A 72089-nucleotide genomic window follows, 5' to 3' on the forward strand; every position below is an offset into this window, starting at 1 on the left:
TTATTTTGCTGATTTCCGATATTAAATGTGAAATATCACAATGAATTTTAAAATAAATAATAATTAATACACAAATCAAAAAAATTAAAAACAAAATTGTTTAAAAATAAAGTTGCCAAATGGGAAAAAAATAATGTATTGTATATTCAAATCATTTTTTCGAGGGAAACTAATCTGTTATAATACAGACTATTATATTTTTTTAATTTATTTATTTAGTTATTATTTTATTACATAAATTACATGTCATATGTCAATTTCATTCCAATCCATCCAATAGTAAAGTGCTGTGGTATTTGCATAGAAAACGAGGCATTCATAGAAAACGAGATAGAAAATGGGAACTCAGACTCAAGTTACAAACCCCGAGGTCGTGACATTCCAGTCCTTCTCTAAAGGAGTCTATGGTAAGACCTGTAGTAGGAGAGGAAACCCAGGACCTTCCTCAGCTCCCCAACCGTGGCTGGCTTTCGGTTTTTCAATGCCTGAACTGGTGCAGTTTCTGCCGGGTCCATGGTGTAGCCCTCCTCTGACACCATCTTCCCCAGGAATCTCACTCTCCGCCTGAACATATCACATTTTTGGGGGGAGAGCTTCACCCCATGCTGTTGGTATCGCTGGAGTACCGTTCGAATGTGATGGACATGGTCCTCAAAGGTTTTACTGTGGACTAAATTATCATCTAAGTATGGTAGGCAGATGTCGTCCCGAAGACGTTTTAGACACTCCTCCATGTTACGCTGGAACTCAGCCGGAGCAGAACTCAGGCCGAAAGGAATGCGAACCCACTCATATAGGCCCCAGGGGGTGATGAAGGCAGTGAGAGGCCTACTTTCTTCATCCACACTCCCCTGGTGGTATGCCTTCCCCTGGTCCAGTACAGAGAACCATGAACTTCTGCTCAGACAGTCTAACATATCTTGAATCCACGGAATTGGATGGCGATCTGGAATGGACTTACGATTGAGTTCCCTATAATCACAGCAGAGACACAGGGTCCCATCCTTCTTCCGTACACAAACAATGGGCGAGGAGTAGTGAGACCTTGATGGTTTTATCCACCTGCAATTCAACATATCCTGCAGGTACTCCTTCACTTCCTTGTGCAGTGGTTTTGGGACTGAGAGGTATGTCCGCTGGAATGGTGTTGCATCTTTAAGGGTGATGTGCATTTTCAGTGATGGAATGAAACCAACATCTTCCTTATTTCTGGAAAAAGCACAGCACTCCTCTCGCAGCATCTTCTTCACCGTCATCTCTTGCTCAGTGGTTAGACCATCAAGGCTGACTGGTGGATCCCATGCCACTTCCCCACTGAACTGTTGGCCATTTGGTGCATTTGGTAGCACACCGGACATGTCCTCACCATTTATATGAGGTGTCATGGCTGGTGTCGGCGAGCTTGCCGTCATTTCAACTGGCCGCAAAGCTGCTGGGTAGATGGTTTTCACTGGTTGCAGGTGTCCTAACATGGAGCATTTGACCACTGTGATGCTGTGTTTTGTAGTGTTCACAACAGGGATGGCTGTCTTTGGACTGTTGCCTGGGTGAACCGTCACCAGTACTTCTCCAACTTCTAGCCCTTCCATCTCTTGCAACCCTTCAGCTGGGGCAAATAGCATTGTTCGTTTTTCTTCCAGCTTCCCAGAATGTGCACGACATTGAATGGCGAACATCTGACCTGGTGGGATGCTGATCGGTAATCGACCTGTCCGCACTTGCCCCCCATCGCCCTCGGAGGGCCTCACCTGTATGAGCTGGATGAACGTTTCTGCTGTTCTGGCATCCAAGGAGAAGGCATGTCTCACTGTTTCTACTGCTATCCGCCTTGGTGGTGCCCCATCTGATCCCATGAGCAGTTCTTCAATCACATTGTATCCAATTATGGGTTATTGTGCTACATTCAGATCACTTTTGGGAACACCAGCATTGGGATCCGCAGCTTTTTTTTAGACTTCCTGTGCTGTGGAGCTGGAAGTCCACTTCAACTCACCCCAGAAAGGGGATTTCTGACCTATTAGCAGCAACACCCACAACAGTGCCAGGTCCTAGCAATTCCTCCACTGGTCTCACCGGTATCTGTGATAGGAATGTTCTCCTCCAGTCTTCATTCAACAAGCTGACTTGGGCACCTGTGTCCCAAAGAGCTGTGGTGTTCACATTATCCAGAGTGCAGCGAACAAGGCATCACTTTCCGATGAGGCTCATTAACTTGGCATTTGGCTTGGCGTTGAGACCCGCAGCTCCTCGTTCTCCTGTATCTTTCAGCCGGGCTGTTTTTTCAAATGATGCATCCAGTCCTATCTGATTTATCGGCACAGGTTGTCTTACTCTGTCTCTTTGGCCACCATTGACTTCTCCCCTTGTACTACCAAGCTTTCCACTCTTCTTCTGTGGTGGGGGCCTTGCCTCTTGGGTCACTGTTCGCCCCTTTACAGTGGCCCCTGCCCATTTCCCGGGATCTGGCGGGGAGCCCGACACCCCCGGGACATATGCCCGCCTTGACCACACCTGAAACAGTGGTCACAGATCTCTCCCCTTCCTGCTTCCCGACAGACTTGGCACCCTCGCTCAGAAGGCCATCGTCTTCCCGGCTGGCTGTTCATTCCCATTGAGGCTATCAGCATCTCCCTGATCTCCTTCATTTCCACTTTAAACTCCTGTACTATTGCCTGCATTTTTTCTGGTCCGAATTCTGTTTCCCTCTTCTCAGATTTTTCCTTGTTGTGTGTTGCACCTTGAGGCTTTTCCATCTGATGTGCTGTCTTGGGGATAGTCTTTGCACCGTGGAGGTCTTCATCTGTCTTGTCATCCACCTCGGTCTGGATTTCTGTCAGCTTCACTGCTTTGAGGTTGGTGTGATTTCTCAGTTTCTGTTGTCTCTCCTGTTCCCAGTTAGCTGCTTCACCCATCTTTTCAATTAGTAGTTCATCTGTCGAGTTCAGATCGTCTAGGTATGGCTTTATCTGGAATTTCAAATTGTCGTTCAGTATAGCCCTGTGCTTAGGGATCTATGAAATTTCTTTTGAATCAATTCAGGCTTAAAATATTCTTCAGCTTCATTCTCTTTCGATGCCAGCAACAACTTCTCCTTGAGCTCAATGGCCCGAAACAAGAAATTATGTGCAGACTCTCTGGGCCCCTGTGATATGTTCACCATCCGCTGATAAAGATCAGTTGTGCTTTCCTCTTTGAAGTACCCCTTCAGAATGATCTTCAGTTTCCCGAGTGTCAAGTCATTCTTGATCTCCAACATATTTCGCAAACTCAGTCCTGGGATGACTGCTTTTATTACTGCATCAACAATCTCTGATTCCCCATGTCTCTTGCAGAGGCCTGCCTCAATCTGGTGCATGAGGTTTGTGTAAGAGAGCCTATCCTTTTGACCCCCTTCCCCAATTTGTCCCTGAATTTTGAATTCTCGGCGAATTGCCACTTCTGGGAGTTTACCTTGTGTCGGTGTGAGGACTTCTGTTGGGTAACTGCCCCGTCTTTCCAGTTTTAGGCTGAGGGATCTAAGACCTTCCTCCAATGCCTCTCTGGATTCTTCTTGGGACTTCTGCAACCCGTAACATTGTGCTTTCAGGAGCTCAAACTGATGGCGTGCTGACACTGCGGCTCCAGGATCCTGGTGTGTTTCTCCGAGTGTCTCCACAAAGGCCAGGAAGTTTTGCACAAACTGTTGTGCCTCAACCCATTCCTGTTGTTCTTCAACAACGTCTAACTCACGCTCTGCTGCTCTAATCAAAGTGCGCCTGTTCTTTTGTCTCCAAGCCTCATCTTCGCCTGAAACATATTTCAAATAACTACAGGCTTCAATAAGCCAGTCCTGGTCTAACTCATTTGACACAGTGCTGGCACTCTCCTGCAGCTGTTCGAGATTCATGTTGGACAACAGCTTTTGCTCTGTAGCCATTTTTTTTTTTTAAGGTTCGATTCATGAGAGGAGTTGGTTCAGGCTCTTGTGCTTGATGAAAAACTCCTCCTGACTGGCTCGCCAAAATGTTGCACTATAACAGTATTCCGGTGTGATGGTGCAGGGTGATGAGGTAGATGGATCAGAGCAGAGTCGCCATTCCAATTCCAAATTCTTTTACTGGAATAATAATCAAAGATGCACAACATGAGATGCCGGCCTGGCGCGTTCAAACACAATATTCGCGGCAACCGGATGTGCTGTATGAACAGTCGTGTTGTTCACCGTTCAATTAATCATGCACAGAATGCTTGCCTTAATCCTAATATCCCAACAATAACATCGCTAACCAAACAACGTAATCAATCACGGTATCACTGTACCATCATTGTCCCCAGAACACATTTGGTATGATGGATTGACAGAGATGGTTTGACTAAATGCTTCCATTGTTCCCCGAGTTTGTAGGCGTTAACTAATAACAACCCAATAATGCACTATGCGAATTTACTTGCAACATTGATAATAAACTCAACAACATCGTGCCTCAATATTCACTATTTTGAGAGAAATCGATCCATACCTGGAATAATAATTATCAAAGATGCACAACATGAGATGCCGGCCTGGCGCATTCAAACACAATATTCGTGGCAACGGGCAACCGGATGTGCTGTAAGAACAGTGATGTTGTTCACAGCAGATGGTCCGAGGCTGCATCTCCACTCATTATTATTATTCGGACAGGTTTCTGAGTTTTAATATTAATCTCGTCATTATTCTGAATTGTATAATAATCGCAGATATAAAACAGGAGATGCAGGCTTGGTGCCTTCCGATACGCCGTTCGCGGCAACTGAGGTGCTGTAAGAGCAACTGTGTTGTTACACCCGGTGGTCAGCGGTTGCATCTCCACTCTTTGTTATCATTCAGGCTGCCTTCTGCGTTTTAATATTAATCTCATCATTATTTTGAGGTTTTTTATGGGGTGGTAGTAATGAAAATGGGGGTAGTAGTTTTTCTCGTAACACCTACAAAAAAATTTCTGCTGCATTGAAGGTTCCCAAGAGCACAGTGGCCTCCATAATTTTTAAATGGAAGAAGTTTGGAACAACCAAGACTCTTCTTAGAGCTGGCCACCCGGCCAAACTGAGCAATAGGGGGAGGAGGGCATTGGTAATAGAGGTGGCCAAGAACCCGATGGTCACTCTGGCTGAGCTCCAGAGATCCTGTGTGGAGATGGGAGAAACTTCCAGAAGGACAACCATCAATGCAACACTTCACCGATCTGGGATTTTTCCCGCTTGGAGTTTGCAAAAAAGCATCGAAAGGACTCTCAGACTGTGAGAAACAAGATTCTGTGGGCTTTCATGTGTCTTTCACTGAGGAAAGGCTTCCGTCTGGCCACTCTGCCATAAAGCCCAGATTGGTGGAGTGTTGCAGTGATGGTTGTCCTTCTGGAAGTTTCTCCCATCTCCACACAGGATCTCTGGAGCTCAGCCAGAGTGACCATCGGGTTCTTGGTCACCTCTATTACCAAGGCCCTTCTCCCCCTATTGCTCAGTTTGGCCGGGCGGCCAGCTCTAGGAAGAGTCCTGGTTGTTCCAAACTTCTTCCATTTAAGAATTATGGAGGCCACTGTGCTCTTGGGAACCTTCAGAGCAGCAGAAATTTTTATGTAGGCTTCCCCAAATCTGTGCCTCGACACAATCCTGTCTCTGAGCTTTGCAGGCAGTTCCTTCGACCTCATGGCTTGGTTTTTGCTCTGATATGCATTTGTCAGCTGTGAGATCTTATATAGACAGGTGTGTACCTTTCCAAATCACGTCCAATCAATTGAATTTACCACAGGTGGCCTCCAATCAAGGTGTAGAAACATCTCAAAGATGATCAAGAGAAATGGGAGGCACCTGAGCTAAATTTCAAGTGTCATAGCAAAGGGTATGAATACGTCTGTAAATGTGATATTTCCGTTTTTCCATTTTAATAAATTTGCAAAACTTTCTAAAATCCTGTTTTCTCTTTGTCATTATGGGGTATTGAGTGTAGATTGATGAGGGGAAAAATGAATTTAAACTATTTCAGCATGAGGCTGCAACATAACAAAATGTGAAAAAGTGAAAGGGTCAGAATACTTTCTGAATGCACTGTATAGTTATATAGTCTTCTTGAAAAACACAAACAATACTTTTTTCAGCAAGCAATGCGCAAACTTGTCCCATCCAGGGGGTGGGTACTCTGCCAGTACGTATATATTGTTACATCCACGGGTTTTTGGATGTACTATGAGGGAGAGTGCCTCAGTTCCTCCTGGTCTACCAGAACTGAGGCCACCGGATACGGATAACTTCATGCTTCGGGGAGTTGCTAACCAACCGCAAACACCAAATATTTGATCATGTGGCCCAGGGTCCTCCGTCAAATTACCATTTACCTGGGGGTCCCATGGTTTTCTAGCCGGGAAAAGCACCTTCGTGATGCACTAATCTTATATCATCTTCAGATCATAATGGGATGCAGCAGAGTGAAACTGCCAGTGCACACCGGATAAGCAGATTGGAGCCAATTAGTTGGGGAATTAAAATCTCAGACAGGCCAACACTAGGTGCGGACATTGCCAGACCAATGAAGAAAAATACACATGAAGCAGAATGGAAAGCATAATTCAATAAGCGGTGGTTTATTTACAATGTGGGGCAGAGGGGGAGCATATGGTGCAGGTCAAAAAAAAAAAAATCAATATATGAGCAATCAATGGTACGAGAGATCAAAAATGTACAAAGCACAAGGATACATGGCAGAGTTGTCTCAATCTGTTCAGCTTATACATCTTACTTATTCAAACACATTACAACGGCGCCCATTTAGAATAATCCAAGGAAGGGTAGGTAGAAAAGAAAGAAAAACAGTGCGAGGCTGTTGTGACCTCTTGCCTTACCGAATGGGGACTGATGAACCCATGCTTCCCATTCACTGAGGTGAGGGATAAAGAGGAGAAATTACTTTAGTTAGGGTGTGTGCTGTGGAGGGGTGGGTGTGGTCCAGTATGAGGTGATAAATGGGCCTGACCCTTGGTCTCCGGCATGCGTTCCGCACGGCACTGGGATCAATCACTCGCCAGGGCTCCGCTTCACCAGCTCCATCTCACAGCTTTGCTCCCCTCGCTCCAGCTCCTTCTGTCTTTCATGGCACACCACCTGACCAAGCTAAAATCAACCCCCAAGCCAGAAATCACCTATCCTAAAATCTTAAACGTGGCGCTCATATAGCCGCTTGGCAGGGGCGGAGCTTTGGCAAGGACCAAGAAAGCCTCAAGGTGTGGTTTACCAGAATTGTATCAGGTGTTCAACTCATACTTGTTGTTTACGGGAAAGGCTTAGCTGCCGTTTATAGGAAACGGGCACAGGTGGTAAGGCGCGTACTTGTGATTTGACTTTATTGCTGTTTAAGGAAAAGGTGTTGCTGCCAATTACAGGAAATGGTGCTCTGGTGGCGCAGTTGCTTTGAGGTTGTACTTGTAGACGATTTGCTTAAAAGGAAATGGGAAGAAAAGGGGGAAAAACCTAACTAATTCCACACAATGCATATTGACTTGTAAAACACACTACACTGCAGAGAGGAACTACCTGAACGATTACAAATGAAACTAGAACGCCACTCAGTAGAGCGCATACTCTCGCCGTGGGTGGCCGCTGCTGAGCCTTATCTTCCAATGGTAAAAAATCCTTCAAAATATTCCTGGATCCGAAATAATATCCTGAGCTTCACCAAAAACTACGGAATTCTTCCTTATCCCAAGGGCAATCATCCCACCAACTTTCATCCAAATCCGTTCAGAACTTTTCCAGATATCTTGTTAACAAACACACAAACACACGAACACACACACATACACACACACACACACACACACACACACACACACACACGGACACGATCGAATGCATTACTCCCTGGCGGGAGTAATAACTAACTCGGGACCTTATGTTGGTTGCCGTTACTTATTGGGTGTGCTGGTTCAGCAGAACCGTAACAATATTTTGCCTCATGTTACCAATAAAGTCTATTCTAGTCTTATTCTATTCTGAACAAATGAGGAATATTTATTTAGAAACATATATTTTGAGTATGCTTAGATTTTCCAAGTCATATAAAATATCTGATTGGTCTACATAAAAAAAATTGAGGCCTACCAAAATTTTGCTTTCAGTTGAGGCCCTGCCGACCAGCCCATGAAATGAAATTGAACAAAATCAACAAGCTATTTGTTGTGAACTTAGGAAGAGATACTAGAGATCAAATCACAAATCTGAGGTGCACCATGTAAAAATAGGGGCAATACCCCTGGGCACTCACCTGGAAGAATAAAGCAGTATACTACACCGAATCAAGGTATTTTAAACAGCATCACGGTATTTTAAACCCAATTTCAAAGGATTCAAAGGATGCGTATACTCACATGTAAAATCATACTAACGTAATTTTAAGACTTTAAACAAAAACAAAAAAATACCTATTTTGGGGGGGCAACCACCCCGCCCCCTCCCCCTAGACACCATCAGACCCCGATTTTTCTAATGCCGTGAACAAACCTTGGTACATCACAGGTGATGAAGGTTGTGATCGAGTTTCATCAAAATTGTGTGTGTAGTTTCGGAGAAGAGAGCAAAAAAAGGAGAGAAGAGATCAACAAACATCCTCTTTTCTCTCGCATCTGGAACAAACACCCTCACTCTCTTCAATCCCACTCCTCCCTCCGGGTCTTTAAAACAGCTGTTCACCACCATATCTTATCCAAAACCTTGATCTTTTCTACCCCCGTTAATTTCACCCCCAGATCCACTTTTTTTAAATACCGACCTTTTTCCTGGATGTCCTAGCAGTGTACATGTATTTTATACCTCTCCCATCCCCCCCTCCCCATTTCCATGCCTCCTCCCCCCAAGCCCTTTCCCTCCCACAGATCTCCCGATGTCCCTGTTCTCTACTGTTGTACTTGTGTGCTTCCCTCTCTCTCTTTCCATCTTGTCTCCCGCTCCCTTGTTTACATGTTTTTTTATGTGTCCGTTTGTTACTTCCGCCAGGGAGTAATGCATTCGATCGTGTCCATCTGTGTGTGTGTGTGTGTGTGTGTGTGTGTGTGTGTGTGTGTGTGTGTGTGTGTGTGTGTGTGTGTGCGCGCGCGCGTATGTGTGTTCGTATGTTCGTTTGTTCGTGTGTTTGTGAACAAGATATCTGGAAAAGTTCTGAACGGATTTGGATGAAAGTTGGTGGGATGATTGCCCTTGGGATAAGGAAGAATTGATTAGTTTTTGGTGAATCTCAGGATATTATTCCGGATCCAGAATTTTTTTGGGGGAATTTTTTTGGGATTTTTTTTTCTATTTTACTGCATTAAAGCTTTTATTCTTATTCTTAAATGATGTTTTTCTCCTCTAATTCCGAGATATATCAAAATAAATTATCTACTGTTAGGGCCTACTTTCTTTTTCATTTATTGTTTTGGGGAGAGGGGATATTAAACAAAACGTATTATTCCAACTTGACCCACGGCGGGAGTATGCGCTCTACTGAGTGGCGTTCTAGTTTTTTTTTTGTGATCAATGTTAGCTCTTACACAAGCCTCGATCTTGTATCCAAAAAAAACCAACCTATTTTAGGGGTCAACACCCCCCCCCCCCCTCCCCACACGCCCTCTTAAATGCCGATTTTTTTTGAAATGCCATGAACAAACGTTTATGCATCGCGTGTGATGAAGGTTGTGGTCAAGCTTCATCAAAATATAGTTTGTGTAGTTTCAGAGAAAAGTGCAAATACCTATTTTTGGGGGTGTGCAAATACCTATCCTTCAGTCAACAAGAAAGATAGCCAGTTAACATTTCATACCGCGGACCATGATGCAAACTCACATGATAAACTAGAACAATGCGACTGTGTCGCCAATATGCCTCCGCATAGTCCCACAACGGGTAGGGAATGCCATCACTCTGCATATGTATGGGTAGGAGATCATGTTTGTGAAGTTTCGTGTTGATCGGATAAGGTTCTTTTTTCTATCCAAGATGACTACCAAACCACGTGACCTATGACATAATCATTTTCAAACTATATGGAACAGTGCTGTTAGATGATATTTGTAAAATTTCGCATCAATATGGTGAGCGGTTTCAGAGATATAATTATTTAATATTTTCCTTCAATCCAATATGGCTGCCAAACCATGTGACCTATGATGTCATAAATTTAATATTTCAATACAAATGCGTCATAGATCATGTGCATGCAATTTCAGATTTTTAGGATAAGGAATTAGATGAAAACATTTTTGGCTGGTATACCACTTCACCTATGATGTCATCATTATCATGCTTTTGTTCCCCATTGGGAGTACTTGACAAAGTACCAAGTTTCAAATTTTCCATTCAGCGGTTTCCGATAAATATTTTAAAAATTATTTGCGTTTAATCCAAGATGGCCACAATACCACGTGACTTATGATGTCACAATTATCAGAAAAACATTCTGCATGGGTGTCACTCCTACCCTGAAAGTTTCGTCTCAATCAGACATATGGTTGCTGAGAAAAACGAGGTTTAGCCCGTACGTACGGAAGTACGGACAACACGAAAACATAATGCCTCCGGCGACTTTGTCGGCGGAGGAATAAAAAGATCTTCAGTTGAAACTGTGGCGTCGATCATTTGTGAATGAACTGAGTGATGCCGACATGGATTGGTGCTGTGCATCTTGCTTGACGCCTTCCCCCTGGCCTGTCTCGAGAAAAAGTGTTGTTTTCGGATGAATGTGTCATCTATTGAAGCTCACTGGCATAAAATGTGGTGTTCTGATCAACGGAAAATCCACATTTCAAATTGGAATTGGAGCATCATCCTCCACACATGATGATATGGGCAAGAATGACCTAAAGCCATTTTTTGGTCCCATTTTTAAAAAGATCAGTATACAGCATAGCTTACAAGCATATTGTCATGACCGTACCGGCGGATAACTCCAAAACACCCGGTGTATCTATGAAAAGACCACAGATGCAGTTGACAACACTCAACTCTGGCTGGATCTTCATGCCCAGGGTCGGTGTACCAATGTACCATACCTGCGAGATGAATGAAGCAGATTGGGAACCCTGTCGGCGACTACGTAGCGGCTCCTAATTGACTGAGTGAATCAACGCCAACATCGCCATGTGTCATATATCGGCTTCTAGGGGAAAAACACAGATCCTCACATAAAAGTAAGCCTAATTATTTCATAGTATATTGTTTAGTTCAGGTCTGATGTCTATGGGAGCAGATATGTGTTGCGAGTGTATAGATGGATATCTGATAAATATTATTTTCATCCTCTACACACTAATCTGCAACCATTTGCTACAAATACAGCGAATACAATACACCCCACAATTGCTTGCTTCCTGCCCTCTGTGCAATTTCTACCCTCCCCCGAAACCACCTCAAACTGGCACTGGGCACTGTATAGAGGACTGCACAACATGTGGCTAATGACCGTTGAGATGACAGGATGCCCACCAGTAACCCTGGCACCACACCACTTCCAACCCCTGGGGAAGCAATTCCAGGTTGTTGGTGGGCAGAAGAATGGCATGGATGCCAATCACAGATGGAGAAGAGGTGCAGCATGGGCCAGCAAGCCGTCAATAACCGAATTGGGGGTGGGGGGGGGGGGGGGGGGGAGGGGTTACAAAAGGGGGAAGGGTGGTAAGTCGGACATAAAAGTAGAGCAAACGGGCACACAAGTAGCTTCTTCGATCAGCATCTAAGGGGAGTCTATTGGGTCATCTGTCACTGAGCCTTGGTTTTTGCCCTTGGTTGTCTCTTGGACATTCATACTTCTCTTTCTCACGCAGAGACTGTCTTATCGGGTCGTCTTCTTTGTGCGCAGAGTCTGTCTGAAAGCCAAGCAGCCACACTATCGTCCATGTGGTTTCCTCTTTATGGATTCTTCCATAATCCATGTGGTTCTTTATGGATCTTTATGGATCAATGTGGTTCTTCCTCCATGTGGTTTCTTCTCCTTCACATTTCTTTCAGGTCTCACTTCAGATTTCTTTCATTTTCCTCTCGTTCTTATGCCTCTTTCTCGTTCACGTCCTCACCTGTCACCCTTGTAGTCCTTTGCCTTGAGTATTGATTGCTACATTCCTGACATCTGGCTGCATCCTCCCCCCCCCCCCCCTACCCTCACACACTTCAAACATTTTCCCACCAATAACCTGCATTGAGTTCACATCTCGGATGTTTCATTGTTGGGTGTACAGCCGAAGGACCGAGAGTGGAGCGCAAGGGGGTCCGGGCCGAAGGACCATCCAGTCAGAACATACGAGTTGAGTTACCTCAACCGGGCAAGCCCAAGTTATGCAGGTGCTCGACATGTCGCCATTTTCCTATTTCCTTATCGCTCACCTCCATCTTGCCCCTCACCCATCTTTTCACATCTGATGCATGATTGGAGCCAATGATAATGTAAAGTTGCTAAGTGATTGAATGTAGGATCCAATGGATGGAATATAGGAATGTGGGCATCGATTAGGTGATAAGAGGAAAGAATATGTGGCTGTAAATACTTGCCTGTGAATTTGCTTATAAATACATGCCTGTTCAGGAAACACCCTGTTTATAAAGAAATCAGGTCTTGATTTAGCCTGTCCATTTTGATGGTGATGTAAGGCAGCTGTCGGTGATTGGCCAGATTTTAATGGGTATAAAGATTGCAGTAAACAATTACGCAACAATTGGTTTCGCACGGCCACCTAATTAAGATATGTTGCGTGACTTTCGGCACAATACTCACTCGAACGTGGGCTTCTTTGTAGGGTAACACGACTCTGGGCGTGGTGTCCCATGAAACGTTCTGGGCCAACAAAATATAGGTATTGTAGTGGTTACCTTATTCACATGTCACGGTTACCTTATTCACATGTCGCAGTTAACTTATCCGCATGTGACGGTTACCAATACGATGGGTTTGGTCTAACCCACGCACACGGGCTTTTGGTTGTGTGGTCGTGACGCACGCGCGGCTGTTGGAGCCACGCCCTCCGAAGAGGGTTCTTGGTTTTATATAAGCCGTTACGACTTCCGTTCGCCAGCAGTTGCTGGAGATTTCTGTACAATAAACAACCTTTGTACCCAATGAAATGGCCTCTTCTTGTCGTCTTCGGCAACTACTAAACTGGTGACCTCGGTGCCCCCGAACGTATTCTGGGGCCAAATGAACACGGCAGAGTTGCGACCGCAATTTCGTCCACAAGACCTAAACTCGAACTGCCGGAGTTTTGGCAACGACGAGCGGCCATGTGGTTCGCGCATCGCGCTCGGTTCCTCCTCTATGACTGGAGGGGCGAACCAGCTCCGGGACCCTCCGAAGGAACGCCGTTACGGGGCGTTGGCGGCATGGCTACTTCGTCGCCTTCGCGCACACAGGCCGAGCACTGCTGCACTTCGCCTCCGCGCACACAGGCCGGGTACTGCTACTTCGTCGCCTTCGCGCACACAGGCCGAGTACTCCTGCTCGCTGCCTCCGCGCACACAGGCCGAGTACTGCTGCTCGTCGCCTCCGCGCACACAGGCCGAGTACTGCTGCTCATCGCCTCCGCGCACACAGGCCGAGTACTGCTGCTCGCCACTCCTACTACTGCTCCTACGGCGGATCCCGAGGCTGATGCTGCTGCAACTACAACTACTACTGCTGCTCATCTAAGTTTAGTAGTTGCTGAAGACGACAAGAAGAGGCCATTTCGTTGGGTACAAAGCTTGTTTATTGTACAGAAATCTCCAGCAACTGCTAGCGAACGGAAGTCGTAACGGCTTATATAAAACCAAGAACCCTCTTCGAAGGGCGTGGCTCCAACAGCCGCGCGTGCGTCACGACACAACCAAAAGCCCATGTGCGTGGGTTAGACCAAACCCATCGTATTGGTAACTATCACATGTGGATAAGTTAACCGCGACAAGTGAATAAGGTAACCGTGACATGTGAATAAGGTAACCACTACATGCGCCCCCCCAGAAGGCACGCCACGGGTGTGTACGTAGTTCGCGGGTGGAACAGAGCCGGGCCGCGGGTGGAACAGAGCCGGGCCGCGGGTGGAACAGAGCCGGGCCGCGGGTGCTGAGCAGTGGTAGCCGTTGTAGTTGCAGCAGTAGGAATTGCGGGAGTGGCGAGCAGCAGTGCGTGCGAAGGTAACGAAGCAGCCGTGCGTGCGCAAGAGATGAGAAGCGGTAGTAGTTGTAGTTGCAGCAGTAGGAATTGTGGGAGTGGCGAGCAGCAGTGCACGCGAAGACAACGAGGCTCCAGTGCGCGCGAAGGTAACGAAGCAGCCATGCATGCGCAAGAGATGAGCAGCGGTAGTAGTTGTAGTTGCAGCAGCATCAGTTTCGGGATCCGCCGTAGGAGCAGTAGTAGGAGCGGCGAGCAGCAGTACTCGGCCTGTGTGCGCGGAGGCGACGAGCAGCAGTACTCGGCCTGTGTGCGCGGAGGCGACGAGCAGCAGTACTCGGCCTGTGTGCGTGGAGGCGGCGAGCAGGAGTACTCGGCCTGTGTGCGTGGAGGCGGCGAGCAGCAGTACTCGGCCTGTGTGCGCGAAGGCGATGAGCAGCAGTACTCGGCCTGTGTGCGCGGAGGCTACGAAGTAGCCGTGCCGCCAACGCCCCGTAACGGCGTTCCTTCGGAGGGTCCCAGAGCTGGTTCGCCCCTCCAGTCATAGAGGAGGAACCGAGCGCGATGCGCGAACCACATGGCCGCTCGTCGTTGCTAAAACTCCGGCAGGTCGAGTTTAGGTCTTGTGGAAGAAATTGCGGTCGCAATACTGCCGTGTTCATTTGGCCCCCGAATACGTTCGGGGGCACCGAGGTCACCAGTTTAGTAGTTGCCGAAGACGACAAGAAGAGGCCATTTCGTTGGGTACAAAGGTTGTTTATTGTACAGAAATCTCCAGCAACTGCTGGCGAACGGAAGTCGTAACGGCTTATATAAAACCAAGAACCCTCTTCGGAGGGCGTGGCTCCAACAGCCGCGCGTGCGTCACGACGACACAACCAAACGCCCGTGTGCGTGTGTTAGACCAAACCCATCGTATTGGTAACCGTCACATGCAGATAAGTTAACCGCGACAAGTGAATAAGGTAACCGCGACATGTGAATAAGGTAACCACTACAGTATAACATATCTATCGGACACGGTGGTGTAATGGTTAGACTCTTAGAGCGTCCGCCTTGGGTCTGGGAGATCGGTGGTTAAAACTTGTCAGCGAAGTGTAGACTTTAAGCTATTCAAAGAGGCTGGAAGCCTTGAACATTGCATCCCCAACTTACAGGAGCAAATGCAAACCCCGGGAAGAGCACAAACACAAAATGACTACAAGCAGATACAGTCGGTTTCCAGAGGAGATGTATATTGAACCGTGCATTGGAAGAGGAAGTACCAGTACCATAAAATCATGAGTACAGAGTACCGGTACAATAAATGGAACAAAAGCACAGAACTATATGAGTGAATCATATGAGTTATTGTTGCACAGAATTATTGGTAATAACAAAGAGCCATTAATAATTCAGTGGTTAACAAAGAGTAATTCCAGAAAATATTTAAGGATTTTTTTTTCTTCCTAATTCAAATAATATTCACACTTTGTGGAATAGTCTCTCAACAGTGCAGCTGTAACCGAGAATACCACAATAAACAGTTTAAATACAACCTGGAAAAGTGCTGGTAGAATGACCTTCTGAAGTATGACCCAACACCCAACTACGACTAAAGTAGGTAAAGGAAAGGTACAACAGTCTGAATACCGATAATCCTGGATCAATTTCAACTTAAACGCTCCATATTGGCCATGGCGATGTAGTTAGTGACTGTGCTCAGTTAATGTGAGGCTTTTTATGTCGTTTCCGCAAACTTATTTCCCCTACCCAGTACCCACTCTTCTTCCGTTGCCCCTTGCAGATTTAACTTAGTTTTGTTACCTTTGCTAGTACAGTCTTTCGAATTTAAATGTTTTTACAACCGAAAAAGGGAAAGGTGAAGTAAAAAACGGCGGGGATTTTAAGTGTTCAGCACAGACACAGTGAACCCGATGTTCTCCACCGCGCTCAGTGTCCTTTCGACCGGGCCAGTCCTGAAGGAACCGCTTCTCGAGGAGGGAGGAAGTTCGTGGCGGGTTGTGGGCCCGTTGGGTCGCGGCGCCTCCGCTACAGTGTTCCGTGTGGGCCGTGGGACGGCGCGGGCAGCCCTGAAGCGAGTCTCCTGCGGGGACGGAGATCAGGGGCGTGCGCTGTACGGGTTTGTAAGGGAACGGAATGTGCTGGAGAACGTGCGGGGTCACGCAAACATCGGTAGGGATTCGCGGTCATATAACTTTTCCTCAATGTCATGGTCCAACTGTTTCATTATCATTTTGCCTCATTATTATTGGGACATTATTGTCTCCAATTACTATACTATGTTGTCAAAGTTTGAGTTTTGCTTTCGTTCGGAATCGTATTCACTGTGTGAAACTTCTTGTTTGTGCTGTGTATGTCGACCAATGGGGTGTCGGGTTGTTGATCACGTGAACACGCTCCCCCGTCCCCCCGCCCCCCGTCCCCCCGCCCCCCGCTCCCCGTCCCCCCGCTCCCCCGTCCCCCCGCTCCCCGTCCCCCCGCTCCCCCGTCCCCCCGCTCCCCCGTCCCCCCGCTCCCCCGTCCCCCCGTCCCCCCGCTCCCCGTCCCCCCGCTCCCCGTCCCCCCGCTCCCCGTCGCCCCGCTCCCCGTCGCCCCGCTCCCCGTCCCCCCGCTCCCCTGTCCCCCCTCTCCCCCGCCCCCCGCTCCCCCGCCCCCGCTCCCCCGTCCCCCCGTCCCCCCGCTCCCCGTCCCCCCGCTCCCCTGTCCCCCCTCTCCCCCGCCCCCGTCCCCCCGCTCCCCCGTCCCCATCCCCCCGTCCCCCCGCTCCCCGTCCCCCCGCTCCCCGTCCCCCCGCTCCCCGCCCCCCGCTCCCCGCCCCCCGCTCCCCCGTCCCCCCGCTCCCCCGTCCCCCCGCTCCCCCGTCCCCCCGTCCCCCCGCTCCCGTCGCCCCGCTCCCCGTCGCCCCGCTCCCCGTCCCCCCGCTCCCCCGCCCCCCTCTCCCCCGCCCCCCTCTCCCCCGCCCCCCTCTCCCCCGCCCCCGCCCCCCGCCCCCCCGCTCCCCCGTCCCCCCGCTCCCCCGTCCCCCCGCTCCCCGTCCCCCCGCTCCCCGCTCCCCTGTCCCCCCCGCTCCCCCGTCCCCCCGCTCCCCCGTCCCCCCGCTCCCCCGCCCCCGTCCCCCCGCTCCCCCGTCCCCATCCCCCCGTCCCCCCGCTCCCCGTCCCCCCGCTCCCCCGTCCCCATCCCCCCGCCCCCGCTCCCCCGTCCCCCCGCCCCCCGCTCCACTGCCCCCCGACCCCCCGCTCCCCTGTCCCCCCCGCTCCCCCGTCCCCCCGCTCCCCCGTCCCCCCGCTCCCCCGTCCGCCCGTCTCCCCCGTCCCCCCGTCCCCCCGCTCCCCCGCTCCCCCGTCGCCTCGCTCCCCCGTCGCCTCGCTCCCCCCGTCGCCTCGCTCCCCCCGTCGCCTCGCTCCCCCGTCGCCTCGCTCCCCCGTCGCCTCGCTCCCCCTTCTCCTCGCTCCCCCGTCTCCTCGCTCCCCCGTCGCCTCGCTCCCCCTTCTCCTCGCTCCCCCGTCTCCTCGCCACCCCATCGCCTTCAGTCGCCTCACCCTCCAGTCGCCTCACCCTCCAGGCTCTTCCACTCCAGTCTCTTCCACTCCAGTCTCTTCCACTCCAGTCTCTTCCACTCCAGTCTCTTCCACTCCAGTCTCTTCCACTCCAGTCGCCTCGCTCTCCCGTCGCCTCGCTCTCCCTCCTGTCACCTCGCCCTCCCTCCCGTCCCCTCGCCCTCCCTCCCGTCCCCTCGCCCTCCCTCCCGTCCCCTCGCCCTCCCTCCCGTCGCCTCGCCCTCCCTCCCGTCGCCTCGCCCTCCCTCCCGTCGCCTCGCCCTCCTCCCCGTCGCCTCGCCCTCCCTCCTGTCGCCTCATCCTCCCTCCCTTCGCCTCACCCTCCCTTCCTCCCGTCACCTCGCCCTCCCTCCCGTCACCTCTCCCTCCCTCCCGTCACCTCGCCCTCCCTCCAGTCTCCTTGCTCTCCCTTTGCCTTCATATTAACCATCTCCTTGCTCTTCCATGATCCTCGACTTTGTAATCGAAGACAATGCAATTCACTTGTCTGTTTTTTGTGATTCCGCCGTTCCCATTTTGTGTGCACAATGCTTCTTGAAAGCAAATATGAAATGAGTGTAAAATATGTAAATTTAACCAAATTGTGATCAATGCTTTATTTGCACAAGTCAAATAGGTTCACCATTGATGATCAAGAGAGGATGGATGGAAGCCTTTGTTTTCGTTCTATCCCCCTCTTTTGTGCAGTTCAGTTGTACGGGGTGTTTATGAACCCGGGACCACTGTCTGGCCTACCAGGACCCACGTCGCAGCCATGCCTGCTGTTAGAACGCCATGCCTGCTGTTAGAACTACTTGACATCAGTGTGTCAGAGTTGCTACTTCGCTGGGAGCATTTGGCACATGGACATGAAGCAACTGGTAATCGGCCTGTCCTCCCATCTGTTTCTCTTTCCATTAATTGGTCCATCCCATCTGACATTCACTGTGGCATGTCGGTCACTGCAAATCGAGCATTTCTTTTAACTACCCCGTGTGCAAAATGGAACTGAACTGCCCCAGGTTCATGCCCCACGAGGTGGGAACAGAGGTCACACCAATATATTTTTAACTCAAAATTTGATATCGAGTCATTCCTGATGGAACTTTTGTCATCTCTCAACTTTGCTTTCATTGGGAAGCGTGGGGATTTGCGATGACTCGCCATCAACATCGCTCTCGTTTTATTTACTGTTGGTCATTTTGTTGCTATACCTGTTTTACATGGTGTTACACTTTTTGTTTGGTATCTGTTAAACTCAAGTATCCTTTTTATTACCTCTGCCACCAAAGGTGGATGGAGGTTATTTTTTCACCCCTGTCTGTCCATTTGTTAATTTGTTTGTGAACAAAATATCTCAAAAAGTTGTGGACAGATTCGGACGAAATTTGGCAGAGATGTAGCGTATGTGACGAGGACGAAATGATTAGATTTTGGTGAAGATCCGGATTCGGATCCGGCTACTAGAATTTTATAAAGTGATTCTTCACCATTGGGAGATAGGGCCAAAAACGATACAGAGCAGGATATCTCAAAACGTTATGGATGGGTGTGGACGAAACTTGGTATTCATGTTTGGTAATGCAGCTGTAATCTCGACAACCTCGTTCCATTCTATCAGCTAAGATTTACAATCCATGCTTGTTGTACCTCCGAAGTACTGCTCAGGAGTGAGGGTAATATTATGATGGCTCAGCTGGGAAACGGGTTTAGGCATGTTTTTGGCCTAGGGCCTGATGGAAGATCACCAAATTTCTTTCCATACCAACCGACCACCTCCAGGCACCTATCCCTCTCCACATTATTTCTTCAGCTCCCGACCTTCCCCTCTCTCTACATAGTGTGTTCAAAAAGTATCCGACCTTTATTTTTCGTGCGTAAAAAAAAAGAAGCTAGGGAGGCGTTGATTGGTGCACGTATGTAGGCGATCCTAATGCGCACGCGTGAATTTTTTCCCACCTGCAGAAGCTGTCATTCGACGGCAGACCGCCGATGAGTGAGGACATGTAAGTGAGCGCCGTCGGATTTTCGTTTTTGACAAAATGATGGAAAAACTTGAACAACGCTACTGCATCAACTTTTGTGTTTCATCAAACTTGCTTCAAAACTGCAACTTGGTTTCTGGGTCGTACCCATAAACCCAGGACTCATCGCCAGTGATCACTGTGTTGAGGAAGCTGGGATCGCTGTTCACAGTCTCCAGCATGTCCTGTGCGATCTCCAAACGGAGTTGCTTCTGCTCAATCGTTAGCAGCTTTGGTACGAACTTCGCTGAGATTCTCCTGAAGCCCAAATCCTCCTTCATAATGGAATGAACGGTGTTGAATCTTGCGGATTGTTTCCACTTGGAATCGCCAAGCTTTACACAAAATTTGATGCAGTAGCGTTGTTCAAGTTTTTCCGTCATTTTGTCGAAAAACGAAAATCCGACGGCGCTCACTTACATGTCCTCACTCATCGGCGGTCTGCCGTCGAATGACAGCTTCTGCAGGTGGGAAAAAATTCACGCGTGCGCATTAGGATCGCCTACATACGTGCACCAATCAACGCCTCCCTAGCTTCTTTTTTTTTACCCACGAAAAATAAAGGTCGGATACTTTTTGAACACAGTAGTATACTCACTATATCTTTGCTTTCAGCAATTTCCCACAGCATTTCATTCTGGTTTCCCATTCGATGATCCACATATCAGTCGTTTCAGTTTCACTTTTCAACATCAGTTTCAATTTGAAATATCAGTTTGGATTCGTCATTGCAACTTGTGGTGTGACGCAAATTGTGTATGGAAAAGTTTGTCAAAAACGATTTTGGGAAGAATTATTTTTGAATTTTCTAAGGGGTCTTAAGTGCTTTTAGGGTCATAAAGGGGACTAAAGTGTTTGAAGAATCAAGGCTCTTAAAAGGGCCAAATGGGGTCTAAAGGTGTCCAAGGACGAAAGAGCAAAAGCGGTCAAAAGTGTCCAAATAGTCTTAAGTTGTCCAGAGGGTCTTACAATGTTCAAAGGGTCTTAAAAAGTCAATAGGTCTGAAAAATGTCTCAAAAGGGTTGAAATGGGTATGAAAGGGTCTAAAGGGTGTAAAGGTCAACAACAACAACAACAACAACAACATGCATTTTAAAGGCCATTTTCCCTGCTAGAGCGGGGGTTAGCCTTGCGGTCCCCATGACTATCTTCTCCATTTTGCCCTATTTTCTGCATCTCTCCTTGTTAACCCCCTTGCCCGCATTTCTTCTTCCACCATCTTTAGCCAAGTCTTTCTCGGTCTTCCCCGTCTTCTACTTCCTTCTACATTCATTTCCATCACTCTTCTCAACCAGTCACTTTCATCCTTCCTCAACACATGACCAAACCATCTCAACCTGTTCCTCTTCACAGCATCAATCACAGGCTCTATTCCCATCATCTTTCGCAATTCATCATTTGTCTTCCTCTCTCTCAACGATACTCCGCACATCCGTCGAACCATTCGCATTTCCACCCTTTCCAACCTTCGTTGCTGCTCTACGTTCATTACCCATGTCTCGCTCCCATAAATCATAACACTTCTCACACATGCGGCATACACCTTTCCCTTCAGCTTCAACGACACTCCCCTCATCATCAGCACGCCACTCAATTCCCGAAACTTCTTCCATGCACATCTCACTCGAGCAACCGTTGCCGAGTCTGATCCACCGTCAAAACCATCCATACTCCTTCCCACATGTCCATTTAGGTCTCCTCCTACCACAACAACTTCCTCATCTTTCACGTTTTCCATCAGCTTCTCTATCGCACACCAGAACTTGTCCTTCTCTTCATCGCTTCGACCAACCTGCGGAGCATATCCCGAGATGATGTTCACCAAGAGCTTTCCAATCATCATTTTCACCATCATCAACCTATCACTCACTCTAGTCACACTCACCACACTGTCTACAAACTCCTCAGAAAACAGGACACCAACACCATTCACGCCCTCAGGGCAAAAGGGTGGAAAGGTCGAAGGGGTATAAAGAGGTCGAAGGAGTGTACAGGGTTAAAAGGGGTCAAAAGGTGTTCTGAGGAGTGTAAAGGGTTGAATGGGTCTAAGGAGTCGAAAGGGATCTAAGGGGATGTAAAGGGTCTAAGGGGTGGAAAGGGTCGAAAGGGAGTGAAACTGTAGTAAAGAAAATACCTTGGGTTTGTAAATATATTAACTGGAGTGCAACACGACAATAACGGGCCAAATGACCTCCTCATCACGGTATAAAACCCCTATTCAGGTATATCGTGGTAAAAAATCAGATGGTAGAAAGTTTCGTTGTGATTAACCTTGGGAGCTCAAAGCAGTATGATCCCAAGCATAGAGCAAAACAACTCCCCTTGATGTGAGGATGAGAAATGAGGTAATTGTTGGAGGTTCACCCGTTAAGTGGCGGTTTGGTGTCACGTGTGTCCTTTTTCTACAAACTATTTTTCACACTTGAGAGTGATGTTAGATGAGCAGTAAAATTACCTTTAAAACGATGTGTAGGTTGTGTTTGTACTATTTTCGGTTTTTGAATAATTAGCGCATTTGAGAGGTGACTTGACATAAGTTCTTTGCCTGACTTATCGATCATGGTAACGTCTTAATTAAGAGTTGTTTCTCACATATGATAACGTATTTGATGATCTGAGCTCACCATCAAACTAATTATATTAATATCCGTGTTTAACCCTTTGAGTACGGGATTTTTTTTTGATAAAAATACCCCTGGTACGGGATTAATGGAATGCAACCACGTACTGACGATCCATTTATAGGTATAATCGATGACGTGTAGTAACGTCATCTGTACACAAAACTTTTTCGCCGGTTGCGGCACTGGACGTCATCCGTACTCAAAGGGTTAAATCTGATAAAAATTGGGCGCTTAAAAAAGATTTGTATATGTGGATCAACCCTCGGAGATCATGGCGACAGGTGGCGGCTTGGATGGTATTAAGTTATGAATTGTGAGAAAATAACTTTTAAAACCCCTATTTAGGTGCTCAAAATGTAGAAAAATGTTATCCTATAAAGTTTTGTGCCGATTAACCTTGGGAGCTCAGAAGAGTAGGTTCACAAACAAACAGACATTTCTTATATATTGTTGTGGTTTTTAGAACCCTCCACTTTGTAAATAATAATCCCTTATAAATAATCCCCTGTAAATATCCCCTCTTCTAATGTTAAAAGAGAGCACCATAGATAGGCCACGAGCAACACGTAGGACACCATAGGACTTCTTTAGTTATTTCATTAGTATGTGTTTCAGGTAAGGCTCTGTTCCCAATAGTTTGAATCTACGTTGCATTAATGAAATAAGAATAGGCCCTACAGCTCCCTCAACATCAGTGCGATTGGTTTCTAACCCGTGCGACGCCATTACGCACGTGGTCGTCTTGGAGAAGAAGGGGGAGGAGTCAGCCAAGCGCCAGGAACAAGGTGTGGCTCTGTCAACGCCTCATCAAGGGGCGGGACCGGTGAGCCCTCGCGACCAACCAAGGCCGAGGCGAGCTCACCGGTGGGCGTTTCCAAAAGGCAGGCGGCTTGATACGCGGGCGGCCAATATAAGCGCCGCCGCAGACTACTTACGGAGTCGAGCTAAAAATGGGAGAGAAGGCGTGCACAAGAGTCGAGCTAAAAATGGGAGAGAAGGCGTGCACAAGAGTCAGGCTAAAAAGGGGAGAGAAGGCATGCACAAGAGGGTCGAGCTAAAAAGGGGAGAGAAGGCGTGCACAAGAGAGTTGTGGAGAAGGCCTTGGTTGTGTTCATGAACTTGTTGGAGGCGCGCACTGTGAAAGAAGTGTTGGAGAGGGTTCGCTAGCACGACCATCCAGCTATTACATACGCGAAGATCCCAGTTTTCCTCCGCTGTATATAATTGTCCGGTCGCGTTCAACGACACGCGGAGCTGGCTGCCGGGTTTCGCCTCAAACCGGGAGCGGAGCGCGAGGTTGGAGCCGGACCTCGACGCCTACCATATGCCCTGGACCCTTCTCTTCCTTCCCACCATCCCTGCCATTCCATCCTTTCGTGTAAGTGTGTTTGTTCTGTCCTGGGCGTGTTAATTAAGACTATGTAGTTTAAGATTTCCCTGTGTCCTTTTATTTCCTCTCTTGTATATTCTTGCCCTTTCGTTTCCTCTTTAATCATTACTGTATAAATAAACCATATTTGTTCTTTCTTTACCCCTTGGTTTCTTCTCATCCGATCGCTTTCGTCCTGTCCCCAATTGATATACATGGCACGATTTGGCCAACAGCTTAATCGGGTTTAGTCTTATTGCTAACGGCCCGAGTCGCGGCTCGCTTCACTCGGCGTATCCATTAACGCTGCGGCTCGGGCGGAAGTTATCTCCCTGTTTTGCGGAGATTGGCAAAGGTATTTGGGAGCCCATCTTGACCAATCACCCTGGCCAATCTCAACCCCGCAAAGGAGCGTTATAATTTCCAGAGCTGGGGGATCGGCCAGTGTAAAAGACAAGGGGATTAACCCCCCTCTTGGTTAGGGGAGCGCCGACCCCCGGATCCGCAACAATATATTGTTGCTGTTTTCCGAAGCCCGTTCCCTTACAAAGGGGAGGTTGAGCCCCTTTTTCTCCTTGGGTCTTCGAACCGCGAGGCTGAGTCGCCACTTCCGGGCAGATGTGGAAAAGGGTCTCGGGACAAGTTCGCACGTACCTTGAGTACCCACGCCGCAGCGGAAGCGGGGATCGAGTCTCGCACGAGCCACGCGTAATTGAGTACACCCGAGTGGATGGTGTACCACGTGACCCGTGCTGTTACCTTTCTTATGAAGCCCGATCAGAGCGATCTAATTCGTACCATGCTAAGTCAATGATTGAAGGGACGAAACGGTCGAATCAAAGGAATAACACGATTTAAGGACACTATTTACAATGATTCGGTAGAAGAAGAGACACAGGGCAGTCTTGAGCAGTCTTAACTTATTACCCAGACAATGGGCCCACTTACACACACAGGGAGATGAAGGAAGAATGTTCACGCGCCTGCTTTGGCCGCTCCAGGAACAGCTCACCCAGCGTGGCCCTCTGGCGGTCACAGCACGTATCCCGGCGAAGGCAGGCAGGTGGGAAAATCCTCGCGGCACGTATATTGGCAAAGGCAGGCAGGCAGGCAGGGAAATATGCGCGTCTGTGGCCCGGCACGTCTGTCTTTTACAGCGCGATTAATACAACTGCCGTCAAACTGAGCGCTCCGAACTCATAACTCGTAACTCAGCGCTTTCACTCTCGTAACTCAACGGAGGACTGAACACAGCGCATCCCTTCTCATAACTCAACTGAGGACCCCGACTCATAACTTGTCTGCCTCATAACTGAACTCAGCGCGTCTCCTCTCGTCTCATAACTGAGCTCCCGACTTGCCAACTCGTCTGCCTCATAACTCACCAACTCAGGTGGGGGCTCTGGGCACAGGGTTATACCGTCCCGCCCTGGCCCGACTCGAATGTTCCAAACCCCGCCTTTTGCCGCAGTGGTAAGTCGCTCCCCTCGAGCCCTGATTAGCGGCTCGCGCTTACCGTCGGCTCCTCCTCCGCCTTTCTTTGGCCTTGATCGACTTGTTCAGGCCGGCCTCTTGGTATTTCGCGCCAAAACCAAAAGCATCGAGGCATCATAAGCATCGTAAGGGGACCCTATTCTCATTATCCTACTCAACGCAAAACTAAACACAGGAAAGGTCTACGCTTAAATTTACGAAGAAATAACTGAGCTTAAACGAGGCTACATGTTGTAGTGTAACTAAACTAGGATGGGAAATTAACCTTTATTATAAAAACACCAAACCGCAACAATATATATATATATATTGTTGCGGATCTCAACGTCGGCCTTCCCCTTACCAAGGGGGGATTAATCCCCTTGTCTTTTACTAGCCGACGTGATCCGAAGCTATTACGTTCCTTCCGGTCAGCGCTGAATAGGGTGGTTGGCCGAATTATTCCTATTACCTAATTACCAGCGCCTCCCAGGAAGCAAGGAAATAACCCCGCCCGAACCACGGTTTTAGGTGGAAACGCCGAGCGATAGCGAGCCGTGATCCGAGCTGTTAACAGGAACTAACCCGATTTGAGCGGTGCCGAATCGTGCCACGCTTACCCAATGGAAGAAATCACTAATACGGTCGGGTTAAGCAGAAAGGAAGAACAGATTGGTTTATTAACACTTTGTACAATGATGCGAAGAAGAAGAAACACAGTGCAGCCTTAAGAACAGTCTTAACTTATCCCCTGGACAAACGGGCCCGCACACACAGACACACACTCACGGGGATATAGATGGTCAGGGTTGATGGTCCAGGGATGATGTCCACAGCTCGTTCTCCGGGTCCCCGACTCGCTGTGAAGAAGATGGAAGGACGGCAGAAAGCTCCCCGCGTGTCGTTGGCACGGATCGGACAATTATCGTCGAAGGGTAAGCTAGGCTGGGCAGTTACTTCGCGGCTTAGCCACGTACGTAATAAACGAACCGGCTTGGCGGTTATACTCGCGGTCTCGGCCACATACGTAATAGCAGAACCAGCGCTGTATGCACTCTCGATCCAGTTCAATCCAAAGCGCCTTTCCCGCCGAAGTCCTCTCCAATGCGCCACTGATGCGAGTCCTTAATGCGCTTTCCCAGCAAGTCCTTGCTTATACCACAAACACCTTGCTTATACAGCTTATACCACCACAAAAAAGGTGCAAAAACAGATCCCAGCAACTACAGACCAATCAGCCTTCTCCCAATTATCAGCAAAGTCATGGAATCCATCATTGCTTCAGATATGAAATCTTTCCTCTTCTCCAATGGCTTGATCTCTGATCATCAATTTGGTTTCAGACCTGGTCACTCTACTCTGGACATGCTGCTTCTGCTTTCTCAACAATGGATGGAGGTCCTCAACGCCAAACAGGAAATTAGAGCTGTCTCCCTTGACATTTCACGTGCCTTCGATACGGTCTGGCACCCTGCTCTGCTCACCAAACTCTCCTCCTTTGGTATCCATGGAAATCTCCACATATGGCTGGCGGACTTCCTCTCTGGTCATAGTCAACGTGTGGCCCTGAATGGGTTTCTCTCATCTCCTCTTCCTGTTCAGGCTGGAGTTCCCCAAGGTAGTGTTCTGGGCCCTGTGCTTTTTCTGGTCTTCATCAATGATCTCTCTGACTCTCTTGAAAATCCTCTCTATCTCTTTGCTGATGACTCTACTCTCTGTCGCTCCATTCCTCATCCCTCAGATCGGCAGTCTGCAGCCTCCTCACTCTCTGCAGACCTGGACAAAATCACAGACTGGGCAAACAAATGGAACATGTCTTTCAATCCTGATAAATCTCACACTCTTACGATGTCTCTCCGAAAAGACCGACTGGAAAACCCTCCCATCCACTTTCTGAATAATCCTCTCCAAGAAGTTCTGTCACTCAAGCTTTTGGGTCTCACTATTTGCCATGATCTTTCCTGGGAAAACCACATTTCAAATCTGGCCTCCAAAGCCAGTCGCCGACTGGGCATCCTCCGTCGTGCGAAGTCCTTCCTTGGCACACCTGAGCTCCTCACCACATACAAGGCTTTCATCCGCAGCTCTATGGAATACTGCTCTCCCCTCTCGTCTGGTGCTCCTGCCTCACACCTAGCCCGTCTTCACGCTGTTGAAACCAAAGCGTTCAGAATCATTGGAATCTCCCGCGATGAAGCTAACTCCAAGGGCCTTTCACTCACTCACCGCAGGCAGGTTGGTGGTCTTTCTGTCTTCTACCGACTCCTCTCTGGCCTTGCCCCCCCAGCCCTCTCTGGACTATGTCCCCCAAATATTCCTACAAGTCACACAAGATCTGCCTGCAACCCTCTTATGGTTAAACTGCCAAAATCAAGACTTTCTGCTCACCTTCACTCCTTCATTCCTCTTTTCTCCCGCCTCTGGAACAAACTCCCTCACTCTCTTCAATCCCACTGCACCCTCCAGGTCTTTAAAACAGCTGTTCACCACCATCTCTTATCCTCCCCCATCCAAAACCTTGATCTTTTCTACCCCCGCTAATTTCGGTCCCCTTGTGTTTTATACCTCTCCCCCCCCCCCCCCCCGCCATCCCCCTCCCACGCCTCCTGCCCCCAAGCCCTAACCCTCCCACACTTCTCCCTGCTCTCAAATGTTGTGGTTGTGTGCTTCCCCTTCTCTCCCCATCTTGTCTCCCCATCTTGTCTTCCGCTCCCTCTTTTTGTGTGTTTTGTTTGTCTGGTTGATTTGTTTGTGAAATAAATGTTAGCTCTTTCACGAGCCTCGATTCAGTATACAAAAAAAAACAAAAAAAAAAAACAACACCAGCCAGTCCTTCGTTCAAGTCCTTCCAACAAAGCACCTCTCCCAATAGTCCTTATCAATTCTTCTGCACGAGAGTCCTCGCAATACCAATGCTTGGCTTCAGTCCTCAAGTCCTCTGTAATGCGCGAATCGTGCCAGTCCTTCGTTCAAGTCCTTCCAACAAAGCGCCTCTCCCAATAGTCCTTATCAATTCTTCCGCACGAGAGTCCTCTTTACCTCTTGATACCAGCGCTTTTGCGTAAGTCCTTGCTTATAACTCTTAACGCCAGCCAGTCCTTCGTTCAAGTCCTTCCAACAAAGCACCTCTCCCAATAGTCCTTCAATAAAGCGCATAAGTCCTTCTGGCCAGTCCAATTAGCACAGTCACGTCGCATAAGTCCTCTCGAAGGGCTTTGCGTGCGCGATTATATCGCGCCGCCCAGCGAACCCTCTCAAATTTGCCAGCCGCGCACTACCACGTCCCTCACGCCATTTCACCCGAGCCCTGGTTGGTTGTTGGCTCTTACCGGCTCCGCCCTTGACGTCTGCTTGACGTGGCCACACCCCGACCTCGCGCTCCTCCCCCTTTTCCAGGCTTACCTCGTGACATTTGGCTGGTTTGAGCATCCTAATGCAAGGGGCAATAGCAAAAATGGGGCGCAGACTGGATGCTGCCCAACGAGGTAGATTGGAGGGTGGGCCGCAAAATGAATGGGACCTACTCTTATTTATTTTACACAACGCAGGTATCACTATTGGAAATGGCCTTATTCTCACATATACTATGACATAACTAAAGTTCTAAGGTGGCCTACATGTTGCATGTGGACTAACTATGGGGGCAAAACCTTTAACCTTTATTAATCAATATGTACATTCTCAGAACCGCAACAATATATATATATAGTTTTGTATGTAGAGGGTGGGACCGACATTTTATTTTCTGCTCCATCCCTGCATAATAGAGTGCTAGCGCACTTTTCAATAATAACAGGAATCATAGCATTGGAAAAATTGGGAGTCCCAATTACTGTGTAAGTGCCTTGCATTGTAGGCCTAACACCTCCGGCTGTCCGCAGCAATTCTATATTTTCCCAGCAATCAAATTTAAACATGCCTTTTCGTGATAATGCAGCACTTGGCCCATCAATACAGGTCGCTCAGTCCAGCTGTGAACCCCAAGGTCGACGCCATTCCACCAACTTATTATAATAACGGGGTCGCTTATTAATGCATTATTTTTGCGGAATGTGTGTTGCAGAGCGTGGCTCTTCATTATGGATGTTGCAGCATTGCACACGAGATGTTTTGCATGCCCTTGCCTTCCTGCATGCGCGTGGCTATGTACATGCCGACCTCAAGCCACAAAACATTCTTTGGAGTGCAAAAGACGAGTGCTTTAAACTCATCGACTTTGGGCTGAGCTTCAAGCATGGCGAGCAAGTAAGATGGCTGACTTGGTTGAATACAAAAAAACACTTGATTGTGCTGTCACATAGAATGATTAATTTGAGAAGTGAGTTTCAGAGTTTTGATAGAGAATAACGAAGGGGAAACGAGCAAGCAGTCACGTGCAATAGATATGGGTGGTCGGTGGCGTAAGTAAAGTGCTTGACAACAAATGAATGGAAAATTTCAATGCAACAAAGTGCTAACTCAGAGTAGGAATGGAGGTCGTTTAATCCCAGTTAATAATCACGACTAAGTTGTATTATAATCGTTTGAAGTGTCTTACATGAATGACTACATCATATTTTGATCTCCATTTCGAAAGCGGTGTTGGATTTACTTCCTGTGTAGCATCAAGGGGGGAGGGGAGTGGGAGAGATGGGGCAGAAGGGGCAGAAGGGGCAGAAGTGGGACGGTGGTTGTGGGAGGGAAGTCGTGAATGACAGAGTTTGGTGATTAATTTCTGAAGCAGCTTGATGAGAGACAATTTAACTGGTCTGGGAATAGATGAAAGGGAGACACAGACGCATGTAAACGTTGATGTGTTTTAACATAGATTTGTTTGGTGTCTGCCTCACCACCATATTTTATGGTGTGTGCTTGTATTGGTTTCAGGATGTGAAATACATTCAGACGGAAGGCTACCGTGCACCCGAGGCGGAGATCCAAAACCAGGCAGCTTCACGTAAATGGCTAATTTGTGCTTCGCAGCTGCAATTCCCCTTTTCCTATGAAATGGTTTATCTGTGTCAATAACGTGTTATTTGTTGTTCAAATAACGTTTGAGTCATAGTTGTCATGCATGGAGTAAACATTTACATCTTATTGATAATATTTTCTTGCTGTAGTGATGGGGGATGTCTTTAGCTCTGGCTCAAAGTGCGGCTGCCCAGTGGATTTGTGGAGCCTTGGAATCATCCTGCTTGAGATGTACTGGGCGATACGTCTGAAGGACTTGGGACCTTCGCCGGAATGGGCGGTAAGATGCGCTTCACCGGGAGGGGCATTTTGGAGGGGCAATCTTTTTTTCTTTTTTTTTCCCATCAGTATCTCAGGCTTGTAGTGCACCTGCCACACACACATCTCACACACCTGGACATGGATAAATTAACGAGACAACACAGGACTGTTAGACGAGACAAACCCAGCCACTGAGCTTGGGAGAAATGCCATCACCTCCCAGGGCACTCTGGATAACAGCTGCCACACCAATGGCACTGCCTTTCTCACCACACACAGTGGAGCATTTCTTGAGTAATTTGCTCCACCCAATTGATGCCTACCTAATGGGATTGTCCTCACTCTTAACATTTTAAATGCTGAATGTCAAGCAAGTAAGCAGCACGTACTTTGGTATGACTCGCCCGGGATTTGAACCGCTGACCTCCCAGACTCAGAGCGGATGCTCTAACCATTACAGCATAGTGTCTGGTAATATTATTAGTCCCCTACCTGGTAGTTGACTATAGGTTTGCTCTCAGTCTGTCCGTCCATCTGTCCATCCCACCTGTCGTTTTCTGCACTTTTTTTTCCATACCCTTCAACATATTCAACTGAAACTTGGTACATGGCTTTATTATGATAAGTTACAGAAGAAGTTTGGTTTTGGGGCATTTGGTTTCAGGGAGTTATGCCCTTTTTGAACTTAGAAAATATCACATATTATATATGGGCCGGTTTTCGGCTGCCCTGACTCCACCCCACTGCTTTACTCCCATTGGCTGGACAGCTGGCCTGACCACCCCAAATGAAGAACCCTAGATTGGCAGGCCTCAGACCTTAGGCCTGGGTGTTCGTCCATGGCCCAGTCCAATTGGAATTATCCCAGGTATATAACCACAATGTATTCCATATACACATAAGCCGTACACATGTTTTTGCTTCATGTATGTACATCGGGTTATTTTTATTCTTTTCGGCACCTAATGTGGTATTATATGAATGAATGAATATGAAGGATCGGTTTAAGGCCATTTTCCCCGCTAGAGCGGGGGTTAGCCTTGCGGGCCCCATGACAATCATGGTTCCCTGTTTGAGGCAATGTTTTTATGGCCGGATGCCCTTCCTGACGCCAACCCTTGGTCGCTTCTTACGATGCGCAGGGATACGGTGTACCTATTCGAAACCGGGGTACACACCGGGATCATTCATCCCAGCAAGCTGGTACTCAATTTGCCGACCTCGGAAGGATGACAGGCTGAGTCAACCCCCTTGGTGTTAATTCAGCGATCGACCGGGATTCGAACCCAGGATCCTAGGATCCCAAGCCTGCACCCTAACCGCTAAGCCAACACCAGGCCCATGTATATAGCACCCAAATATAAAGGGATGTGTTTACTGGTGCAAAATTTTCCAGACTTTTTCCCCTTACACTTAAACATATTGAACTGAAACTTGGTAGGGGACATGCATTGCAAAGCAATTCACCCTCTTGTTATATTCTGTCATTCCTTCTTTTTGTACTAAGATTTGTCAATGTTCTATGGTATGCAAGCATCCGTTTGAGCCTTCCTTACAATTTCTTTAAATTGGTCTCTCGGATGGGTATACCCGAGTTTGTGTGAGAAAAAGTGTCCAACATTCCAAATGTACTGCTTTGTCATGGGGCACTCCAAATGTCCTGCAATAAAGCTAAGTTTATGGGCTTATCACTTTCCCATCGCAGATAGGTCGGTGATCTCTCGACCTTCTACTACCTCCTTTTTGGTCTTGCACTCTCTGCTCTTTCTGTGTTTTCTCCTCCCCTCCCAGGTTTCTGCAGGGTGCACGCGGTCTACCATCAACCCTCTTCTGGTGACACTCCCAAAATCCAGAATCACTGCTCACTTCCATTCATTTGTTATCCCCATGCTTTAAAAAAAAAAATCGGGGGAATATTTTAATTGGCTCCATCTGTCTGTCTGTCCGTCCGTCACTCTATCTCCTCCTAAACGGTTGGGCAGAAATTCACCAAAATTGGTAGTTATGGTCACCACATGCAAGAGCAGTATCATTTTGGCCCTGACCCCTTGAGTGGGGTCAAAAGTTCAAATGCCAGAAAATGCAATTATGTGCACATTTAAAAACATTTTTCATGAAACTTTGTATATGCATTCTACATTGGGGGACACATATATGTAACGATTTTTTGGGGATTTTACACTCTGTTCATGCCCAATGGGGTGGGGACTTAGGGTCAGGTCACAAGAGTCAAAACAGGAGAAACAATTAACTGAAAATTTGATATTGGGTCATTCCTGGCAGAGCGGTTTTTGCCATCTTTCAACTTTGTTTTAGGTGTGAAGCGTGTGGATTTGCGATGGTGCATCATCAACTTCACTCTAGTTCCTCTTTTTCACACCTGTGGAACAAACTTCCACATTCTCTTCAATCTCATTCTTCCGTCTAAGTTTTCAAGACAGCTGTTCACCACCATCTCAGATAACCCCCCATCCAAAATCATGATCTCTTCTACCCCCATTAACCTAGCCCCGCCCACCCACCCACCCCTAGCCCCACCTCCTTCAAAATTTCCAGTTTTTCCTTCATGAGAGTTTGCTTCCTTACCCATCTTGTCCACCCCTATGCCTCCTCCTTGTATTTTGTCCTTCAACCCCACTGTTGATATTTCCTTCCTCTCTCTACGTATATGCTTTTGTTCTGTTGTGTCCTGATCCGTTCAGTGTACTAGCTCTTCCACGAGCCTTGCCCTTGTAAACAAAAAAAACCGTTCTTTCTTGTCATCTGGAGCAAAGTTTGACAGTGTGACCCAACTCCCAACCCACATGCTGTGTACCACATGTTGTGTGCCATGTAAAAATCATGTGTTGTACTTCGCCATGACATGTCTGTCCTTTGACCAATAGTTAAATTCCATTGGCCAATGGTTAGAGCTCAGAAGCCTGTTCAGGAAGTGAAGTCTTTGTAAAGTTTGTTGATTTATGCATGCTGTGTTGTGTAAATATAAATTGTGCACAAACCCACTAAACACTAAACAGGCTATGCACGACACATTGATTGGCCATTGCATGCTTACCAATAGTTTGCAGCACGAGCATGTTTCTACTTTGACAATTAATGGGAAGCCAGCCTAATCTGCTGGGACTTTCAAAACACAATTTGGTTTGCTGCTGATACTGACGCTTGCATCAGTGCTGAGGAAATGATACAGATAAACATAGGAAAGCTAAATATTTATTTAATTTGCTTTTTCCCCTTCTCACCCACCTCCCAAATTGTGTGATCCCATCCATTTTGGTTATTGATGGAACCTGCTCAGCCACACAGTTTGATGGTGGTGGATAGAATCTTGTCCTTCAGGGAAGATCTTTTCTCTACAATCCTTGTTTGCCACCTACGAGACCTTATAAAAGGGTAAGCTGACCGTGGGTAGATGCCTGAAGCAAGTTTTGCAGCAGATTTTTAATTTCCCAACCTTGTTGTTGTTTGAAGCAAGTTTTGCAGATGCTGAAAATGCACATTGAGCCTGGGGAATGAGGTTGGAAATGTAAATGAAGGTGCTTCAGAGACTGATCCTGGGTCACAATTGTGAAACAATACTAATTAATTATCTTGAAGGCTAACCCTTATGCTTAAGCTAACAAAATACCATATTTGAGCTCTGGTATAGAGCGATGATCTTGGAAGAGGAAGCATGATGCCCTTTCTGATTGAATTGAAGTTGAGTGGATGGTTTGGCTTTGACTATAATTTACAATGATGAAACGTCAATAAATTGTTTGTGACATATTGAATGGTCACCTTGTTGTTTGACAGCATGCTTGTGTTTGATCGATGCCAACGCAGCACTGCAATGGCTGCTCTTCAGAACCCATTTTTCAACATTCCTTTTGGTAAGCCTGGAGTTTTAAGAAGACTGGTGTTTTACTGACACTGGAAAATTAAATTAGGTTAACAGGGCAGCAGGGGGAGTGGGAGGGGCATTAAATGAAGCTTGCAATTCATCAGATGTGTGGATTTAAGGGATTATAATAAGTAGAAGAATATATTTATCTCTACATAAAAAATTATCTGCATAATTTAAGGGATTATAATTATCTCTCTACATAAATATTGCCTGTGATTGATGCTGTGAAGAGGAACAGGTTGAGATGGTTTGGTCATGTGTTGAGGAAGGATGAAAGTGACTGGTTGAGAAGAGTTATGGAAATTGATGTAGAAGGAAGTAGAAGACGGGGAAGACCGAGAAAGACTTGGCTAAAGATGGTGGAAGAAGAAATGCGGGCAAGGGGGTTAACAAGGAGAGATGCAGAAAATAGGGCAAAATGGAGAAGATTGTCATGGGGACCGCAAGGATAATCCCCGCTCTAGCAGGGAAAATGGCCTTAAAATGCATGTTGTTGTTGTTGTACATAAAAAAACTGGGGGATATTGTAATCGGCTCCACAACTGTCTATCTGTCCGTCACGCAATCTCCTCAAAAACGATTATGCAGAAATTCACCAATCTTGGTAGTTATGATCCCCACATGGCAAGGCAAGAAGGGGCAAGAGCAGTGGCGTTGTTAAGGTTTGTGGTGCCCGGGGCCAAAAGTCAGTACAAGCGCCCCACAGGCACTGGTATAGTCAGGAATTTATTTTAGAGGGGGCGAAGGGAGTCATGAAAAAGCTCCAAGCTCCCCCAGCAAGCTCAGCAGCAGAGCAAAGCGATCCTGCTCTTTCCGGAGAACTTTGCGGCATCTTTAACATCCACCAACTAATGCCGGCAGACGGGAGACCCAGTTCATAGTCCATCCGAAGGACGACACGCATTGATGAATCAACCAGACTGTGACACAGCGGGTTGACAGTTTGGATATAGCTGGGTGGGGATTCAAACCCAGGCTTGACAGCTTAGAAGTGAGTGTGTGTAACTCGAGGCTGTCCTGCCAGCCCATCACACTCGCTGAGGCCTGTCACCACATTTACCATTCTGTCCAGAGTCACGACCTCTCAAGTACCAGTGACTTCTTTGCTTTTTTTTATTTTTAAGGTAGCTGGCTTGAGGTCTTTGGGTCTTGAGTTCAAGCTCCTATTATGCCATTGAAATAACACCTGGTGGGTTGACTCAGACTGTCATCCTTCCAAAGTTGGCAAAATGAGTATCAGCTGACGGTAACAGGGGCACTGCATCAGTGGCACAGCCGCACTTCCAGAAATAATGCAACCAGCAGCCACAGGCTGTATAAAAAACAACAACAACAACAACGCGTGTGTGCAGTACCATGGACTGTTCCTCTGATTTGCTGACAGTCTAAGAATCAACACCGATAAAATTGTCTGCACCACAATCTTGAAATACAGTGAAGTTACCAAATTGAGGCAGTTACGTCAGGAAGAGCTAAGGTTTGTTTTCCTTTGAGACAGTGTCGTCTCTCTTCATCGAAGTGTGTCACAATTTTAAGCTGAGCCCCAGTATCTCAAGTTGCCATCTTTTGGATGGGTTATTGTTACCTCATTGAATTGTTATTTCTGTCTCTCAGTAGTGGAAGGGAGATTTCATGTCGTTATAATGAGATTAGTTAATTGCATGGTGGGAATAATACAAGGTTTGCTTACAATAGGAGTGTACAAAGGAGTGGGGGAGATAATGTAAATCACAAATATTTTATGCTGAGGAAGGTAAATTGAGAAAAATAAAGGAATGAAAGGGAAGAAATGGAGGAGATAAGTGGGAGAGAGAGGGTTGTGTTGTAGCAGGCATGAGGGTCGAGGTAATAGAATAAAATACTATGCTACCACTATCCTGATCTCACCTGGACCTCGGCGATGTCATGCTTCATGAGACGCATTGTTGCTTGATGAACAGATCGATGATTTGTAATTTGGCTGATATAAAAAAGTTTTCGTTTGCTCGTGCAGCACCAAATGTGGAAGACTTGCTTTTCCTTCCGACACGAGTGCTGCGTCTGCTGAACCTCGTCGTCGATGCTCACATGTTGCCTGATGATGAGTATCAAGGTTGTGCGTGTGTGTGTGCGCACAAAATATATGCAATATGTCACGCACAAGACACATGCACACGACATGTCACGCATAACGTGTGTATACAATACAACATGTCCACAATATGGATATAATGTGTAAAAAACATCGGGGAAATACCCCTGGCACTCACCTGGTAGAATAAACAGTATATTGCACTGATTAAAGGTATTTTAAACCAATTTCAATGGTTGCTCGAAGACAGGGCAGCATGTAGAATTATACTAACTGTTACGTGTTACCTCCCCAAACCCTCGTAGCAAACAGAAATAAGGGTATTCCCTCGTCCCAATCCTTGTTACATTCAAAGCAGTAATTTCTGATTATATTCTTTAATGTCTGGTGGAACCTATCCAAGGCCCCTTGGCTCTCGGGATGGTAAGTACTTGACCTCACTTGCTTCACTCCCAACAGGCGTACAACTTGCTGAAAAAGCTTTGACATGAAGTTGGAACTCTGATCAGACTGGATGACCTGAAGTAGGCCAACCAGGGTGAAAAATTTCATCAAGGCCTTCGCAATAACTGTCGCAGTAATTTTCCTAAGAGACAACGCTTCTGGGAACCAAGTGGAAGAGCACATTATGGTCAGCATATACTGATGTCTAGCCTTAGTTTTAGGTAAAGGAGCTACACAGTCAATAATGACCCGGCTGAATGGTTCCTCAAAAGCTGGAATCGGTTTTAAAGGTGCTGAAGGGGTTTTCTGATGAGGTTTGCCCACCACCTGACAATAATGACAAGATTTACAGAATTCCGCCACATCACGTCGCAATCCTGGCCAGAAAAAATGTGCCAGAATTCTTTCACACGTCTTATTCACTCCAAGATGCCTGGCCAAAGGTGTCTCATGTGCCAAACTCAATATTTCCTTCCGGTACAGTTGTGGCACCACAATTTGGTAATGGACTTTCCACTCGTCATTCGCTGGTACCTCTGGTGGTCCATTTTCTCATAAGTATTTTTGCTTTCATGAAGTAACCAACAGGTACCTTCATAGCCTCTTCCTCTGTAATGGCTTTACCAATCAGACTCTGGAGTTCAGAATCTCTGTGTTGCTCTTCAACAAGTCTTTCGGACAAGGACCATTTGTTCAGCCTTTCCTTTCCAGATGCCTGCGACGCACACTCCATTTTATCCCTTGGTCCAGATGAAACCTTATCGTTGGATTCCTTGGTGTCGCTCCCTTTCCTACCGTGTCTCCCTGACCTTTCCTCCAATATCTCTATGGAATCCAAATCCACATCACCTTCCTTCTCATTCTCTTCAGAGTGCTTCCGATCCATAGCACGAGTCACTGTACATGATGGAAAGATCCTCGGAATCTCCTGCGCTAACTGTGCTGTTATTTTCCTTACTGGGCTTTTCAACCAACACTGGATTACCTGAAACTTGACCACTGGCCAAATCGTTCCCGATAATAAAATTAATTCCCTCCACAGGAAGAGTGGCTTGTAAACCTACAGTGACCGGTCCTGACACCAACTCAGACTTTAAATGGATCACATGAAGAGGAGCTTTAACAAAGCCACCAACCCCCTGTAAGAGGACACGAGCCCCAGTTACAGTTTTTCAGACAATGGCAAAATGCCCTCGAGCATCAAAGATTGATGTGCTCCCGTGTCCCTAAATACCCTAACAGGTTCTGGTTAGTTAAGTCCCCATCCAGTGACACACACCCTTCGGAAATGAAAGGTTTGTAACCCTCTTGGATAAGGTCGTTCTCTGATGCATTTAGTTTGGCATGGGGACCTTCACAAGTCATGGTCCTCCAAGGGCGATCTCTCGCACTAGCCAACACATTCGGAGTTGAACAAGTCTGACGCCGATCCTGATTTCCCCTTTTCAGGGCGTAACATTGGGACATCAAATGCCCAGGTTTCTTACAAAAAGCACAAGTAGGCCCGGAGGAAAATCCTGTGGTCTGCCTCGGGGTCTGCCCTGGAAGGTATGTCTGCCTTAGACAGTCAGTCTTTTGATCAATAAAATTTTAGGTACCAGATTTTGCCCGATACTCCTCTCCTGGCTGCCTCCATGAGAATTTGCTCTCCAAACTTGATTTAATGTAACTCCCCATGCTACCTCTAGTAGTGCAGCAGATAAACACAAAAATTGTGCATTTTATGAGAAAAGCATGAAAATTTTAACATATTTAGTGCATACCATAAGGTTTATTTTCAGATGTGGAGGGAAGTCAGATTTGACCTCTGAGAACCGTGAGAGGTCAAATCCAAAATGGCCGCCAGTCCACCGAGTCTAATGTTCAAATGCACTTAATTTTGGAACCAAATAGTGTAGAAAAACATTATAGGTCATTTCCAACTAAATTGGGGATGCCCAGAGGTGAATGATGCTTTCAATGAACTCCTAGGCATGCCAAGTGAGGTCAGTGAAGGCTCAATGTTACTGCTAGAGCGATTTGTGGTGCTGATGTACGATAGAACCAGTGAGAGCACGGAAGTGAATGATGCCAGGAAACAGCTCTTCACACAGAAGTGTAGAACTCTAGAGAACATTCCTCCAACCCAGGCAACACTCAAGCAGCACATCAAGCGCACTTGCTACCAGGCCAACTGTTGTAACCAGGCATTGGTCATGGATCCAGAGATGCCAGACCCACCTGACTGGGGCTGGACAAAGGAGACAACTGGGTGGCAGCCTCTTTGGACCACTCTTCCTGAAGCATCAAAATCGTGCCATGAATTGATCGACTGTGGCTGCAAGAAAGGGTGTACTGGACGCTGCAAGTGTGCCAAAGCTGCATTCAAGTGCACTGCACTGTGCTTCTGTTCTGGAGACTGCTAGATTTAGATCATTACCAATTTTCATCATTGCACTTGATTTGATGTAAGCTTTGGTGGACATACTTGGTTAACTACAGTTATTTTTTCCGAGGTTATTGCATCATTCCTTGCAGTGTAAACACTTTTTTTTCATCATTTCTGGTCTTTGGGTGTTCTGTACCTATAGACTGCATGCTGACCCCGAAAATCTTTCACTTTTGTGACCACCGTGCTGCAACTACATAATATCCTAACATGATGTATATAAATATATTTCAGTAAGTTTGTGAAACTCGTCAAGAATATAACTTGCACAAAAGAGAGAAAATGAGAAAAAACGATTTGTGTAGTGTGTGACACCGAGTGTGTGTGTAGATCTTGACAAAAAATGACACCGAGTCAATGTGTAGATCTTGATGGTTTGAGAACTTTGTATTCTGCTGCACAAATCTTGAAGTGTTCTCTGGACAGCATTTAAACAAGTTCGACATGGCCTCCAACTGCAGAAGACCTACATATTCAGACCACCAATCACATCATTCCATATCAGCTTTTCAACTTCCTTGCATGGTCTTCAGGTCTTAGCCAAGATCCTGTAGGTGCAGAGAGGGTCACAGTTACAAGTGACGAAGAAAGAAGGTTGCTCTCTATTGCACAGGACATTGTGTACTTAAAGACAAAGGGTAGAGTGTTGCTGCCAAAGCATACCTCCTTGGCCATGGCAGTGAGACACTTCACTGGTTCAGCAAAGCTGATAGGAATCCTGAATGGACTGGGTCACTGTGTATCAAACACAATGGTGTTAGATCATGACACTGCCCTTCCCAAACGACAACTTGCGCTAGGAAATGACCTTCTTCCAGCTGGAGTTCAGTCAATCTTCACTACTCTTGTTTTTGACAACAATGACTTTGGTGAAGAAACCATTTCTGGAAAGGGTTCAACACATAATACGAATGGGATCATCATCCAACATTCCACCAAGCCGCATGAAGGGATTGTAACGCCAAAGGTGACCATACCCAAGTCCCGTAAGCGATCATTCGAAGCTCCCCCCACTGACATCAAGACGTTCTTTGGCAGCAAGAAGACTGGACCCAAGCCATTTGGTGAGAAGATCAGCCTTGGACGAGAACAACACATGATAGCCCAGAATCATCCACGCAATCTGGATTTATCACATATGGTGATGAAGACAGTTGATGTAGGTGACAAACTTCTCCCAGGATGGACTGGATTTAATATCATGCTAAGCAAAACAGTTCCACAACAGTCTGCTATTGGTTACCTGCCCATCATCGATCTAAGCCCAACAGAGTATGACACAGTCAATACCATTTTAGCCAAGAGTCTTTCCATAGCTGATGCACTTGAGCAGAAAGATGTTGTTGTTGTCTTTGATCAGGCAATTTATTCAAAGGCACAACAGATTCGATGGGTAAATGAGACGTACTGCAATCGAATTATTGTTCGTCTTGGGGCATTCCATACTGTACTCTCTATGTTGGCATGCATTGGAAAACGATTCAGAGATGCCGGGGTGGAGAATGTGATGATCGAGTTAAACATTGTAGCTCAAGGCTCAATTAATGGAGTTGTTAGCGGACACCATTACAATCGCAGCATAAGAGCTAATAAGTATGTTATGGAGGCCATGCAGCGTTTACGTTGGCAAGCGTACATGAGCTCCCTTTCAGAGGTAGAACACGCAGTGACATGTGATGTCCTCTTCAAGCTTAACTCGTCTTTTCCTGGTCCATCATTTGAAGAGTACCTAAGATCGCAGGAGTTCCAGGTTGTGGCTACCTCTTATGACAATTTTGTGTCGCATCAGTCGGCAAAGGAGCCAACATTTGCTCTGTGGTCATCATACATTGAGATGATGGAATTCGTACTTCTGTTTGTGCGTGCAACAAGGCAAGGCGATTGGAGACTCCATCTGTCAGCCATTCGCAGCTTCATACCCTGGTTTTTTGCATATGATCATACAAATTATGCAAGATACCTGCCAGTGTATTGGCTGGAAATGTGTCAGCTACCCGATAGTCATCCAGCAGTTCACGAGGCCTTCATGGAAGGGAAGTTTGCGGTACAGCGTCATACTGACCATGGGTTCTGTGGAACAGCATGTGACCAGACCATTGAGCAAACCTGCAACAGGGATTCCAAGACAAAAGGAGGCATGGTTGGTTTCACAAGAAACAAGGGTGCGGTTTCCCGCTGGATACTGTCCCAGCATGAACGGAGTGCCATCAGCAAGCTCTGTGAAGAGATGGCAGGAAAGGATGACAGAAGTAGAGTGAAGAAAGATCTCAGTACTGCACGTATGATGAAAGATGAGAGGAATATCCATTCAGTAGTTGAAACTGTTGAAGCCATGATCAACCCTTTCCAAGAAAGTAATGAAGGGCTAGTTCACATTGCATCCGGAGCCACAGCATCAACTGATGTAACACATGATTATATAACAGCTTATGAAAGTGGCGATGCAGCTTTTAGAACTTTCTGTGAAGAACGACTACAGGGTGATGGAGATATCTTCAAAGTTCTGAAGAAGCAAAAAAAGAAAACCTTTGCATCGATGAGCAAGTCTGCAAAGTCAAAAGTGATGGGGAAGGAGGTTACAATACGAGCTGATCGAAACTTGTTCCAAAGGCTTCTCATCATTGCCAGTGTGAGAAAGCTAGACATTAAGAACATGATGTCCTACAATTTGGGTCCTCTGCCACTTTCCCTTTCTTGTGTAGATGGAACATTGACCAAGACTACCAAGTCCAGCTTGCTACATTACATCGAAGCAAGTGTTCAGCCACCTCCTGTGGTGGAAGGCATCCCACTTGGAAGTGTGTGGATTATAGATGGTATGGCAATGCTGCACGAGTTACCACAAAGAGCTCTTCCAGCCACATTTGGCCAACTTGCCAGTCACATACTCAAGCAGCTTATTGACCTGGCAAGGAGTGCCCACAGTGATGCTATTCACTTTGTAGTGGATACTTACCGACAGCTCAGCATCAAAGGGACAGAGAGAGGAAGACGTGCAGCTACTGGAAGTCAGATCACAAAGATCTATGCAGCAGATCAAAAAGTCCCACAGCAATGGAAGAAATTTCTGTCATGCAATGAAAATAAGGGAGCCCTGGTACGTTTTCTTTTCAAGCTGTGGAGTGAAAGCTCTGGACATGTCCTTCAAAATGTAACCGTTGTGATGGCACATGATGGAGAGTGTCATTCTGTCAGTAATGTTGCTGGTGCATTGGAAGTAACTGCTGTGAGAGAACTTGAATGCAACCACGAGGAAGCTGACACAAGACTCTTCCTACACTGCCAGTATGCTGCTGCTTCTCTCCCATCTTCTTCAAACAGATGCCCCTCTTCTTCAAACAGATGCCCCTCTGTCATCATCAAGAGCCCAGATACTGATGTATTTGTTATTGGTGTGGCTAAAGCTCACAAGATTAGTGCACAGCTTCTCTTTCATACTGGCAGAGGAAATGGGAAACGCACATTGAATCTGAGTGTCATACAAGATTATCTTGGGCAAAATATAACAGATGCTCTCATTGGCCTTCACTGCTTCACTGGATGTGACTCTGTGAGCTCCTTTTATGGGCGGTCAAAGAAGAAGGCAATGAAACTATTGCATGAATCTACAGACTTCCAAGAAGCCTTCAAAAAGCTGGGAAATGCATTTACCTTAGATGCCAGTCTGAGTGACATGATGGAGAGGTTTGTGTGCAAGTTGTATGATCAAGATTGCACTGACGTGAACACAGCTCGATACAATAACTTTTTGATGGGTGTCAAAGCTGAGATGAACATGCCCCCTACCAGGGACTCCTTGCAAAAACATATTTTGAGAGCTAACTACCAAGCTGCTGTGCACACTAAATGTTTGGAACAATTTCCCACCATCCCGAGCCCACATAATCATGGATGGAAAGTGACCAACGACACTGAACTGGAGATTGTGTGGGGTGATCTTCCTCCTGCACCAAGCACTCTGTTGGAGCTCACACACTGTAGTTGCAAGAAGACAAACTGTGAGGACCCCAAAGGAGGAGGAAAGGGCCGCTGCTCTTGTAGACACCACAATATACCTTGTACAGATCTATGCAAGTGTATAAACTGCAAGAATTCAGTCCCTACTGAAAATGACATGGATGACATTGAAGAAGACTCTGATAATGCAGAAGATGAATAGGCAATTGATTTCATCGCTCACTCTTAAGCTCCTTGGAAGAACATTGTTAATAATAACACTGCTTGCATTTACATACTGTACCAATCACTGAAATGCTTGTGAGACAGAACACATTTCTTTTTCTGGTAACGATGTTAATAGAGATTGATCATTTGTTTTAGGGCAGTAAATAGTACTTCAAAGCTTCTGCATCTGCCAGAAAAGAGAAACAATCCATAAGGTCAAACATAGTACGTGACAACTTATAAGTAATCATTAGAACCAGTCTGCTGAGTCTAGTTTGCTGGGACACATGTATTATTGTATTATTATACAATGTATATTATTATACAATGTATCATGTATTATTATACAATCCCCCAACAGGACTCAAGAGGGCGACAAACAGAAGTTCTGAAATTTTAAATTACTATTACTAAATAATGTGCAAGTTTTATCCTTGACGACTTTGTGTGTTTATTCAATGTATTTTTCCTCATCTTTCTACAAAATTTCAAGTAGTTGCCAGATGGTGGTTGCAAAAGTCAAGAAATAGAGCTCTTTCTGCTCATTGCATTGCGGTCTACTATCCCTGTACCTGAAAAAATAAAGTTTTAAAAGTTCAAATGAACTTTTTCCAATAGCAGTTCCAACTGCAGTATCATAAAAATATATATTTAACGTAATTTGACCTTGACCGTGACCTAAATGCATGTCCTTGAGTTCTGGCGATCTCAAAAGTATCACCAAATGAATGGGCATCCCCAATTTAGTTGGAAATGACACCTATAAGCGCGTTTGAACATTAGACCCGGTGGACTGGTGGCCATTTTGGATTTGACCTCTCACGGTCCTCAGAGGTCAAATCTGACTTCCCTCCACATCTGAAAATAAACCTTATGGTATATACTAACTATGCTAGAAATTTCATGCTTTTCTCAAAAAATGCACAATTTGTTAAAATATGAGAGCTTATCTGCTGTACTATAGGTGGGAAGTTAGGTTTGTGAAACCCCATCCTGTGTGTCAAGACATAGTCATCTGTCACTTTTGCTGCCTCATACAACTCGGGAACTTTTTTTTGTCATCCAAATGAACTTTAATGTCCGTGTGGACACACTTTAAATTCTTCCACCAAAATCAATTGTCGTAAATGATTAAAGTCTTCCCCAATCTTTTAAAGAGTCACACCACTCGCAAACTCTCTCTGGCAAACTCCACATGGGTCTCATTCTCCCACTTCTTAGCATTCCTTAATTTTTGTCGGTGAGCTTCGGGGACCAATTCATAGGCTTTGAGAATGGCTTTCGTAACTATCTCATAATCTGCACATTGATCAATCGGTAAAGCAGTTTCCTCTGGTAACCAATCCAATGCTACCTCTTCCCATTTTCTTTCTCCCACTAAATATTCTACCACCAACATCTGAATCTCTATCTTCTTTATATTGACTTCATATTGTCCTGCAAGTTACAGTATTTGGCCAACGTCCTAAGTTCCGATCTTTTTAACGCCTGGAACTGTGCCTTGTTATAGGACGTCACAAAATTTTCCACGTCAAACACCATTGTGACTGTTGGCTAGCAAGCCTGTTAACCTTCACACAAAAATTGTCAAATTTGGAAATGTTAGGGAATTCAATCTCGGTCGAGCCCCCATTTCTGTTTTGTGTTACGGTGCCCCCTCAGAGACTCGGGAGGGAACACGGCAGAAAGATCTGTTATTTTGAGTGTTCTAATAAACAATGGTAAAAGCACACCAACGCAATTGTGTAGAAAAAAACAAACAAGTAATTACCCTGCGCTCACGAAGGGAAAGGCAGGGTTAAGCATTCGGTACGTACGTACGTACGTGCGTGTCTGCATTTCAGTAAAGTAAAGTGTCTGCATTTCAGTAAAGTAAAGTGTGTGCCTTGTCAGCATTTTAAAAATTCATTTTCTCGGCAACGGTTGGTCCGATTGACATGAAATTTTCACCAAGGGAGGGACTCCTCCTGTAGAATATTTTATTGAATATTATGACGTCACAGGTCACGTGGTACAGGCGCCATATTGGAAAAACCAAAAAACTTTGCACCTCTATATCTCAAAAACCGCTGCACAGAAATAATTGAGACAGGTCTCATTGCAAATAACTCTCCATGCGGAATAACATATGTGAATGATGTCATGCCCGCCATTATGACGTCGTAATTCGACAAGTAAAAAACTTTATCCGATCAGGATGAAATTTCCTGAGCATCTTCTCGGTATAAATTGATGGAGAAAAAAAAGTTGTAATGACATCGTAGGTCACGTGGTTCGGCCGCCATATTGTTTTGAGTGAAAAACCTGAAAAACCCACTAAAATCCAATTTTCTCCAAAACGACTAAACAGATCAAGGTCAAACTTTTCAGGCAGAATCGCATACCCATGACGAACAAAAAAGTCACCAAGCATGACGTCATGCGTCACATGGTTTTGGAGTTATGACGTTTTTAAGCATGACTTCACAGATGTGTTCAGGATATCAGTCTACTAAAATGACATTTTGGAATTTGCGATGGGTGACTTGGTTTGGCAGATATTGATAATTAAACGAAAATATTTAAAAATTTATAACTCTTGAACTGCTTCATTGATCGACGTCAAACTTTATATTATAGTAGCGGTAATGAAGTGTAACAAGTGTGTAAAATATCAAGATGATTGGATGTACGGTCTGGAAGCTAGAAATTGTTATTGTGTGAAGAAGAAGTCTTTTAGAGTAAGCATGGAATTAATTATCACACTGCACCTGACGAGCAGGCAAAGTATGGAGCGACCTCATGGGGTCATTTTGACCTCAAATAAAATTCTGATTTCAGATTTGTCAATCGCTGAGGTATATTAACACACCGCCAAAACGGATTTGGCGAAATTCCGACGATTTTTGACGAAAATATAACATTTGTGTCTTCATTTCAGTGAAGTAAAGTGTGTGCCGTGTCAGCATTTTAAAAATTGAAACGTGGCTCATTGTAAATAACTCCATATGGGGAATAGGTGTTGTTAATGATGACGTCATTGGTGCCATAATTATGACGTCATAATTCGACAGGGACAACGCTTAGTCTGATCAGTTTGAAATTTATTGAGCATGATCTATGCAACAATTATTTAGAGAATATAAACTTATGATGTCAGCGCTCACATTGTCTGGCAGCTATATTGGATTAAAAAAAAGAAACGTTTAAAAATAGAAGAGTTGGCTCACACCAAGTTGACTGCGCAGGGTACGTATTCTATGAATACTATCTAGTTGTATTAAGAACGCTCACATTCACAATAATAACACTCTTAAAGAAAGTACCATGAAAATATCACTTGCATCTCATGAAAAATGCATATGATGGTACCATCTGTTACATGGTCCTCCCGGTGACTACCTGGTCTCGGTGACCCCCGGGCCGTGAGAGGAACCCCGCCAGAAAGATATATGATTTATACGCTTTCGTAACGCAATCAATATGAATTCCAGTCAATAGGAAACCCCACACCAAGGATCCGGATTAATCAATAATATATTCCCAATCGATCAACAACAATCAACAATCAATCAACAATATTACTAAGATGGCCATCTCATATATTTTCCCCCTTGACCCCACTCACTGCACCCTCAATGGTCACTGTCCCTCACAATGTCTCTGGGCGACTCCAGACCAAGGTGAAGGTCGACTTCTCCGCACACGGGCGGTTGAACGGACCCCTGGCTGACGTGCTCCAAACGTGCATGTCCCGTACCGGGAACGGCTGCCGCAGCGGACACCTCCACGGGACGCCACCGGGGTCGGAGCCCGTGATCGCGGCCTCTGGGCTGTGAACGGCTCGCAAAGCACGCGAGGCCCAAGGTGCGACCCGTACACGCACTCGTAGGCGTCGAGGCGAACCGTGACGGACGCTTGGTTCCTTCCAGGAACCCACGGCAACCTGACACGTAACAGGCAATCACCCCGCGCAGGTAACTCCTCTCGCCAGACGGGCTTTTCAAACGCAGCGTTCCAAAGCAGATAAAGATCGACTCGGCTCGCGTCGGAGCTGGTCGAGGATCAAGATGGCCGCTCCTCCCCCGACCTTGTCTTCTTTTCCCTTCCGGTTCACCATCCCGTTTCCGGTCTCCTGTTATCAGGAGTGCTTCTAACCATTTAACCACAACAACCTTTAATAGAATAAACATTAATAAGCAATGACCTGAATAGTAATTCACATAAATCCGGAATCCGTAACACTCCCCCCCTTCAAGAAAGAAAGTTTGAACCCAGCGAAAACTTTCGTTGCAGGCCAACTTTGATAAACAAACAAGATAACTCACACCCCAAATCATCAGTTCCCCCGGGCACAATTATCACATCTCAAAAAAAACAAAGCAACAATATTTCACAAAACCCCGAGATTCCAAAGGTAATTCACTCTGGACCAAGTGTCAACACTTCTAGTTTCTCTTGAATGCCGGTTAAGGGGTGGTGACCAAAACCCCAAAGTTAAACAACTCGATAGCACTTTCTTGGGAGGCCAAGCTGAGTATACACTACATGGACGCCTTAAGGAATGTGGAGTTCACGGTTAGTCCGGGGAGGAAAGTTCATTACATGGACGCCTTTAAGAACGTGGCGTTCACGGTTAGTCCGTGTAGGAGCCCAGGCTCGGCGGCTCCGCCGTATATAGTGCTTCAACTTCTCTGGACTCCTAACAGTTACGGTGGGACCACTTGACCCAGTAGTCACCTGACTGGCGGTCTCCGTCTCGGCCAGTGCTCTGACAATCATTCTTTCGCGGGATGCCGTAACTCTGGGAGCCTCCATAGTAATATCGGCTGCTGCCAACACCAAAACTACCGCCAAGTTGTCCTTCTGTAGACCTCTCGACGCCTACGAAATGCCTTCCCTACTGTTGGGGTCCGACCCTCCAAATCCTTACCATTCCAATTCTTCTCTGCCTCTCTGGCGTCTTTTGTGCTTGCAAACGTGACAAAGCCGAACCCTCTTGACTGTTGCGTTTCCCTGTCTTTTTTCCAACCGCACTTCCACCAGCGACCCATATCTGTTGAAGACAGAGGTCAGAACTTCTTCCTCTGTTTTGAAGTTCAGTCCCCCTACAAATAACTTGGTACTTTTGTCGCCCTCCCGAGCTGGTGTGGTGTTATTTTCCCTGCTGGGCTCTTTACCAACCCTCGGGTTACCATAAACTTGACCCCCGGCCAAACCATTCCCGATAACCACAGATACTCCCTCTACAGGAAGCGTGGCTTGTAAACCGACGGTGACCGGTCCTGACACCAAATCGGATTCCAAATGGATGACATGAAGAGGGGCACTAACACAGCCACTGATCCCTTGTAACCGAACACTATCACCAGTTGCTGTACTCTGACAATGGCAAAATGCCTTCAAGCATTAAGGATTGATGGGCTCCTGTGTCCCTCAATACCCTAACAGGTCTTGGGTTAGTCAAGTCTCCCTCTAGTGAGACAAACCCCTCATAAATAAATGGTTGGTAACTCTTCTGTGGGCGATTTCTTAAGTTTGCCATCGCATTCGGAGTTGTAATAGTCGGACTCCGCTCTGGGTTGTCCCTTTTCATGAGGTAACAACTGGACATCGTGTCCAGGTTTTTTGCAAAAGGCGCAAGTAGGCCCGGAGGAAAAACTCGTGGTCTGCCTCGGGCCCCCGGGGAAATAAGTTTGTCTTGGGCCGATAGCCCCCTGATTTCGAACAGTTGGGGTATCAGAGTTGTCCCCATAATCCTCTCGAGGCCGCCGCCATGTATTGTCGTTCTCCGCACCGGGTGTTCCATAACTCCACTGCTGAAGTCTAGGCGAGGAGTTAGGTTTGTGGACCCCTATCCGGTGTGTTAAGGCATAATCATCTGCCATGGTGGCTGCGTCCCACAACTTTGGTACTTTCTTTTCCTGCAGGTACACTTTGATGTCCTCGTGGACACACTGTTGAAATTCCTCCACCAGGATCAAGTCACGCAATGCTTCAAAGTCTTTCCCGACTCCTTTTGACTCACATCACCGATCAAACATGTTTTCTTTCACTCTGGCAAACTCCACATGGGTCTCACTCTCCCTCTTCCTGGCATTCCTGAATTTTTGCCGGTAAGCTTCAGGCACCAACTCATAGGCTTTGAGAATGTGCTTCTTCAATACCTCATAATCTGCACATTGGTCCATTGGTAGCGCCGAATAAATATCTTGAGCTTTACCCACCAGCACGCTTTGCACTAGTATGGTCCAGGCCTCCTCCGGCCAGTTTAACTGTCGAGCCACTTTCTCAAAGTGTGGAAAAAATTTAGCGACTTCCTTTTCACTGAAGGGTGGAACCAGCCTCACATGTCTGCCCACATCCCAGGTGTTCTGGCTAGGTGTCGACCCAGTCAGCAAGGGTGGTACCTCTCCCCGTTCTCTCATTAACTCCAGCTCCTTGAATTTAATTTCTTGCTGAAGCGCCATGTCACGTTCCCTTAATTCCCTTTCGGCTTTTCTCTCCTCTGCTTTCATCCTTTCTAACCTTTCCTGGAGCTCTCGTTCCACTCTCCTTTCTTCTGCTTGTTTCTCTTCTCTCCTCTCTTCTGCTTTCCTTTCCTCTTCTGATCTTTCCTTTTCTGCTTTCCTTTCTTCTTCTGCTCTTTCCTTTTCTGCTTTCCTTTCTTCTTCTTTGATCCGTTCCTGGCTCCGTAATTGCAACTCCAGTTTCCGGAGCTCAACGTCTTCTGGTTCTTCGGGTAGCCACTCCCAGGCTAACTCGTCCCATGTTCCTAATCCCACCATAGATTGTATCACCGCGGTATGCAACTCTGCCTTCCTCAAATTAGTTCGGACCTCCAAGTTAAAATGTTTGGCCAATTTCAAGAGGTCCGATTTTAGTAACGCTCGGAACTGTGCCTCACTCGGGGTTACCGCAAAGTTCTGTGCCACAAACGCCATGGTGACTATCGTTAACACCTGTTAACCTTCACCCAAGACTTCACCACAATTTCCCAAAAATTTACCAATTAATAATTAATTAATTAATTTTAATTAATAAAAATATTATTTTATTATTTTATACAATTTTATATCCCGGAATTCAATTGGACGAGCCCCCAATTCTGTTACGTGGTCCTCCCGGTGACTACCTGTACTCGGTGACCCCCGGACCGTGAGAGGAACCCCGCCAGAAAGATATATGATTTATACGCTTTCGTAACGCAATCAATATGAATTCCAGTCAATAAGAAACCCCACACCAAGGATCCGGATTAATCAATAATATATTCCCAATCAATCAACAACAATCAACAATCAATCAACAATATTACTAAGATGGCCATCTCATATATTTCCCCCCTTGACCCCACTCACTGCACCCTCAATGGTCACTGTCCCTCACAATGTCTCTGGGCCCCTCCAGACCAAGGTGAAGGTCGACTTCTCCGCACACGGGCGGTTGAACAGACCCCTGGCCGACGTGCTCCGAACGTGCACGTCCCGTACCGGGAACGGCTGCCGCAGCGGACACCTCCTCGGGACGCCACCGGGGTCGGAGCCCGTGATCGTGGCCTCTGGGCTGTGAACGGCTCGCAAAGTGCGCGAGGCCCAAGGTGCGACCCGTACACGCACTCGTAGGCGTCGAGGCGAACCGTGCCGGACGCTTGGTTCCTTCCAGGAACCCACGGCAACCTGACACGTAACAGGCAATCACCCCGCGCAGGTAACTCCTCTCGCCAAACGGGCTTTTCAAACGCAGCGTTCCAAAGCAGATAAAGATCGACTTGGCTCGCGTCGGAGCTGGTCGAGGATCAAGATGGCCGCTCCTCCCCCGACCTTGTCTTCTTTTCCCTTCCGGTTCACCATCCAGTTTCCGGTCTCCTGTTATCAGGAGCGCTTCTAACCATTTAACCACAACAACCTTTAATAGAATAAACATTAATAAGCAATGACCTGAATAGTAATTCACATAAATCCGGAATCCGTAACACTCCCCCCCTTCAAGAAAGAAAGTTTGAACCCAGCGAAAACTTTCGTTGCAGGCCAACTTTGATAAACAAACAAGATAACTCACACCCCAAATCATCAGTTCCCCCGGGCACAATTATCACATCTCAAAAAAAACAAAGCAACAATATTTCACAAAACCCCGAGATTCCAAAGGTAATTCACTCTGGACCAAGTGTCAACACTTCTAGTTTCTCTTGAATGCCGGTTAAGGGGTGGTGACCAAAACCCCAAAGTTAAACAACTCGATAGCACTTTCTTGGGAGGCCAAGCTGAGTATACACTACATGGACGCCTTAAGGAATGTGGAGTTCACGGTTAGTCCGGGGAGGAAAGTTCATTACATGGACGCCTTTAAGAACGTGGCGTTCACGGTTAGTCCGTGTAGGAGCCCAGGCTCGGCGGCTCCGCCGTATATAGTGCTTCAACTTCTCTGGACTCCTAACAGTTACGGTGGGACCACTTGACCCAGTAGTCACCTGACTGGCGGTCTCCGTCTCGGCCAGTGCTCTGACAATCATTCTTTCGCGGGATGCCGTAACTCTGGGAGCCTCCATAGTAATATCGGCTGCTGCCAACACCAAAACTACCGCCAAGTTGTCCTTCTGTAGACCTCTCGACGCCTACGAAATGCCTTCCCTACTGTTGGGGTCCGACCCTCCAAATCCTTACCATTCCAATTCTTCTCTGCCTCTCTGGCGTCTTTTGTGCTTGCAAACGTGACAAAGCCGAACCCTCTTGACTGTTGCGTTTCCCTGTCTTTTTTCCAACCGCACTTCCACCAGCGACCCATATCTGTTGAAGACAGAGGTCAGAACTTCTTCCTCTGTTTTGAAGTTCAGTCCCCCTACAAATAACTTGGTACTTTTGTCGCCCTCCCGAGCTGGTGTGGTGTTATTTTCCCTGCTGGGCTCTTTACCAACCCTCGGGTTACCATAAACTTGACCCCCGGCCAAACCATTCCCGATAACCACAGATACTCCCTCTACAGGAAGCGTGGCTTGTAAACCGACGGTGACCGGTCCTGACACCAAATCGGATTCCAAATGGATGACATGAAGAGGGGCACTAACACAGCCACTGATCCCTTGTAACCGAACACTATCACCAGTTGCTGTACTCTGACAATGGCAAAATGCCTTCAAGCATTAAGGATTGATGGGCTCCTGTGTCCCTCAATACCCTAACAGGTCTTGGGTTAGTCAAGTCTCCCTCTAGTGAGACAAACCCCTCATAAATAAATGGTTGGTAACTCTTCTGTGGGCGATTTCTTAAGTTTGCCATCGCATTCGGAGTTGTAATAGTCGGACTCCGCTCTGGGTTGTCCCTTTTCATGAGGTAACAACTGGACATCGTGTCCAGGTTTTTTGCAAAAGGCGCAAGTAGGCCCGGAGGAAAAACTCGTGGTCTGCCTCGGGCCCCCGGGGAAATAAGTTTGTCTTGGGCCGATAGCCCCCTGATTTCGAACAGTTGGGGTATCAGAGTTGTCCCCATAATCCTCTCGAGGCCGCCGCCATGTATTGTCGTTCTCCGCACCGGGTGTTCCATAACTCCACTGCTGAAGTCTAGGCGAGGAGTTAGGTTTGTGGACCCCTATCCGGTGTGTTAAGGCATAATCATCTGCCATGGTGGCTGCGTCCCACAACTTTGGTACTTTCTTTTCCTGCAGGTACACTTTGATGTCCTCGTGGACACACTGTTGAAATTCCTCCACCAGGATCAAGTCACGCAATGCTTCAAAGTCTTTCCCGACTCCTTTTGACTCACATCACCGATCAAACATGTTTTCTTTCACTCTGGCAAACTCCACATGGGTCTCACTCTCCCTCTTCCTGGCATTCCTGAATTTTTGCCGGTAAGCTTCAGGCACCAACTCATAGGCTTTGAGAATGTGCTTCTTCAATACCTCATAATCTGCACATTGGTCCATTGGTAGCGCCGAATAAATATCTTGAGCTTTACCCACCAGCACGCTTTGCACTAGTATGGTCCAGGCCTCCTCCGGCCAGTTTAACTGTCGAGCCACTTTCTCAAAGTGTGGAAAAAATTTAGCGACTTCCTTTTCACTGAAGGGTGGAACCAGCCTCACATGTCTGCCCACATCCCAGGTGTTCTGGCTAGGTGTCGACCCAGTCAGCAAGGGTGGTACCTCTCCCCGTTCTCTCATTAACTCCAGCTCCTTGAATTTAATTTCTTGCTGAAGCGCCATGTCACGTTCCCTTAATTCCCTTTCGGCTTTTCTCTCCTCTGCTTTCATCCTTTCTAACCTTTCCTGGAGCTCTCGTTCCACTCTCCTTTCTTCTGCTTGTTTCTCTTCTCTCCTCTCTTCTGCTTTCCTTTCCTCTTCTGATCTTTCCTTTTCTGCTTTCCTTTCTTCTTCTGCTCTTTCCTTTTCTGCTTTCCTTTCTTCTTCTTTGATCCGTTCCTGGCTCCGTAATTGCAACTCCAGTTTCCGGAGCTCAACGTCTTCTGGTTCTTCGGGTAGCCACTCCCAGGCTAACTCGTCCCATGTTCCTAATCCCACCATAGATTGTATCACCGCGGTATGCAACTCTGCCTTCCTCAAATTAGTTCGGACCTCCAAGTTAAAATGTTTGGCCAATTTCAAGAGGTCCGATTTTAGTAACGCTCGGAACTGTGCCTCACTCGGGGTTACCGCAAAGTTCTGTGCCACAAACGCCATGGTGACTATCGTTAACACCTGTTAACCTTCACCCAAGACTTCACCACAATTTCCCAAAAATTTACCAATTAATAATTAATTAATTAATTTTAATTAATAAAAATATTATTTTATTATTTTATACAATTTTATATCCCGGAATTCAATTGGACGAGCCCCCAATTCTGTTACGTGGTCCTCCCGGTGACTACCTGTACTCGGTGACCCCCGGACCGTGAGAGGAACCCCGCCAGAAAGATATATGATTTATACGCTTTCGTAACGCAATCAATATGAATTCCAGTCAATAAGAAACCCCACACCAAGGATCCGGATTAATCAATAATATATTCCCAATCAATCAACAACAATCAACAATCAATCAACAATATTACTAAGATGGCCATCTCATATATTTCCCCCCTTGACCCCACTCACTGCACCCACAATGGTCACTGTCCCTCACAATGTCTCTGGGCCCCTCCAGACCAAGGTGAAGGTCGACTTCTCCGCACACGGGCGGTTGAACAGACCCCTGGCCGACGTGCTCCGAACGTGCACGTCCCGTACCGGGAACGGCTGCCGCAGCGGACACCTCCTCGGGACGCCACCGGGGTCGGAGCCCGTGATCGTGGCCTCTGGGCTGTGAACGGCTCGCAAAGTGCGCGAGGCCCAAGGTGCGACCCGTACACGCACTCGTAGGCGTCGAGGCGAACCGTGCCGGACGCTTGGTTCCTTCCAGGAACCCACGGCAACCTGACACGTAACAGGCAATCACCCCGCGCAGGTAACTCCTCTCGCCAAACGGGCTTTTCAAACGCAGCGTTCCAAAGCAGATAAAGATCGACTTGGCTCGCGTCGGAGCTGGTCGAGGATCAAGATGGCCGCTCCTCCCCCGACCTTGTCTTCTTTTCCCTTCCGGTTCACCATCCAGTTTCCGGTCTCCTGTTATCAGGAGCGCTTCTAACCATTTAACCACAACAACCTTTAATAGAATAAACATTAATAAGCAATGACCTGAATAGTAATTCACATAAATCCGGAATCCGTAACACATCATTCCCCAATGCTCTCAAAGCAATAGACTCACGATACGCCAAACGTGAGTGGAATGTAACATTCCCAAAGTCCGTGCACAAATCCCCACGCTGGGTGAAGGTTGAAGGCGTGCAGAACAGCAAGAACGACAGGCAGGTATCGGCGCAGCTGCAGACAAGGAGTTACGAGGTGAGAGGTCGGGCGGATGGCGGCGCGGGGTAACGATCCCCCAAAACGTGAGTTGAATCCACGCCCCACGTCCACCAATGATTAAGCCGATATGGAAACCAACGGTGATCAACACTATGTCGATTTGCGAATCCCAACAACCAAACACGATGCACCAGGCGGACGGCCTGTAATATAGGGGCTTGCTTTCCCGCCAACAATAGTTAATGCATGGCACCAAAACCTGAGACACAGGTTTAATTGCAATCGCAATATGGGACGATGTCGTGGGCAATCCCTTTCACGGGAAGCCTCAATTCATTCACGACCAATATTGAGGAAGTCCGCTCGCAGCCTCGTTGCGACTCACGGCTGTCTCTTTTTCCCTGCCGATTTTCCTCCTCTCTCTTCTTCTGGTTTCTTTGCCGCGTTTTTCTTTTTCCTCCACAAACATTTATTTTTACCTTTTACTAAAGTCATCTCCGTTTCACACAGAAATCTTAACAATAATATCACCTGAAACTAAAAATCCTACAAGTATATAATAACAACAAAGGTGGAAGTGACAAATCCGTAACACTAACAGAATCATAAGACTTTAAACAAGCAAACAAAAAAAATACCTATTTTGGGGGGAAACTCCCTCGCCCTCCTCCCCCAACCCCATATCCCTCCTCAGACTCCAATTATTCTAATGCCTTGAACGAACATTGGTACATCACGGTTGTGGTCACGTTTCATCGAAATAGTGTGTGTAGTTTCAAAGAAGAAAGCAAATACCTATTTTGGGGGTCAAACCTGGATCAACTTTGACCCCTGTAAACCCCCTTAGACCAAGATTATATATATATATATATATATATATATATATATATATATATATATACATTTTTTTTTTTTTCTCTTTGGTGCAGAAATTTTAGGGAGAAATCTCCTTCCAAAAGAGATGAAGACTCATTGGGTTTGTCCATGCTCTATCCTCTAAATGCTGAGCTTAAAGCGTTAGAAGCAGCACGTACCATTTTCGAGTCCTTGTTACGAATCGAGCGGCTGATCTCCCAGATGCAGAGCGGACATACTAACCTCAAGGCTACAGAGTCTGGTCGGTCAACTTTGTTTTGTTGAACATTGCAAACTAATTGCCAAATTTGTTTTGTTCACATCACGTGGCACAGGCTTTTGCAGATTAATTTCTTTACTTATTGGCCTGCTCTTTTATGTGAGACTGAGAGGTTGTGTGCATGTTTGTCAATTCCAATGTGGCTGAGGTTGCATACATGGACAACATTATATCCAAAGACATTATATTAGGTCTTGGTCCACAAATTAATGTGACCTTGGGAATGCTATGGGAACAGGGCTCAGACTGAGGCTCTCCAGGAAACATTTGGAGTCTAAGTTTTGAAGTTTGGGTTTGCAATCTGTGTGACCTTTGGACAGGTTTTGACCTGTCCTTTTTTTTTTCCTGCAGACGTTTTGGAGGATGTGAAGGAAGAGTGCAATAAGTTTGGCGAAGTGCAGTCAGTGTTACTGCCGAAGGAAGAGTCGAACAAAGGCCAGGTGTGTGATCAGGTTTCTGTTTCTGTCAGTTAACTTTTCTCAAAATGTAAAGGAGCAGAAAGAGTCGACTGTGCATTGTCATGAGATGGTACATCCTCTGTGACATTGTCACCATGCCATGCACCATGTGTAGCATCTCAAATTCTCATGCTTGCAGGTGTTTGTGGAGTTTTCGGACCCTGTCGAGTGTCAAGCCGCACAGCAGGGCCTCTCAGGCAGAAGTTTTGATGGAAAGCTTGTTGTAGCAACGTTCTTCCCATCTGATGCTTATCGACATGGTTACTTGTACCAGCCACTGTCTTGAGAGTGGTTTTTTTCTGTTACATTATGCCAAGGCCTTTGGTAAGCCGCAATATTTGTCCAGGTCTTGGGATCACTTGTGTTGGTTGCATTTTTTTTATATACATGATCGTTTTGATTTTGCCATCTTGTGCTTTGTGCAGTGCCCGACACACGGAAGGAAACACCACATGTTGGGCCTGGGTGGAAGACCGATTGTTCATCGCTTTGAAATAACGACTAGTCACGGTGATGGAATTGTGCCCTGTACTTCACATTTTTTCACAATGAGTGGGATATTTTTAATGGAGGAAACACCTCCCTCCTCCCACCCCCCCCCCCCCCCCCAATCGTGTGGGTCTCGTTTTTGGCACTGATGGTGTATCGATACCACATTGGACATCCTGCAACTTGCAGCCATCGAGATGAGCATGTGTGGCCGTTTCCTGCTGCCTCATGCGGGTGTTCGTAACTTTACCCCATTGCACTATTTATTAATTGTAACTCGACTCCAAATGGTGTTGGTTTCCAGGAAGCCTGTTGTGATCCGGGTTGTTTTTTTGGGTACAGACAGCATTTTCTCTGGTTTGGCTGCTGCACTAAAAGTACATGGCCTATCCTTGCCCCTGTCATGTTTGTCTCGCCGGTTATTCTTCTCTTTGCCTCGTTTATGCCTTGCACTTGTCATTGCAGAATGGTATCTGAGCTGGAGTCGGCTGGTTGCATGTCATGCCTCCAGCTTGTGAAACCGGGGTGTTCTTAGTCTATTGGATCTACAGGATCTGGTCCATGAAATGAGAATAATGCAGTGAGAAGCAGGCGTGCTAATAATCGATTCGTGGGGTGTTTTTTTTCTGTGGGGCTCAATTTTTTTTTTGACATCTGACGTCTAAAGAAAGAATTAAAAACCGTATATTGGAAAATGTAATAGGATGCTGAAAAAGTACTTCTAATAAAAATCAGTGGCCAGTCATATACTGGATACCCATGTCAAAATATTAGAAAAAGCAATTTCCTGTTTCAAAAAATTAGAATAGACTTTTCTTGTTGATATACATACTCAGAAGGTGAAATCTAAATTTGGTTCATTTATCAGTACAAGGATTGTAAGGTCTCTGGATGCATGTATGCAAGCACTATACGAATATGTCTCGCCATGGGAAGAAAGTGCGACATCTCTGAAACGAGGAAAGAGGGCAGTCGAGGCACTCGCTGATGATGGTCAGTCAGATATTGCCAGACAAATTGGCTGTTTGCAATCCACAGTATCTCGCATCCTTAAAGAGCTTCGCACTGGGCATGGTGTCGTATCATGCAGAAATAATTCTGAACGGAAGCAGATCATCATGTCAAGAGATGACAGGAAGTTGGCCGATGTTGCAAGGAAGAACCGGTTCTAGTCTACCAAAAACCTTCCTCGCAGGTGGAATGGCGATGGTGTCAAGGCATACAGGCCAACAACCTAACACCGTCTTCTAACACCGTCTTTGTGAAGTTGGATTTCACACCCTGGTTCCTGCCATGAAGCCTTTCCTGAATGCGTCCCAGAGGAGGAGAAGACTGTTGTGGCCAAAGAACGAGGGAACTGGTCCGTGGAAAGAGGGAACTGTTATGTTCATGGACGAATCAAAATTTCGTATCTCCTTTGGTGATTAGGGACCCCGAGTATAGTGTCGTCCCTAAAGAGACATATCACCCTTCCTGCCTACAGCGGAGTATCAAGTTTTCACAAAGCCAGATGGTATGGGGTGGCATGACAGCTGCGGGTGTAGGACCCCTCTACCTGCTGAATCAGACAGTTATGTGGCTGCATACCAAGATGTGCTGCAGCATTTCACGATCCTGATGGCTGAGGGGTTATTTGGTGACGATGACTTCTTATTCCAGCAAGACTGGGCTCTGGCACAGCGCACCGTCGACAATGGCATAGCTTGCTGCACATGATATTGTTGTTTTATCTTGGCCTGCAAACTAGCTTGACCTAAACCCAATAGAGTATCTATGGTACACTTTCAGGAACTGAAGGATACACTGGTCCAGTGTTGGGAATCCAACACTGGAAAAGAATGCAACCGCCTCATCGCATCAATGCACTGGTGCATAAAGGCTGTGATCAAGGCTAAAGGAGGATCAACCAAGTATTGAAGTGATTTCTCCAATTTGTCTAAAACAATGATTTCATCTATATGGCCTTAAACACAGTGAAATGGAATGGAAAACCGAATACTGCATTGGAGTTATCAGAAGGAACCAGAAGAAGTAAAGATCAAAGATGGAGTCATCAGGAGGAACCTGGATAGGATTTGGGTTTCAGCCGCTACTCCACAACCCTCAAACGCATCCAGGTGCAGCGAAGTGAACCTTCCAGAAATTTTTCTGCAAGAATTCACTTCTCATAAGACAGATAGATTTTAAAAAAGAGAGAAATAAAGAAGAAGCAAGAATTAGAATGAATAAAGAGATATATGAAAACGTATAAAGAAATGTGAAAGGAACAAAGATGTTGGGAAGAACCCAGATCGTCAGCAGTGCTTCCTCAGGCAAACACACAGCAACAGTTACAAGCTACCAGAGGTCCATCAGCGGGGAAGCAGACTCCATACAGCATCAGTATATGGTACAATTGTAATGAAATGGAAAACTAAATACTGCATTGGAGTCATCAGAAGGAACCAGAAGAATAGTCAGGGCCCTTAGGGATATTTTGGGGCCGTTTGGTTCAAATTCTTCCAAAAGCACCAAATTTGGCCTAGATGTTGCCCATGCCATACTCTTTCGATTTTTGACGGGCGCCCTCCCTCCCCCCCCCCCCCCCTCCCCAGGGGCCCTATATTGGCGAAATACTAAATGGCCGCCACCCGGATTAGAGGAAAATCGGTTAAATAACCAAAAGGGTTGGAATCATGTATGATACCACTTTTCAGGGGTTTTCGAGGTCGAGGAATCCAATTATGATGTTATTTTGATGATTCGAGGTCAAGGTCAACCCTCAAGGTCATCTTAAAGGTCATTTTTGAGTCAAACATTTCGGTTTTTGAGTTTTTTTGTCAAGATTTACATGAGGTTCACTATTTTATGTTTCTGGGTTGGGTAATCGAACTCTGACCTTATTTTTGACAATTAGAGGAAATATTTACATGTCTATTTCCTAATTTTCAGGCATATGCAGTTCATCAGTCTAATTACAAAGGTACGGATTTTGATGTTTTATGAACTGTATGCCATATCCTTGTGTTTAATTTTTGTGCGATCATGATCCGGGTTCATGTATACATGATTGTATACATGTCATAAATATGACGTCATAGGTCATGTGACCTGGCGGCCATATTGGATTTTATGAAAACCTTAAAAATGGATCCCTGCCTTCATTTTTCGATCGATTCATTTTGAACTTTGACCACCTATAGTACGCCATGTGATTGGATACATATCCTAATTATGACGTCATAGGTCAGGTGACATGGCGGGATGGACCGGTATGGTCCCCGGATCATACCGCCCTTGGCGCCCGTCAAAAATCGAAAGAGTATGGCATGGGCAACATCTACGCCAAATTTGATGCTTTTGGAAGAATTTGAACCAAAATATCCCTAAGGGCCCTGACTAGAAGTAAAGAGCAAAGATGGAGTCATCAGGTGGAACCCGAAGAAGTAAAGAGCAAAGATAGAGTCATCAGGCGGAACCTGGATTGGATCCAAATTATTCTAATTTCGTGGAACGAATAAATGGATATTATAATACTTTCAGTTTGCTATTTTGTTTTCAAATGATCATTGTTCTTTGTTGAAACGAGATATTTATGATTTTCCAAATTTTTCCGAGAGATTATTGTTAGTTCTTTCTTTCGATGTCAGAGGTCTTTCAAATAAATCGAGCGCTTGATCATTTATGATCGATTTATTAACTCTGTGCCCATTTCTTGGCTCATTATTCCAAGTTTATTAACCCTACCTGTATGCAAAAATGCTTGATGAGTAATAAGTTGATCACCTTGTAAGCAAATCTTTGGGATTGTTTTGCCCTGCATACATTTGTGCCATATAATTGGACTGGCTTGTCTGGAGTTCCCCCTCAATGCTTTGATGTGGGATGCTGGCCTCAGTGTTTTGTGAGCTTTGTTAATGAGTGCATGATTGCTCAACTGTGCTGGTTTATTTATGACTCCTTAATTTTCAAATTGACCATTTGATGGAATAATGTGCCTTGGGTAAAATGTGTTGAGTAAAGGGCTTTTGGTGTTTATTATCCAGCATGGATGTGATGAGGGAGACAGATTGGCTTGCTTCTTTAGCCTATACCTAATGTTGCACTTTCCTTTTTCTCATCGACTCTCATGGTCATCGACTTGCTGTATGGTGAAACGCCGCCCAAAGAGTTTGGAGGAATCTTCTTGTACATCGGCATATAGAATGTTTCTGTACACTTCTTAATTCATTCTGCTGCTGCCATCATTAGTTACATCATCAATAAAGATGAATGACCCAGCTCCAGAGGCAGCAATGTAAGCCCAAGCGATGACACTGCCTCCCTCCTCCAATCCTCCATGCTTCATAGTCCGAGTGCCCACAGGCTTTTAATTACACTCACGCACAAAAGGTTTGACCGATCCAGAGTATAAATAAATGGTGATGGTCGAATGCAGGAATGTGGATTCTTGCATGTCATGAGGTGGACTCGAGGGTTCTTGAATCTTTGAAAAAGGGCACCAAAATTCGTCTTGATTAGAGTTTTGTGTACAAGGATATAGATATCGGCATCCTGTAAAAAAAAAAAGTATCGTAAGAATATATTACTGCAGACCGAAGTGGTTCAAGAACAGCCCTAATTAGCGTTAATTAGCTAATTGGACTTTCGAGCCCAAGCATGAAATTTATGGCAAAATATCCTCTGATCTCATATCAGTTGGAATCGTGCACATAAGAACTATTTTACTTTGACCGAAACTATTTAAGAAGTCCTTGCGAACTTGATAACACATTCTCCCGAACATACCAGACCCTCCCTGCTGATTTCAGTCATTGAAGCATTTATGTTATATATATATAGATAGGCTAACCCCCGCTCCAGCAGGGAAAATGGCCTTAAAATGCCTGTTGCTGTTGTTGTTGTTGTTGTGTGTTATATATATATATATATATATATATATATATATATATATATATATATATATATATATATATATATATATATATATATATATGGTATGGGGTGGCATGACAGCCAGGAACCTGTATATGTATATATATATATGTGTATATATATATATATATATATATATATATATATATATATATATATATATATATATATATATATATACTGAAACGCAAAAGAAACTTACCACCTTTGAAACCTTTAAATATCAACAATAACACTGCGTATAGTAAATGTGTGAACTTATTTGTGGACAATAGTGTCCTCGCTGTCAGACAAAACGGTCACGGATGGTCACTTGAACCTTCAATGGTCACTTCATAGCACAGCTGTTGAACAGCCGTTTTGACTGTCACTGATTAGCCAAGGGGTACGGGATGATTTTAATGAGCTGCACGTGATGTCTTGATATTGGCTTTAAAAAGGCCAGTGCAAAATGGGCATTTTGACCGAAAGATTTGACCATTTTGACCAACTTCAAAAAGACCGAAAACACAAAAGAAACTTACCACCTTTGAAACCTTTAAATATCAACAATAACACTGCGTATAGTAAATGTGTGAACTTATTTGTGGACAATAGTGTCCTCACTGTCAGACAAAACGGTCACGGATGGTCACTTGAACCTTCAATGGTCACTTCATAGCACAGCTGTTGAACAGCCGTTTTGACTGTCAGTGATTAGCCAAGGGGTACGGGATGATTTTAATGAGCTGCACGTGATGTCTTGATATTGGCTTTAAAAAGGCCAGTGCAAAATGGGCATTTCAATCAACATGCCACGATTGTCAAGGGATCAACGGCAGTGTGCCCTGGGCATGCTGCAAGGCGGACTGAGCTACCGTGAGGTGGCATGTCGCCTTGGCTGTTCACACCAGACGATATCGGCTCTGGTGGACAGAGACACCCTCCACAACTCTGCAGATGACAGACCTCGATCAGGGAGGCCAAGAGTCACCACTGCAAGGCAGGACAGGCAGATGGTCCGAAGTCACCTGCGGGATCGATCCCGTCCAGCATCCCGCACTGCGGCAGAAACTCCGGGGCATGCAAACCCACGGATCTCCAATGATACTGCACGAAGACGACTGCATGACTATGGTCTGACTGCCATAAGACCATACAGAGGCCCCGTGATGACGGTTGCCCATCGCCGCAACCGTCAGAGATGGTGCCAGCAGCATCAGCGGTGGACCTTGGCGCAGTGGAACGAGGTCGCTTTCAGCGATGAGTCAAGGTTCTGAGTGGACAGTCCTGATGGGCGTGAGCGTGTCTGGAGAAGAACTGGCGAGCGATATGCCGATTGTTGCGTGCGTCAAGCCAACAGGTGGGGTGGCCCAAGTGTGATGGTGTGGGCCGCCATATCAGGCCGGTACAGGACGCCACTGGTGGTTGTGGATGGGAATCTTAACACCCAGCGGTATGTGGATAACATCCTTCGACCTCATCTGCTGCCATTCCTGCTAGACCACCCAGAACTGAGAACCTTTCAGCATGACAACGCTCGTCCCCATGCTGCTCGCTTTACCACTGCATTTCTCCAAGGCGAAAACATCAACACCATGCAGTGGCCTGCGCTCTCCCCTGACCTGAATCCCATAGAGCACCTGTGGGATGAGCTTGGGAGCTGCGTAGTTGGCAGGGCCAGGACACGGGCAGAGCTGCTTCAGACATTGAGGACTGAGTGGGACAGAATCCAGCAGCAATCCATCCAAAGACTGGTAGGCAGTATACGCCGACGATGCACTGCCTGTATCCAAAACAATGGTGGCCATACACGCGATTGAAAGGGGACTGACATTGCACCCTGTGCTGTTCTGTACTGTAGAACAAACTGATGAGATGGTGTATCTTGGTCAAAAACTTGACATGTCATCAATAAAATGCCAATGTTTCAATTAGCAATTGTTGGTTTGTTTTATTTTGAACTGTTACAATTTTATTACATTTCAAACAAGTGGTAAGTTTCTTTTGCGTTTTCAGTCTTTTTGAAGTTGGTCAAAATGGTCAAAATGGTCAAATTTTTAGGTCAAAATGCCCATTTTGCACTGGCCTTTTTAAAGCCAATATCAAGACATCACGTGCAGCTCATTAAAATCATCCCGTACCCCTTGGCTAATCACTGACAGTCAAAACGGCTGTTCAACAGCTGTGCAATGAAGTGACCATTGAAGGTTCAAGTGACCATCCGTGACCGTTTTGTCTGACAGTGAGGACACTATTGTCCACAAATAAGTTCACATATTTACTATACGCAGTGTTATTGTTGATATTTAAAGGTTTCAAAGGTGGTAAGTTTCTTTTGTGTTTTCGGTCTTTTTGAAGTTGGTCAAAATGGTCAAATTTTTAGGTCAAAATGCCCATTTTGCACTGGCCTTTTTAAAGCCAATATCAAGACATCACGTGCAGCTCATTAAAATCATCCCGTACCCCTTGGCTAATCACTGACAGTCAAAACGGCTGTTCAACAGCTGTGCTATGAAGTGACCATTGAAGGTTCAAGTGACCATCCGTGACCGTTTTGTCTGACAGTGAGGACACTATTGTCCACAAATAAGTTCACACATTTACTACACGCAGTGTTATTGTTGATATTTAAAGGTTTCAAAGGTGGTAAGTTTCTTTTGCGTTTCAGTATATATATATATATTGACATAATATAATAACTAACATATATATTGACATAATAACTAACACATGAGAGTATATATATATATATACTAGCTTGACCGAGTGCCCACAGGCACATATATTATATATATATATATATATATATATATATATATATATATATAATGTTATAGGGTATGGAGAAAAAGGCTGAAAACCCCTAGGTGGGATGGATGGACAGACGGAGAGCAAATCTATAGTTTCCTTGTGGTGAAACCGGTTGGGGACTAATAACTGCACAACTGAACATATGAATGAAATTGACATAATAACTAACACATAATAACTGCACAACTAAATGAATGAATGAAATTGAATTTTATTTATTCTTCGACCCCTTTCAGGGCATGAGAGTAAAGAAAGCAATCATACAAGTGTCACAAGACGAGTGAGGTCTGGATACAGATGACCAGATATAATGCATTTTTAAGGACGACTCGGCATACAGAATTTCTCTATAACAGCAAATAAATTATTAAAACTTGAATAATATGCTCCAAATAAACTTTGCCACATTAACAAGCTGACCTACATTTAATAGCTCATTCATTTTATGCAACGATGGATTTTCACAATAATGACGTTAATACAGCTAACTTACGAGCTTCATTGAACGATGGACAAACGAGAAGACTGAAATTCATCACCAGTAGCATTAGGCGCGCATAATGGGCATAACTGCTGAAAATATCTTTCAAATGGCGACCATGACAAACAGGAACATTATGATTGCCACAGTGAAATTTACACATATTATAACCTCTGAGGACTGGAAAGAGTTGCAGTGAATAAGTTCGAAGTAAAAGTTGTTCTTAAACTAGAACGGCACTCGGTGGAGCGCATCCCTCCGCCAGGCTGAACAGTTTATGTTTTGTATCCCACTGATAGGCCGGATCTGGATTCGGACCTGAACCAAAATCGAATCTGCTTGTTCTTGTCACCTTACCAATTCGTCCACCAAGTTTAGTCATAACTCGTCCATAACTTTTAAAGATATGTTATCTATCGCTTTTCGCCCAATCTCTCAATGGTGAAGAATCGCTTGAAATTAAATAATTCGCACATCCGAATCCATATTCAGATCTTCACCAAAACCAAATGGATTTGTTCTTGTCAGACACCCAACCTCTCCACCAAGTTTCGTCGAAATCTGTCCCCAACTTTTTGAGATATCCTGGTGTATGTCGGTTTTAGCCCTATCTCTCAATGGTGAAGATTCACTTGAAAAGTTCTCCGAGCCGGATCCGAATCCGGATCTTCACCAAAATCGAATCATTTCGTCGTTGTCACATACGCTACATCTCTGCCAAAATTCGTTTGAATCCGTCCACAACTTTTTGTGATATCATGTTCACAAACAGACAGACAGGGGTGAAAACATAACCTCAATCCACCTTCGGTGGCAGAGGTAATAAACTGTAATTTGACTACAGTGGGTTACTGTCGACTTTATCATGCCAAATCTGGTTACCGTTGACTTTATCATGCCAAATCTGGTTACCGTTGACTTTATCATGCCAAATCTGGTTACTGTCGACTTTATCATGCCAAATCTGGTTACCGTTGACTTTATCATGCCAAATCTGGTTACCGTTGACTTTATCATGCCAAATCTGGTTACCGTTGACTTTATCATGCCAAATCTGGTTACCGTTGACTTTATCATGCCAAATCTGGTTACCGTCGACTTTATCATGCCAAATCTGGTTACCGTTGACTTTATCATGACAAATCTGGATACCGTCGACTTTATCATGCCAAATCTGGTTACCGTTGACTTTATCATGACAAATCTGGTTACTGTCGACTTTATCATGCCAAATCTGGTTACCGTTGACTTTATCATGCCAAATCTGGTTACTGTTGACTTTATCATGCCAAATCTGGTTACTGTAGACTTTATCCTGTCAAATCTGGTTACCGTTGACTTTGTCCTGTCAAATCTGGTTACCGTTGACTTTGTCCTGTCAAATCTGGTTACCGTTGACTTTATCATGCCAAATCTGGTTACCGTTGACTTTATCATGCCAAATCTGGTTACCGTTGACTATCATGCCAAATCTGGTTACCGTTGACTTTATCATGCCAAATCTGGTTACCGTTGACTTTATCATGCCAAATCTGGTTACCGTTGACTTTATCATGCCAAATCTGGTTACCGTTGACTTTATCATGCCAAATCTGGTTACCGTTGACTTTATCATGCCAAATCTGGTTACCATCGACTTTATCATGCCAAATCTGGTTACCGTTGACTTTATCATGCCAAATCTGGTTACCGTTGACTTTATCATGCCAAATCTGGTTACCGTTGACTTTGTTCTGTCAAATCTGGTTACCGTTGACTTTATCATGCCAAATCTGGTTACCGTTGACTTTATCATGACAAATCTGGTTACCGTTGACTTTATCATGCCAAATCTGGTTGCCGTTGACTTTATCATGCCAAATCTGGTTACCGTTGACTTTATCATGCCAAATCTGGTTACCGTTGACTTTATCATGACAAATCTGGTTACTGTCGACTTTATCATGCCAAATCTGGTTACCGTTGACGTTATCATGCCAAATCTGGTTACCGTTGACTTTATCATGCCAAATCTGGTTACCGTCGACTTTATCATGCCAAATCTGGTTACCGTCGACTTTATCCTGTCAAATCTGGTTACCGTTGACTTTATCCTGCCAAATCTGGTTACCGTTGACTTTGTCATGCCAAATCTGGTTACTGTCGACTTTATCATGCCAAATCTGGTTACCTTTGACTTTATCATGCCAAATCTGGTTACCGTTGACTTTATCATGCCAAATCTGGTTACCGTTGACTTTATCATGCCAAATCTGGTTACCGTTGACTTTATCATGCCAAATCTGGTTACCGTTGACTTTATCATGCCAAATCTGGTTACCGTTGACTTTATCATGCCAAATCTGGTTACCGTTGACTTTATCATGCCAAATCTGGTTACCGTCGACTTTATCCTGTCAAATCTGGTTACCGTTGACTTTATCCTGCCAAATCTGGTTACCGTTGACTTTGTCATGCCAAATCTGGTTACTGTCGACTTTATCATGCCAAATCTGGTTACCGTTGACTTTATCATGCCAAATCTGGTTACCGTTGACTTTATCATGCCAAATCTGGTTACCGTTGACTTTATCATGCCAAATCTGGTTACCGTTGACTTTATCATGCCAAATCTGGTTACCGTTGACTTTATCATGCCAAATCTGGTTACCGTTGACTTTATCATGCCAAATCTGGTTACCGTTGACTTTATCATGCCAAATTTGGTTACCGTTGACTTTATCATGCCAAATCTGGTTACCGTTGACTTTATCATGCCAAATCTCGTTACCGTTGACTTTATCCTGCCAAATCTGGTTACCGTTGACTTTATCCTGCCATATCTGCACACTCATACAGTCGAAATAATTTTGTGTTTGACGTTAGACGAAGACCTAAACCATTGTTTATCAAAGGTACATAAATCATTCCATATGTTGGAATAACCACAGTGATCAACAATACTTTTCACAGTCGATATCCATTTAGACTCAAACATTTCACTTTGATGAAGAAACACTTTGCTACTCTAAACGTAACAGCAGAAAATTTGTTCTGCTTGCCACTTACAATTCGCAACCAGAAAATTACCGTTCTCTTGTCAATAAAGTGTCGCCAAGGTTGTTAGCCATTAGAGGAGAATCGCGTGATGTTGTGAATAACCATTGGTTGGACGTTTCACTCCAAGGGGATTCCATCTCAAAATATCAACACATTTGCAGCAAAGAGACTGAACGGTGAATACTTTGGTGGTGTCCCTTTAAGCTGGCTATTTCAGCGACGGGTTAAATATCTTCTTCTTTTTTTAACCACTCTGTTTTGGGTTCGATTCCCACGACTGCTCGCTCACTAACTAGCACTTGGCAAGCTTGGATAGTATGCCAAATACCCTTCTCTTGGTGAGTATGCTGCTGTAGTGGACCGAAATTTGTTAGTTTAGGATTTTTCTCTCACTGTGTGCCTCCTATCCCTGTGTACAAAATACTTTATGTGTTGGTGTCATGTTATTACAATGAAAGGAAACTGAATACTTGTGGATCATTATGTACAGAATTGGTGATTGCGATGATTCTGTTGGAAAGCATTTGAATAGATATACCGGTGTTATGGTAATGTAGTGACATACTAATATTATACCATATACACAACGACCAGCTGTGGCTTGTGAAGATACATATGATTCTGGAGATGATTCTCTCCCCTCCCAGATTTCCCCCACTCTGATCCCATTACAGGTCCCCATTAATCCCTTATTCAGAAGGTGAAGAGAGCAAGGCCGTCGCCTTGGAGGAGATGTACTCCCAGGCAAAGCGCACGGATTCGCGAGTGTTCCCCCAGCAGATGACGAAGCGCAGGGTGTACTTGGACCGCAGCTCCGTCGGTGTGATGTGAATCTTCCCCTCTCTGTTCACTGCTTCTAGCAGGTGCCGATTGAGTTCATTGGATCCCTGTTTCCGGGACAAAGCGGGTAAATGTGGAGTAAGTGGTTGTACTTTGTGTTCCTTTCATTCGTCGTTTCAAATAATACCGAAAGATTTGACTGAGAAACGATTGCATCCAAATAGTTTGTGGAAATGAAACGAATTCTCTCAAAATGATCGAACCACAGATGCTTCATCAGCCTCAATATTCGTATTCAACATTGTACGAGGAAAAGAGGACTGAGGAGTAAGAATTAAATTCCTGATGTTAAAATAGGTAGCCTAGGAAAAGGAAGAGCAGACATTAAGTGAGGCGCATGAATGATCTAACTCTGTGCTTTCTAAACCTGGGTGAATGAGGTCAGAATTGTGGTGAATGAGAAAGGTGGGATGAATGGGAGGGCGAATGACTATGCTGCAGGAAATGACTAGTGGGTGAATGTGTTGACTACTCGTAGGGGGAAAAAAGAAAAGAAAAGAGTAAGGTGTATGATGAGGGAAAAGGTAAGCAGATGATAGGGGAAAAAGACACCAAAATGGTCGGGCCTGTCACCCTGCTGTGTGAACCGTGCCATTCTGAAACAATCATGAATGCCTTCGGGTCCTGCCTCGGCTTAGTCAGGCAAGGCTATTTCTTGTTCATGGCAATGTGTTTCTTCTTTATAACAAACGAGCTGAAGTACCCGGTGTTGCCCGAGGAGGGGTGGAGGGAAGGGAGGAGGAGTGCATGAAGAGTGCTTTAACCTCAGCGCTTTCCCAGTTAAATAAGGAAATTGTAATACCCTGTGCCACCACCACTAGGTGGCGCTACATGGTGCAAATTTACATGGATAATTTATGCCTCCCACACCCCCACATGAGGCTGCAGTCATACGGCTTATGGTACCCACTCCCCCCCCCCCCCCCCCCTCACAAAGTTGTATTTTTACCCCCGTTTTTGGAGTTTGTAACTTAAGAGATGTGGCCGTGCACAGAACACATACAAAGAGAAAGACACATACACAGATTTTTGCATTTTATAGGTATAGATTATGCTCAACCCTTCTTGGAGTTGCAGAAAGTTTTCTCTTACTTGTGTACCTTTCAACTGTCAAGACAAACTTTTTCGTCCTTAGTGACATCTTAGTCTACTCCCAAATTACTTGAATGCCAGGGAAGGACTTTATATGAAGGCTTTGCAGCTGGATAGGAGTTGAGGTGTGCCAAGGAAGGACTTTGTACGAAGGCGAATGCCGAATTTCTGGCTCTAACATATTCATTAGGGTGGCACTAAAAACCGAATGTTTCATAATTTTAGGTCTTAGGGTCTGCTTTTGTTTGATCCCATGAGAAAACACTCCTGGTAAATTTTCAGAGTGATCAAATATTTAGAGGTTGCTCATGGCCTCTAAACTTTCTCTACTGGCTTGGTCAACCCAACACGCGCGGTCTAACTCACTCGGCTACCGCGCTCTCTAATAAAAATAATTATAATAATAATAGGGTACGTTTTTGTTTTTGTTTTTCATCTTAACCCATTAAAGCCCACTGGCAACAATAGTTGCCAGTGATTTATGTTCATTATTTTTAAAGTTTATGAATTATTAATGATCAGATTATATTTGTCTATGTTGCAGTTTGTTATGTAATATGTATGGACATAAGTCGCGCGACTCCCCCTCGGTTAAGACTGGGGAAGTCGCGGATAGCCAAAACGAGCTTTAACTCCGACACGACGATCAATGGCGGATTTCCTATACACTCGCGGGAGGAAGATGGAAAGAAGAAGAAGAAGAAGAAGCAGCGAGATTTACCTCACGGTCCACGCGCGTCTTCAACTTGAGGGAAATAATTCAAACCGAACACGGATTTCAAATGGAAAGGGAAAATAATAAAAAGGTTTATTGTGCCCCGTCGCACCGCAGGGCGAAAGGGGGACTATGGTTTTCCCCTCTGTTCGTGTGTCCGTCCGTGCGGGCGTGCATGCGTACGTAAGCGAAGGACCACATTCGAATTTGGTGTGTGGGTGCAACCCACGTCAAAATCCAAGATGGCCGCCACCATTATGTCTGAACCTTGAGATGAATATCTTGAAAAATAAGCGAATGTACCAACTTCTAATTTGGTGTGTGGGTGTATCTCCGCATAAGGAAGAACGCTATTGTAAATTGGGTCACCACGTCAAAATACAAGATGGCCGCCACCATATATATGTCTGAACCTTGTGAGATGAATATCTTGAAAAATAAGCGAAGTACCAACTTATAATTTGGTGTGTGGGTGTATCTCGGCATAAGGAAGAACGCTATTGAAAATTAGGACGCCACGTCAAAATCCAAGATGGCCGGCACCATATATATGTGAACCTTGTGAGCGAAATATCTCGAAAAATAAGCGAAGTACCAACTTCTAATCTGGTGTGTGGGTGTATCTACGCATAAGGGAGAACGCTATTGAAAATTGGGTCGCCACGTCAAAATCCAAGATGGCCGCCTTGCGTCTTCCACTTTGTCAACTCGCATCACTTCACCGATGGGGGACCTAGGCGTAACGCTTGTTTACAAGAACTATTGGGACAAGGAAGCACGACGATAAAGCTAAATGTTCTAAGTTGGGATCCCACACCAGACGCATCAACAAACAAAGGAAAAAAACCACCGTTTAGAGGCCATTTTTCCCCGCAAAGCGGGGGTTGGCCTTTTCGGGGACCGTGGTAGTTGTTGTTTTTTGGTCCCCAACAAACAAAGGAAGATATATCAAAAAGAA

At 45.8% G+C, this 72089-nt stretch overlaps 2 protein-coding genes across 7 annotated transcripts in view; one reads left to right on the forward strand and one right to left on the reverse strand.

Annotated features, from left to right (window-relative positions):
* Positions 1-15879: 15879 nt before the first annotated feature.
* Positions 15880-59064, forward strand: UHMK1 (U2AF homology motif kinase 1). Its single transcript, XM_078783647.1, has 14 exons — positions 15880-16288; positions 18364-18400; positions 18445-18500; positions 22649-22659; positions 29211-29390; positions 30012-30081; positions 30245-30375; positions 32148-32189; positions 33655-33749; positions 34152-34228; positions 36236-36334; positions 56662-56750; positions 56908-57092; positions 57194-59064. The coding sequence occupies exons 1-13, from the start codon at positions 16030-16032 to the stop codon at positions 57052-57054; spliced, it is 1293 nt and encodes a 430-aa protein (XP_078639773.1). The 5' UTR covers positions 15880-16029; the 3' UTR covers positions 57055-57092; positions 57194-59064.
* Positions 59065-65159: 6095 nt separating this feature from the next.
* The window catches only part of LOC137432822 (aromatic-L-amino-acid decarboxylase), a 63141-nt gene continuing 56211 nt past the window's right edge, over positions 65160-72089 (reverse strand). For all 6 annotated transcript variants that reach the window (XM_078783651.1, XM_078783653.1, XM_078783652.1 and 3 more), the window contains one exon: positions 65160-69371. In XM_078783651.1, the coding sequence (XP_078639777.1) occupies positions 69174-69371 (198 nt within the window). In that variant the 3' untranslated portion in view covers positions 65160-69173. The remainder of the gene's footprint in view (positions 69372-72089) is intronic.

Source organism: Myxine glutinosa, chromosome 8 (genome assembly GCF_964187855.1).
Source record: "Myxine glutinosa chromosome 8, kmMyxGlut1.1, whole genome shotgun sequence".
Taxonomy (NCBI): Eukaryota; Metazoa; Chordata; class Myxini; order Myxiniformes; family Myxinidae; genus Myxine; species Myxine glutinosa.

Excerpts from the sequence above, each read along its gene's own strand:
- UHMK1 (XM_078783647.1), top strand. The coding sequence starts at position 16,030 with ATGTTCTCCACCGCGCTCAGTGTCCTTTCGACCGGGCCAGTCCTGAAG. Across the intron at positions 30,082-30,244 it reads CCAAAACCAGGCAGCTTCAC|TGATGGGGGATGTCTTTAGC; the intron begins GTAAATGGCTAA and ends TTCTTGCTGTAG. Across the intron at positions 30,376-32,147 it reads GACCTTCGCCGGAATGGGCG|GTTTCTGCAGGGTGCACGCG; the intron begins GTAAGATGCGCT and ends CTCCCCTCCCAG.